The sequence below is a fragment of the Natator depressus genome, chromosome 1 (genome assembly GCF_965152275.1).
Source record: "Natator depressus isolate rNatDep1 chromosome 1, rNatDep2.hap1, whole genome shotgun sequence".
Taxonomy (NCBI): Eukaryota; Metazoa; Chordata; order Testudines; family Cheloniidae; genus Natator; species Natator depressus.
In genome coordinates this window covers 160837782-160909870 of record NC_134234.1, presented here as the reverse complement: position 1 = coordinate 160909870, position 72089 = coordinate 160837782, and positions in this window count along the sequence as shown.

The window sequence follows — 72089 nt, the reverse complement described above, 5'->3', positions numbered from 1 at the left end:
GCATGTGAGCAGCAGCCACTATGGACAGTTGCAGCAGGACAGATAAATTTTAAGCCTTCCTGTTTCGTTTCAGCTGAATGAATGAAAGAATGCCGTTGCTCTTGAGTGACCTGAGGTGGCAAAACAAGGGTTCTGTCTGAGTTCCCTTTTCTTTAGCTTTGTGCACAAGCTTAAAACCTTGAACATTTGGCATCAAATGGTTTTAGTAATAGATCTTTGATTTCTAGCTCTCCTAGGCTTTCCATGGGATACTGAAGTGTCCTCCATGCCCTTTTTAAATAGGATACATGACATAGCAACCAAGGGCTCATGTGTAAAAAACACAGCACGAATTCAGTCCTACAAGGGAGAAGAATGGAAACATTTAGACAGCCTCATGTAAGCTAGAAAAACTGAAGGTCTATCAACTTTCTGAAGATATTAGGCCCAACCGGTGGAACTCTAGTCATAATAAAAGAGGCAGCATTATAGCAGTTCAGGGCCAATTGCTGCAGCACAGGAAAGGGACTTAAGCAATGATACCTATACTGGTAACAGGCCAGAAAACCTCTGGTTTTACTGTTCTGGGATAATTGGCTCTTCAGAATTCCACAGCTATGAGATAGTTCAGTTGGATGCACCATACATCCAGGGAAATTGAACTGATAGCACATGAGGAAGTGTGAAGTGAAATGGGAGATACAAGATAGGGTGAAGTAATGCATGCAATCGCCAACTATGTAACCACAATATACTGATCGTTATATTTTACGTCTTCCACTTGAGTACCTCAAAGTACCTTACAAATATGAAATAACCCTCATAGCTCTGCCCATCATCAGGTAGGTAAGCATTATTAACAATCCCATTTTACACATGGGGACACTGAGGAGCAGGGAGGCATAAGCCTGAATTTTAAAATGAATCCTGTGGAAAATCTTCTCCCAACTCTCCTCTTAGGGCTTATCTACACTTATGGTGGTGCAGCTGCGCCGCTGTAGGGCTTAGTGAAGCTGCTACCTACACCGATGGGAGAGCTTCTCCTGCCAGCACAGGTACTCCACCTCCCCGAGAGGCAGCAGCTATGTCAACAGGAGAAGCCCTCCCATCGACACAGAGCTGCCTACAGCAGGGCTTAGGTCAGTATAACTATGTCACTCAGTGGTGTGGAAAATCTGGTAACACACCTGAGCGACGTAGTTATATGGACATAATTTGAGGTGTAGACCACAGTTTATTGTCACCCTGTGGAGGTAGGCTTCTCCTCATCAAGGACACTAGGATTAGAATTGTATTCTTCCCTGGTCACGTAATTAACCACTTTAAGCAACAAACACAAAGAAAATAGTCCAACCCAAGGTCGGTCAGGCAGGCTGTCCCCGACCTCAGGGGGATTGCCCACAGTATTTCACAGATGGAGGAAGAGTTGTCCGCTGCTGCTAATCTCCCTCTCCAAGACATTCAGTGCTAATGCCAAACCCTTGTCTCACTTGTGCCATCCCTGGATTTGGAGCTACTATCAAATTCTCCAGCCTTCTCTCCAGCTGAGGGAGGTTGTTTTGGTTGGAATTAGATGGGCCTGCTCCAAGTTCTTCAGCTCTTGTAAATTCTGCCAGGGCTCTAGGATCTCAGTCTTAGCAGCTCAATCAGCAGTCGAGGAGAAGAAAATAAGTTCCTGATGTTACAGCACTCCTTGGTTCTGCCCTTTGGTGTGGATAGTGTCTGAGAGTAGGTATGTCAGCATAAGCTGCGGTCTTGTCACAACTTACTCTGTCGTTACACATGAGCCAAAGAGCTTTGCCTGTATCTGCCAGGAGGAAGTGGGAAAGTTTTCACACATCAGATGCCATTTAGAGGTTGTTGCTACCACAAGTATTTCATTTACCCCTGAAGCAGATTTCCCTTTTATTTTACTCTTCCCACTTATCATCTGGAAAGAACAGCAGTTTATTTTTTCTCCTCAGCATTTCCTTCTGTGATACTGGGTCTGGGATATAGTAGTGAGAGAGAAGAGGCAGGGAGACAGGAGAGGAGGCATGTACTAAGGCATGTGGTATTAAGGCATAATTGGGACTGGAAATTCTGTTATCACCCTTGCCTCATATAACAATGCATTTGCATTTGCATTTGCCTCATATAACAAGAGTATTTGCAGAATGTTATCTCTACCCTAGCTGCTCTCCATCCTTGTAAAACATTCTAGTTTATTCCATTCTGAGTTAACTATAAAGAAAACACCTGCCATTATTTTTGTTTGTTAATATTATTACTGCTATTTATTTCTCTGCAAACACATAGGAAGACAAGGTCCCTCCCCTAAGAAGCCTGCAGTCTAAATTAGACAAATAAACTACAGATCAGCTAGGAGAGTGGGAGGAGGCCGTAGGAGGCAATCTGCAATAGAAAGTTAAGGAAGTCCTGACATCAATAGGCTTCAAATCAGACCCTAGGTGGATTTTAAAAGGCATGGACGATGGAACTGTCAATATAGTAAGTGCACATCATGTGTGAAACGGTTAAGATACTGCTAAGGAGATGCAATGCAGCCTTAAAACCAGTGGCAGTTCTTCAAGAATGGAAAGTGACTAATACAATACCCAAGCTTTAATAAAGGAGCCAAGCCTGATCACAGGAATTACAGAATGGCAAGCCTCACCTTAGTTCTAGAGGGTCAGATTGAGACTTTAATTAAGGACAGAATAGGTACAGCACTTGGAAGCCCTCTAGGCACAAACTCACATGAAGGCGGAGGGTGAGCTGGTTGAAATTTTTGTCAGAAAATGCCAATTTATTGAAACCTAAATTGCTTGTAGAAAAGGGTGGGCATCAAAAATTTTACTATTTCAAACTTTTTTTGGAAAAGTTTTAAAATCTTCTAAACATCTCATTTTGAAATAAAAGGTTTGTTTTTCAGTTTGAAATGACTTTTTGTTTTGAAATTTAAGTTAAATTATAGTAAGCAATGTTAAAAATAGAAAAGGTTAAAATTGAAGTGAAGGGTTTCGATTGATCAATTTTTTTCTGGTTCATGAAAGTTTTTAAGATTTCAACTTTTCATCTCTAGCTTAGGATGGGGAAATGTTTTGAAATCGCAAACATTTTCATGGGACAGGAAAACTGTTTCCTGCCCAGCCCTAGTCAGAGAGAGGTCTTTAGGTGGAGGGTTTGGAGGATTGAGCCCAATAAATGCTCAAGAACACTCCTTAGTGGGGGCAAGAATGAATAGCTGGAGCCTGAATAGGACCCACTGTTAGCCACCATTGGCAACAGGTCAGTTGCTAGTGTAGACAACGCCTTACTTAGAATTTTGAGATGAACATGAATTTTATATAAAAATATTTCAGATAGGGAACTCCCACTTCTTGGTTCCCACACAGTACCTCTGAGATGACTGACCTGAAACTACTAGCTTGCTCCCTACACTGTAACAGCAACAATATTTTGGCAGGGAACACAACTGTCACCATAATAAATAAGCTATCCATTACACTCACCTCATTTTCCAGCTGTTGCATGTATCTAATTCAAGCTTATTATCCCTCCCTCCTTTTTTCCCTTCTGCTTACAAAACATTACTAGAGTAGGAGAAGGAGAAATAAAAACAGAGCTAGAAAAATAATCAAACAGTCAAAAGTGATCATTAAAAGTTGAGAAAATATATATAATCTCTGCACCTGATAAAATGAAGAAAATGAGAAGTGCATTATAACAGGATGGGTCCAATTAATCCAAGAATAGGTGGCAAGTTAAAATTAGTAAAAGGAGAAATAAAGAGAACCATGTCATACCATCAGCATATACACAGAAGAAAAAAAAACCCTGATGGCCCAAATTACTCGGTAAACACATATTAATTGATATTCAAGAAATGTGCCTCTGAAGATTTAGACTCACTACTGACTCTTCTAAAGAACTAGCATTACTTGCTTCTAGTATGTAAGCAACCAAGAGTGCCCAGTTGTCTGCATTCCCAATATTCAGGATCTTCTCTTCCAATTCATGGTTGAATCTATGGGGCTATCTCCTCAGCTGATGACAATTGATGTCCCTTAACTGAAGCCAGTTGACTACTCTTACATACACCAGCTGAGAATCTGGGCCAGAGAGTTCTACAAAGATGTCCTAGTTACTTTCTGAAGAAACAGACTGTTCATATGATACTCAGATTCCATCTCCTTGATGGCCTTTGAGTTTTGGACACTTGAAGTGGATGTTAGGAAAATTTCAGAAGGGATTTCTACCTTTGAATGGAAAAAGTCCAAGGACAGAGAGATGTCACAAAAGAAAGGGATGGGTGGAAAGGAATTATGGGCCAATATACTATAGCCCAACTTCTTTCTCAAACAGAACTCTTATTGACTTCATTGGGGTTTTTGCTTGAGTAAGGGCTACTGGATTTGATCCATGTTTGAATATGAAATGTTTGGTGGGAGAAAGGAGGAAATTGTAGGGGAGAGGGACTATTTTATTAGTTCTCCTTTATTTATAATTACATTTCAGGGTGGTCCACAAAATTGTCCTCAAGCTGCTTTAGGGGGCAGAGGGGTGAATATTCCTATTGTTTCTTATCCAGGAAATTATTACTTTCTGACCTCTCAATTGCCCTGTCTGCTGACCTCTGAGAATATTTAGCCTGGTACTTAACATCTGTGGTCCCATCAGTGGTGCTGAAGTAAAAGGTACTTAATGCAGAGCAGCTCTTTTGCAAGGTTAGAAAGGATCAATAGGAGATGTGTTTAATGTGGTATCGCTATCAGGTCTCATCTCACTTTTAAAACTGAAATATCCACAGTGGGACATGATCTTAGTCACACAGAAGTGAGATCTTTAACATGGCTATATATTCCCTTCTTCCCTGGTCTAGGAATATAGAAAATGGCTCAATACACAGAGGAAATTACCCAGATTTGGAATACACTGGAGCTTTTCTAAAAGAGAAACTACTACGGCGAGTCCTCTGATATTTAAACACTATACTGCATTTTTTTCCGGAGCTTGAACAGAATTGTGGAAAAGAGGCAGCCTTGCAACAAACTGAGTAAAAAGGGGGTGGTTTTCCCCTGAGTATACATGTATCCACTGTTTGAAGCTAATCTTCTCTGACTGAAGGGGAAAGCAGCATGCAGGGGGGTAGCTCCATCCATAAAATTCAATAAACGGCAATCCTTAGAAGAAACCTGTCCAGGCACACCACAAGGAAACACAAAGAAGTTGTTCTTTTGTTAAGACAATTGGATTAAGGGGGCTTTGTTGTGTTGTGCCACAAGGTGGTTCCTTTAATTGTCTTTAACAATTGAAAACTACATTTCTGGGACATGCTTTTAAGGCCAGATAACTTGGAATTCCCCAGCCAAACTATCAGTCTAAAATGGATTTACCAACTCCTTGCTTTGCCCAAGCAGAGAACTGTAATTTTGGGGACTACCTCTAGGTCTCTGGTATATTTTAGAGGTTGGCACAATAATATATGTTTAAGCAAAGCAATGTTGTTGAGGAGGAATTCTCCGTAACGCCTGTGTCTCAGTGGAACCCCCAGGGTGAAATCCTGGCCCCACTGAAGTCAATGGGAGTTTTGCCACCGACTTGAATGGGCCCCAGATTTCAGCTGCACACTTCAGAATGCAATCCAATGCCAGAGAGTCACCCCTCTCATTTACGTGAACTCCAGTTTGTCAATAAAAATTGAGACATACGCAGGAGATGGAGGATCAACCTCTAGAAGGATTTTATGTTCATGTACACATACCGCTAGCTTATTGCTCTTCCCCAAGGACAACTGCTCAGCTGAGTGATTCAGACTTGCAGGTAATTACAGTTGTTACAGGTTTAAACCCAAGTTACTAAATTGGGAATTAAACAGCAGCTTGGTTTTGTGCCTACATATTAGCCACTTTTAACTGTCCCTTACAACAGTATGTATGTCCGTTTTACATATTTACATTAGAAATATATCACGTCAGATTCTTAAACAGGTTCCACAATGTCTCCTCTTAAGCTCCCGGAGACACATGAATTCCCAAACAAAACATGTGGAATTCCCACTCCAGCTCTTTTATGAGACAGACACTGTTCAGAAAGCAATATTCTGAGACAGAATCTGCCATGGTAATAGCAGTTTTAAAATGGAGTTAAACGGATGGTGTTGGATTTGCAATATGACCATTGAGGGAACAGAGAGGAAAAAGAGATGCCAAGGAAGGAAATGAGATGGCTGGAAGCTTGAAACCCAAGTTTTGATTAATTTAGAGGAAGCAAGGACCTTGTTCGCATTTTTTTCTTTAAATTACTTCTGAATTGCATCTACTTAAACACAAGAAATACCATTGCTTTCTTTATTTTCAGTTTGCCCCCAGACTGGTGAATTAGCCCTTTTTCTACAGTTCCTTGCAACTTCGACACGTGGATCAGCTCTACTTGAAGCAGTATCTCCTGCTTGTTAACAATATGGTGTGCTGTTGCTAAAATCATGAGTTTTCCCCATCTCTTTTGTCTATACTTCTTCCTTTAAAAATGTCTCCTGGTGAAGCTCTGGATCCCCTTTGCAGCTCTCTTGGGGTTTTTAAGGTGGCCATTTCACTCTCGGCAGATATTTTGTGGGAACCACCAAACAGGCCTTCTACCCCAGGAAAAAGGCAATGGCAGCATGCACCAACTTGTTTCTGCTACAGCAGTTCTAACAGAGCTGGGGCAGATAGCAGCACCCATACTCCTTTATATATGCAGGTTTCACTCAGATCTATTTATAATTAGCAGGTATTATTACTGATCTAGCTCAATGAGTGTTCTAAGAGGCAAGGAAAAAGAGAAGGGGTGAACTCCTGGCCCTACAGAAGTCAATGGGAGTTCGGCCATTGACTTCAGTGAGGAACCAGGATTTCACAGCAGGTCCCTGCCCTTTGGAGTTTACCATGTAATGGCTAGATTGTGAGCAGGCCTTCTGTGAAATCTCAAGGGCACACAAGAAGCTTCCCCTTTCCATGAATAGTTGCACAAGGGCTTCACACTACAATGGTCCCTGCATTCCCTGTGCCCAGAGAAGTCCGTTCCTGTTCCTATCTGCATACCCTAGAATTTTATACTGACACCCATCACCGTAGTATCTGAGCACCTTCCATGTGACATCAATAGCAAGTTCTTAGTCCTGGAGCTCCAGCCCTTCTTCCTCTGAGGAAAAACCTCTGCTTGGGATAGGGTCGGTTTTGTTGTTTTTGGGGATTGGAGGGGTTTGGAAATAAAAATGGTGATTGAATTCTGAGTGTCATTTATGGTGAAAGGCATTCTCAAAGTAGACAGCTTTTTAACTTTTCTAAAGATGTTCAGACTCTGGATTTGATCTCCTCTGAAAGATTGTTCCATAGTCAGATCCCCTCAAGAGCGAGGGCTTTGTCCACAAATCTCACATGTTTATCCTGGGCTTTGTGATCTGCCTTGTCCCAGAGGAGCACCGTTGTCATGGTGGTTCATAGATTGAAAATAGATCTTTGATGTAGCTGGGGCTTTATTTTATTAACTGCTTTGACAATTAACATCAAGGCTTTAAGGTGGCATTGGAAGCCAGCTGGAAGCCAGTGGAGGGACTGGAGCACAGGTCTGATGTGCTCACAGCAGCCAGCCATAGAAAAGGCAGGCAGCTGCATTCTGAATCAGCTGGAGCCTGCACACTCAAATGAATGGATTACTGAGGCCAGGTCCTTGTGTAGGAGGAAGGAATGAAGTTCCCTAGCAACCTAGAGGCTAGAGGAGACAGTTATAGAAAGTGATGCTGAAAAGGTGCAGAAAGCAGCTGGGGTCATGGGCTGGCCCTTGGTCTTCACCAGTCCATGAAGCAAAGCTGGGCATATCAACAGTATCAGTCTGCTCTGTGGAGCAGATGGCATGTGCATAGTTAAGCTACAGGAGTGATTGGTTCCTATTTGGGGTCTGTAGCTTAAATACATCTGACTTAGGGCTAGATCATGGTTTCGTATAAAGAACTATCTCAGCACACCAGTTGAGAAGGTGAGTGTGAGGATATATCTACTCCTTTTCTTTCAGCAGTGTAGCAGGAAAGGGCTAGGCAAAGTTCCAGTAAGAAGCTAGTGAAGAAGAGAGGGTACAGAGTAGTTTTAGGGATAATACGGTCTTTATACTAATTCTAATCAAAATCCCTGTTCAGAGTTAGAGGAAAGTGACTCTGTGACTTCTATGATTCGTTGTCATGACATAACTGTGCAGAGAGCAGAAAAATGAAAGAAGGAAAGGAAAATCTGCACTTTGCAGGGAATTCAGAGTGGTCATAGTGTTTTGCTTTGCTTGCATGTATGTTCTTTTTCTGTTTACAGTTTGTTTGATTCCTGTGTTTTCATTAAGACCTGGTTCATGAAAGGTGGTAACAGAGCTGAGGTTATCAGTTATGGGAAAGCACACTGAGAAATTAATTTTAAGGACAGAGTTAAAGGTGGGGAAAGGAGTAAGCTGTTTTTATGAAAGCACATTTCATCAGCACAAAAGCTTGACTCCATATAGTCCGTGGCTTCAACTTTGGGGTATGGAACCCATGACTGCCCAACAGAGATTTCTCAGAGTCTATATTTAAGGGATCCCAGAATTAATGGGCCAAATTCTGCATTGTTACACTGTAGTAAATGGAATTGCATCAGCATAACTGACAAGAGTGTTTGGTCCTATTTCCTTAACACCTCCACTGAAATACCAATATTCTGTATGTGCCTACAAACAAGTGGCAGGCAAATACAGAGTACACGCAACACGTTCTGAACAGAATATACACACACTCACACTATTTGGTTTAAATTAACCCACTTCCTGGGGTCTGACATTATTAGTAACTCAAACAGAAGCATAAATCTCAGCCTAACCTTTCTCCCTAAGTCTGATGGTTCCTAGGGTTCCCTGGAAATACCCCAATTTCCCTTGCTCAAAAAGCCACTCCTACCTGCCTTATATCCAAGGTGGAGAAAGTAAGTCACATGTGCCACAATAAGTCGGCATTTCCTTGCCAGGCTCCAACTCCGGCCAATGGGGTGGGACCACAGAAGAAACCCTTCCAGCCTGTGATGGTTGCAGACACAGGAGCTCCTCACATCATTTTGGCTTAGTCTCTATGTGGAAAATGAGCTGAGTTCAAAAATATGCCGACCAACACATTTCAGTTCACATGATAGCTCTGCCCCCTGACTAAGGCTCAGCCACTGAACAGAGGCTTCTAGATGTCAAACCTTGTTTACAAGCTCACAGCTTCCAACTGCCAGCCACAGCACATGGTCCTTCAAACAAGCAGGTTTGTAAATAGAAAGGAGCATAAACACTGCCAAATTAAATGTAAAAATGTAATAAGAAAAGCCAAAAAGGAGTTTGAAGAACAGCTAGCCAAAAACTCAAAAGGTAATAATAAAATGTTTTTTTAAGCACATCAGAAGCAGGAAGCCTGCTAAATAACCAATGGGGCCCCTGGACGATCGAGATACAAAAGGAGCACTTAAAGACGATAAAGACATGACAGAGAAATTAAATGAATTCTTTGCTTCAGTCTTCATGGCTGAGAATGTTAGGGAGATTCCCAAACCTGAGCCATCTTTTGTAGGTGACAAATCTGAGGAATTGTCACAGATTGAAGTGTCACTAGAGGAGGTTTTGGAATTAATTGAGAGACTTAACAGTAACAAGTCACCGGGACCAGATGGCATTCACCCAAGAGTTCTGAAAGAACTCAAATGTGAAATTGCGGAACCATTAACTATGGTTTGTAACCTGTCCTTTAAATCAGCTACTGTACCCAATGACTGGAAGATAGCTAATGTAACACCAATATTTAAGAAGAGCTTTAGAGGTAATCCTGGCAATTATAGACCGGTAAGTCTAACGTCAGTACCGGGCAAATTAGTTGAAACAATAGTAAAGAATAAAATTGTCAGACACATAGAAGAACATAAATTGTTGCACAAAAGTCAACATGGTTTCTGTAAAGAGAGATCATGTCTTACTAATCTACTAGAGTTCTTTGAGGGGGTCAACAAACATGTGGACAAGGGGGATCCAGTGGACATAGTGTACTTAGATTCCAGAAAGCCTTTGACAAGGTCCCTCACCAAAGGCTTTTATGTAAATTAAGTTGTCATGGGATAAGAGGGAAGATCCTTTCATGGATTGAGAACTGGTTAAAAGACAGGGAACAAAGCGTAGGAATAAATGGTAGAGGGGTAATTAGTGGTGTTCCCCAAGGGTCAGTCCTAGGACCAATCCTAGTCAACTTATTCATAAATGATATGGAGAAAGGGGTAAACAGTGAGGTGGCAAGGTTTGCAGATGATACTAAACTGCTCAAGATAGTTAAGACCAAAGCAGACTGTGAAGAACTTCAAAAAGATCTCACAAAACTAAGTGATTGGGCAACAAAATGGCAAATGAAATGTAATGTGGATAAATATAAAGTAATGCACATTGGAAAAAATAACCCCAACTATACGTACAATATGTTGTGGGCTCATTTAGCTACTACTAATCAGAAGAAAGATCTTGGAGTCATCGTGGATAGTTCTCTGAAGACGTCCACACAGTGTGCAGCGGCAGTCAAAAAAGCAAACAGGATGTTAGGAATCATTTAAAAAGGGATAGAGAATAAGATGGAGAATATCTTATTACCGTTATAGAAATCCACGGTACACCCACATCTTGAATACTGCGTACAGATGTGGTCCCCTCATCTCAAAAAAGATATACTGGCATTATAAAAGGTCCAGAAAAGGGCAACTAAAATAACTAGGGGTTTGGAACGGGTCCCATATGAGAAAAAGATTAAAGAGGCTAGGACTTTTCAGCTTGGAAAAGCGGAGACTGAAGGGGGATATGCTAGAGGTATATAAAATCATGAGTGGTGTGGAGAAAGTGAATAAGGAAAAGTTATTTACTTGTTCCCATAATGTAAGAACTAGGGGCCACCAAATGAAATGAATGGGCAGCAGGTTTAAAACAAATAAAAGGAAGTTCTTCACACAGTGCACTGTCAACCTGCGGAACTCCTTGCCTGGGGAGGTTGTGAAGGCTAGGACTATAACAGGGTTTAAAAGAGAATTGGATAAATTCATGGAGGTTAAGTCCATTAATGGCTATTAGCCAGGATGGGTGAGGAATGGTGTCCCAAGCCTCTGTTTGTCAGAGGGTGGAGATGGATGGCAGGAGAGAGATCACTTGATCATTACCTGTTAGGTTCACTCCCTCTGGGGCACCTGGCATTGGCCACTGTCAGAGGACAGTATACTGGGCTGGATGGACCTTTGGTCTGACCCAGTATGGCCATTCTTATCTTCTTATGTTCTTATGATGTTAAACACCACTTAACATTCAATGTTGAAAAAATTATATTTAAAAATATGTTAAATTAGCATAATTAAAGCTAAGATTAACCATGAACAGCTACCATGTTTAGAATCATAGAAGATTAGGGTTAGAAAAGACCTCGGAAGGTCATCTAGTCCAACCCCCTGCTCAAAGCAGGATCAAGCCGGGCCTTAAAAACATTAGATAAGCACTGAGTTTTTAACATGGTTAGTGCAGATAAAACCACCACAGTATGATTAGATTGAGTTTATTTAAATTTGAGCTCATTATCAGCCTAATCCTATTTCATTTTTAAGGCATGAAGAATAGGGCCACATCTGACTGCAGGCCCAGCTGGGACAGTCCTGCTGATTCATTACAGAAATTTGCTGCAGGACAGTAACTTTATTTCACTTACTTGGAAGGCTGGCTCTATCTCTGAACACTTTCATTATATTGTCTCTCTCCTTGGTGCCAACATATTCCATTACACACGCTTCTTTTCTGTTCCCTTGCACATTTAGACCATTCTAAGGAATGTGGCTGGAGGCCCTCTGGATCCATTACCTGTCTTTTATTATACATCCTATGGAAAGGTAGTAAACTCCAGGACTGAAAGCCTGGCCCCACTGAAACCAACGGGAGCTGTGCCATTGACTTCGATGGGGCCAGGATCTCACCCCAGGTTTTTAATATTCCAATTCTTTTAACCTTAGTCATAACCTCACTACAGTTGCTTAGGAGTGACAGTTATAGAACCCATAAGTGTGTGAGATCACTCAGAGCTATTCTGCTAACCTCTAAATGGAGCCAGTCCTTAGGGATGGATGCAATTTCACTGCATTTTTCCATTTCATTTGTATAATGAAAACATTCCTTGGCCTTTGTTCTATTTTTTTGTCCTTTTTGGACTTAAGGTGGACCCATTCTGTATATAATCTTCACATCTTATGAGCACTCACTGATGGCATATTCATTAATGATCATCAGGCTCAAGGATTTTGTTTGTTTTAAAAGTGATTTTAAAAAAGAGATGCCTTTCAGTAGTCCCTCACGATACCAGCCCCAGAAGCTTCAATGTATTTAACTTTACTCTGCGCCCAGGCTCACTGAGAACCTATAATTTTAGTTAGCCATAATTAGGTGCTTGCAGCGAAATTAATTCTAAATAAAAATAGTCTGAAATGAGTCTTTATGAAGGTTTTAGCCAAGAAAATTTAGAAATCTAAATAGCAGGGGATAGAGTTGCCACATAAACAGTATCGGACAAATACTGAGTTGAGCCTTGCTCTGTCCATGTCAATCCTTAAACCCAATACGCCAATTTCATTGATGCAACATTTACGATAGTGTAAGACTCCCTCAATCTTCTCACACGTGCTCACACACAAGGGGCCTCTTTTGGTTATGAACTGAAACAGTTTTACAACAGCGTAAGCCCACTGAGCAGTGGAATCACGCCTGAGTTACCTCGTTCCCAGCATCTGGGAGACGTAAGTTTCCTATGTACACCCACCCACTGATGTGGGAGCCTGTGGGAGTCAAAGGTGGTATAACTTACATGTCTAGGAAGTAGAAGAAGATGTAATTTGCTTACACGTTTCTCTTCTGGCCCGTTGGTGTGTGTTATACCAATTTACATTACCTCAGGCTCCATTACATTCACTCAGAAGCAGTGAGCTAGCTTCAGGAGTAATGAGTTACACAACACTAAGTGGACATGACTATGAGTCTAAGAAAGTAAGTGAGAGCCTGGCTGTGAGATTCCCTGCCCTCTGGGAACCTAGGCCTCCCCTTGTCCCTGACCAGAGGTGGAGGGGTGGTCAGGACAAATTTGAGTGGTGTTGCAAACCCCTGAGTGCCTCTTTTGTCCTCTTTTCAGTGCCCATGGGCACCAGGCACCCCCAGCAAGAAGCAATGCAAAGGGTACCAGGAATCTCCAGCATGATGAAAGGACTGGAGCTGGATTTTCAGTGTTTCCTGGGGAAGGAGAGATGCAGAAAGAGGATGGTGCCTGGGGCTTCCAGAACTGGCTGCTCCCTGGTGCGGATGGTGCTTTTTGCTGCACCTATGGGTAAGAGCACAAAGCTAGGATGGGGTTGGAAGACTACAGGGCTAGGGACAGGACAGGATCTTGGAACGTTCCAGTGAGTAGGACATGGGTGGTTGTAGTCCATGGTTACAGTAGGAGTCATGCCTAATGGTTAGAGAAGGAATCAGAGTCTGGGGTCAGAACACAAGTCAAAGGTTAATCATCAGAACTGAAGACAGAAATTGGAGCCCAAGATCAAGACTGGGTTACCTGGAGCAAGGGAAGACTAGGTCCAAGGCAGGCACTATTACAGCTGTGACCAAATACTTTGAGCAGCTGTTGCTGGACTTAAGAGCCAATCTGCAGATTCATTAGGTTGCCTAGTCTGGCTGTGCTGCAGTGTTTGATCCCTAACAGTGCAGGGACAAGGGGACAGAAATGTGTGGGGCTGGTTGCAGAGGGAGAGAGCTCGGGGCATGGTGCAGGGCTGGGGAGGGAGAGCTCTGGGCTCCCTCTTTAGGAAAATTCTGGTTGTGCCCCATATCCATTACCTGGGCACCACTAACTGTCCAACATACCAGGAACATGACCAAATAGTGGGACTACATAAGAATGGTATTCTCTACCCTGGCAAAGTCACTGACTAGGAAGAGAGGAAAGAAGGGCCAGCAGGATGTTAGAGAGAACACAGCTGACAGAAATTGTGCTACAGATGGTCAGGTATAGAGAACTGTAAATTTACTACATCATTTTCATGATCCTCAAACCAGAGATGTTGGCAGAGACTACTTTGAATGAGACACCCCTACTAGCACACATGGTAGTAAGAAGCCTAGGAGACAAGCAAGTGAGCATGTTGGGAGGCAAAATTTTCCTCAGAGATATTGGTTTTAGCCATTTTTTTCCAGTGCTGAGTCTGCATAAAAGACTCAAGTAGCTTCTCCTGCAAAGAGTGTTATCAGAAGCAAAATCTGCTTTTCACTATGAAAAGCAAAGCAGAAATTATTGGGGGGGGGGGAGACAGAACTTTTTCAACCCAAGTGAAATTAGTGAAAAACGAGCCCTGCTTTGAGTAAGATACTGCACACCAAACAGCATATTTAACAAATGTCATCTCTTTTTCTGTTCACCTCCTCTTGTCCTTGAGCAAATCACAACATTTTAAAATATACTTATCATTCGTCAATCTTTTCACGTCATGCTCTGGTCATCACTGGCAAAAAGTTCGTTGCAAACCTTCACACTCCCTGTTTGTGCCAGGTGTGGTTGGCTTTATGTCTAGTGTAAGCCAATAGTATTGGTCTTTATTTTCATGAGCACTGAAGTCACACACCATTTTTTAAAAATAAAAGATTATTACAATTCAAGTACTGTGAATTTGTTACACCGCTGAGTAGAAAGTAAAAAAAATGTCCTAACTCACAGTTGGTGGTTTTGTGCATTTGAGACCTGATCCAAAGCCCACTGATTGCAGTGGAATGTCTCCCATTGACTTCAGTGGGCTTTGGATCAGTCCCCTACTTTATGTTAGGAATGACATTTGTCCTGTGTGTCAATGCCCATGTATTTAACACATTTTAAGGATCATATGAATTAGAAATGTATCACGGAAAGAAATATTTTGAATGAACTTGGAAGCTTAAAAATATAGTAATGGTAGGGGGATTTTTTACACCAGGGCTTCAGTGTAGAATTATGCAAATTCTATATTATTTGGAGAAAAGGAAATACTAGATGTAAAAAAGGTAAATAATGATCCAAAAGTTGTATTTAAGAGTGTTAATGTTTGCAGGCTGCTTTTGAAGCACACACTGTAGGTTACATGATCTAAAGTCTCTTATTTGTCAGCAACACATGTTTTTAAATTATACAGTGGATGTTCTGTTCCTTTGCAAATTTGCATTTTGTTGGGTAAGAATACTAGACCCTGATTCATCTTGCCACTTGTTTGCATTACACAGAGATAAATTACACAAACCTTCTGTTAGCAATGCAAATAATTTCCTCTTCTTTGTCTCGCAGAAACATATGGACATGCAGGATAACTGAAAACTGGTTTTCCATTTTATTCATGCAAAAAAGAAAAAACGATCCATGTACTTGAAAGTCTTATAATGATTCCTGGTACCTGTGAATTACCGGCAAGTATAGTTTGTTACTGATATGTTAATCTGTGTGAAAATATACCAACACAAAGCAAACATTCTGTTAGAATGCGGGGCAAGAGGAATGGTTAGAGTAAACCAATAGAACCCCTGATAGCATTCCTGGATTTGAAATGAAAATAGCTTCTCCTAACTGGGAGACAAGAGGAAAGACTGGATTTAAAATAATTTTATTTTGGTTTGAAATATTTCCCTAGTCTCCTTTTAGTCCTAAGTGGTTAATCATATGCTTAACTTTTAGTCTGTTGTTCCACTGATGTCTTACTACTCCCATGCTTAAAAGTAACACAGGCTAATGGGTACAATTTTCAAAAGCACCCGAATGACTAAATTCTATTCTCAAAAGTGACTTGGGGTCTTAGGAGTTTCATTCAAAGTCAATAAGATTTAGGCGTGGAAGTGCCTAAATCACTTTTGAAAATGGTATTTAGGCTCCCAAGTCACTTGGGTGCTTTTGAATATGTTACCCTTAAGCACCGTTTCTTTAAGTAGTTTTACCATAGATCAGAGGTCTCAAACTCACAGCCCACAGGCGATCTGCGGCCCATGAACCTCCCCAGTGTGGCCCACGGGGTTCCAGCAGTTTTGGGGCCAGGTCTCTCCCTTGGCCACACCTGCCGCCCCCGGGTGCTCCCCACTCCCCCCCTAGGTGATTTAAAATGGCCCGGGGCCCCACTCACCACCAGCAGCGCAGCGCAGCTGAGCGGCTTCTGCCTGCTAGCTCCACGTGTCTGCTGGCCCCTCCCTGCAGCCCCATGGTACGCCCACACCTTGAATACTGCATGTAGATGTGGTCACCCCATCTCAAAAAAGACATATTGGAATTGGAAAAGGTTCCAAAAAGGGCAACAAAAATTATTAGGGGTATGGAACGGCTTCCGTATGAGGAGAGATTAATAAGACCAGGACTTTTCAGCTTGGAAAAGAGGCAACTAAGGGGGGATATGATACAGGTCTATAAAATCATGAATGGTATAGAGAGAGTAAATAAGGAAGTGTTATTTACTCCTTCTCATAACAGAAGAACAAGGGGCCACCAAATGAAATTAATAGGTAGCGGGTTTAAAACAAACAAAAGAAAGTATTTTTTCATGCAATATACTGTCAACCTCTGGAACTCCTTGCCAGAGGGTGTTGTGAAGGCCAATACTATAACAGGGTTCAAAAGGGAGCTAGATAGATTCTTGGAAGATAGGTCCATCAATGGCTATTAGCCAGGATGGGCAGGAATGGTGTCCCTAGCCTCTGTTTGCCAGAAGCTGGGATTGGGTGACGGGGGATGGATCACTTGATGATAACCTGTCAGTTCATTCCCTTTGGGGTACCTGCCATTGGCCACTATCAGAGGACAGGATACTGGGCTTGGTGGACCTTTGGTCTGACCCAGTATGGCCATTCTTATGTTATTATGTTCTGTGCCTCCCCGTGCTGCCCCCTCCCCAAGCGCCCCTGCAGCCAATGGGAAGCTGCGGGGGCAGTGTCTGGGGGCAGCAGCATGTGGAGCCCCCCCAGCCCGTCCTGCCTTCGAGCCCCAGGTAAGCGCCGCACTCCCTGACACCCTCCCAGAGCACCCCCATCCCTTTCCCACGCCCCCCAACCCCCAAACTCCCTCCCAGAGCCTGCACCCCCTCCCCCTTCCCACACACCCCCTCCTGCCCGCAAACTCCCTCCCAGAGCCTGCACCCCCTCCCCCTTCCCACACACCCCCTCCTGCCCCCAAACTCCCTCCCAGAGCCTGCACGCTTCCCCCCTCCTCCCTCCCAGAGCCTGTAACCCCACTCCCCTCCTGAACCCCCACCCCCTGCCCCAGCCCAGAGCCTGCACCCAGCACCCAAACTCCATCCTAGAGCCTGCACCCCAGACCCCCTCCCCACCCAAACTCCTCCCAGAGCCTTAGGCAGATGGGGGATGGAGTTTTTTTGGGGGGGGAGTTTTGGGGGGCAGGTTCTGGGTGGCATGAGTGACATTATTGGCCCGCTGGGAGGATTTGAGGACTGGCACTGGCCCTAAGGTAAATTGAGTTTGAGACCCATGCCATAAATGTTTTACTGGATGAAGCCCTTTGTATTCAGACTCAAGGCCCTGTGTAGGTAGCCTTCTTTTAAAAAGGGTGGGGAAAGCATTTATAAGAAAATCCAAATGCCTCAGAAAGCATTCACTATTGTTCATATTTTTAGTTTAATCAAGTTGACCCTCTAGCTCCTAGTAACCACTAAGCTTTCCAACTATGGCAGAGAACTCCTTGTACTGAAAAGAAGTAAAGATGTTTCAGATCATTGTTATAAAGACACAAATCTTGCAGGTACATTTCTTAGGTAATATCACAATAAATGGAGCACTGCTGGGATGAAACAAACATAAATCAAATGCCAGACAAATTCAGAAAGTCCTGACTTCTGCTACACTTTCTTACTCTCACTTTTGTTGGTCTCCAACTGAAGCTACTTTATCATGGGCACCTTCATGTCTTGAAAAGAAAGCCTATCCGTGTGTGTGTGTGTGTAAAATTTATTGACTTTTTGTTTGCCAGGAATGTGGGATTTTGCAGATTTTTACTTCTGAATTGAAGGGCATTTCCCAAGCTCTTGAAGGGACCTCTGCTGTCAGCTGATACAAGTTGCTTGTGATTAGCAAGGAAGGTCATAACCTTAATTATTGCTCTTGTGTCATGGATAAGCGTCAGTGCAGATGCAATTGCTGCTATCGTGAATGTTGTGCTCTATTGCCAAGGTAGCTTTCTTTGCATGTTTTTAAAGGGGAGAGAGAGTATTTTGTCTTCACTTATCATTCAAACCATTCAGAAAATATAAAGAAATCATTTGCTAATGTGAGACTTTGGCTATTCAAACAAAGCATCAATATTTCAGAGCTTTGTTCAGAAATCCACTGAACACAATTGTTTTAACTCTGACTCTGCTTCTATTTGCTTATCATATCTCATGTTTGCTTACTCCCTGCTCCTTACTGAACTGCAGCAATATCCCCAGGACTAATACTACCACAGAAATTAGGAACTGCAGGTTGTTTGTAGTGCTTAAATAGAGAAATAGGGCCAAATGTTTCTCTTAGTTTTAATTGTGGAGCCCTATTGACTTCAGTGATACACAAGTAACTGTGATCAGAAATTCTCCCATTTGGAGTAACGTAAGGAATGGACAAAAGGCTTTATGGCAACTTCATCACTTTGAAGGAGGTTTAATAGAAATCAAATAAGTAGAAACAAATTATTAAACATCTATGTAAGCTCAGATAGAGTACATTAGTGTAGCTCTATTATCTACAATGTATCTATGAGGATTTACTGCAGCTGAGGATCTGGCTCATGTTAGTTATCACAAGTGAGCATATTTGTTACTTTTATGTATTAATACATAGAGAAAGGGTTCTTCAAACATTTTGCGAAGTAGAGAGAAGGTAGGAGTGAGAACCAGTGAACTGAATAAAAGCAATGAAGAACTGGCAGATTTTTAGGTGATTCTCCAGACTTTCTCCCTTCTGCAAAGAGAAGCAAATTAACTGTTTAATAAATGGATTGTATTTCCGGATATGACAGGAGGAGATAGATTCAAATGAAAAGGGTTGTGCCAAAACTGGCTGCTCTTAAGGAAGACTAAGCATCCGATCCAGCTACCATGAGTGCTAACGGAAATGAGAAGAGAAATTAGTGAAACCTTAACTGATATTTTACAATTGCCCCTGTGACAGGTTGACTCCTGAGTCAGGGACAGTGGGAAACACAATTCATAGAATCATATCAACCATGTCTTTTATTATAAGAGGGTCATGAGATACAGCAGGCAGTTACTATCCAGCTGGTTTAAAGTTATTTCTTGGGGAAATAGTTTTATGGGATTTAATGAAGTCATGATGTAATACTTTGAAGGGACTAATTTAACTGCAGCTAGCCAAAATGGATTAAGATGAGGGATAGTCCTGCTTAGCTACCATTTGAAAGTCCTGGAAGATATTACTGCCATAGTATCAAAGAAAAACAGAGTGGACATGCCTACTTTTACCTATTAAGGTGAACTGCTAAGTTTAGGTTCATTGTGCCAGATGACAAAGATTACCTTTTGCTTGTCAACCAAAGGACTTTAGAATGGGTTGCCTAAATATCTTCAAGGCTGTATAATTCTGGGTAAAATTAAGCACGCACTCTGTTTTCCTCTTTTAAATATGTTGCTCTACCGTAGGCAGGCAGTGTAGTCTAGACACTAGTAGTATAAGCAAGTGACTGTGTAGGCATTCTGGTCAGAAAATGGGGGCGGGGGGAAACTGTAAGGAATTTCTTTTCCATTTTTTGTTAAAATTACATTTTGATGGAAATTTTCTGAGCATTCTAATCCTGGCTGTGCAATTGAATCTTGGTATGGCTTCGAGTAAGTCACTTATTCATCTGTTTCTCAGTTCCCTTTTCTGTAAAAGGATGGTAATAGTTCCTACCTCACAAGGGTGCTGTCAAGGCTGATTAAATGTAATGCAATTTGAAGGTGTATGTAACATTCTATGGGTGTGCTAAATATTATTGATAATTTTTTACTACTACTAATGGACAGGGCCGGCCTTAGGGAAAATGGTGCCATCGGTGAACTTGTATTTTGGCACCCCTGGACCCTGTGGGCACAGCAGCCCCTCATTGCCCCTGGCCCTCATGGGCTCCCCCCTCCTATGCTCTAAGCCCTACGATGTGCCCTTCACCCCTAATCCCTGCACTCCCCTCCGGTGCCCCAACCCCTGCATTGTGCTCCCTTCGCCCCTAACCCCTGCACTCCCCCTTCACCCCTTTCACCCTGAACCCCTGCACCTCCTCCTGAGCCCCCAACCCTTTCCCCCTCCTGTGCCCCAACCCCTGCACTGTGCCCCCTTTGCCCCAACCCATGCATCCCCCTCCTGCACCCATATGGGGAAACTGACCTGGATGCATGGAGTAGCTGGCATTGCTGCTCGCTCCCCCCCACACTCAAGCAGTGATCCTCCGTGCACCCCTGGGGGTGGGGGGCGAGGAGCAAAGTCAGGGCTCCGTGAATCCAGGTCACTTTCTCCATCTGGGCAGGAAAGCAGCAGCTCCTGATGCTCGCCTCACAGCACAGCCCAAGAGGGGAAAGTGATCTGGATGCAGGGAGCCCTGACATCGCTCCTCACTCCCCCACTCATAGCCCCTTGGAGGGGTTCGGAAGAGCGTTGAGAGGGGCAAGCAGTATCTGTGCGTCACCACTCACCCTCCCCACCACATGTTCCTCTGCTGGGAGGTTCCTACACGGTGCTCTCCAGGGAGCAGTTTCTAACACGACAATGGCAGCGCACACCTCTGCGCTGCAGCACAGGACCACCAGGCACCCTGGCGGCCGCCTAGGTGCTCCACCCCTAAGGCCGGCCCTGCTAATGGACATTGGGCCAAAGCTCCAGTCTACGTGTTTATGTTTGTGTGGGGCCCAGAGCAGACATGCAAACTAGATTTTTAAAAGGGAATAGTGATTTTGATTGTCCCAGACCCTGAATTTTTTCAGAAAGAACTGCATGCCTCTCCTCTGAAAATCAGGCCCTTTTAAGGTGATTCTAGTTGAGCACCAAAAAACTGAAGCACCCCAAATTACCAGTGACTTTTGAAAATATATGTATCCCCTTTAGAGTATCTCTCACTCAGTGCCCTGTTATGTCACTGGTCCAATTTCATCCCCAGTGTAACCCCAATGATTTCAATGCAGTTAGACTAGGGATGAATTTGACCCATGTACCTTCCAGATTTTTGGTTCACTCACTAGATTACTTCTATAGGATTCTTGATATAAGTATTGGAGCAAGAACTGATTTGGATAAAAGCAGAACAAACACAAATTTAAATACAAAATTCAGATTGAACTTCAACTGCATATTTTCACTGCATAAATATTTTCAATTAACCTTTTAAAAATATATTTGTCATTTTTGTGAATCTGTGTACTTCTCAGCAACAGACAAAATCACAACCCCAAGTACTGAAATTCTGAGACGAAGCATCCTCTTGTGAGAATTTCAGGCTAGTTTTGAATCAAAAGGCCAGATTCACCAGTGCACAATCACTGTTTTGTGCTGCTCCAGAGATGCAAAGCAGCTGTAAACCCAGTTTAGCTAGCCAGTTAAACCAGGTTTATGGCTGTTTTGCATTGTACAAAGCAGCCACAGAAACCAGTGAATAAGGTTTGAATAAGAATCCAGAGTTCCGAATATATCTCCAAAATGAACCTCTGGAGGTCTTGGAGCTCCCTGCCATCTAATAAATATTGTATTGCTAGAGAGATCTTATTTGGAAGCATAATACATTAAATAAAACAGAAAAACACAGGCCTCAATTCTCCAGTAAAATCGGACCCCTTTGGGATGCTCAAATGGTACAAAGGAGTCAGATTCTGACTTTTCATTTGCCAGCTCAGAATTTGTCAATCTGTGAGACAATCTCATCTGGTGAAAGACTGGCAAAGCCTGCACACACAGCCTTCTCTACCCCAAGTTAGGGGACACTTCAGGGGTGAAAGGGGAAGGGCCAGAGCTATGCTAAACTATGTTGCTCTGATCCTCAGCTGATGTGAGTTAAAGCAACTCCTGGGCCACTCTGTCTCCTACTGGAGCCGCACAGACCAGCCCTTAGAATCACCACGCCATATGCATCTCCCTGATGGCTCCCCACTCGCCTATGCTGAGTGGAGCTTGACCTCAGGAGGGAATTTGCCCCATATAATTTAGCTGTCAGCATACTAGTGTCTGGTCTATGACATTCAGAGCACTTTGCATGCCTTGGCCACTGCAAGATTTCTCGTTTCAGTATAGTGTCAGAATCTTAAAACAGATTAAATAAAATTTAATATGCTCTTCTGGGTCCAGCTCTTTACTGGGAGTTCACTGCTAAAACCTCCTCTAGATAATCCAGCTGGGATACGACAGCAGGAAGCAGAATAATCTGTTACCCATCAATATGGGTCAGTCCTAGAACCAATCCTATTCAACTTATTCATAAATGATATGGAGAAGGGGGTAAACAGTGAGGTGGCAAAGTTTGCAGATGATACTAAACTGCTCAAGATAATTAAGACCAAAGCAGACTGTGAAGAACTTCAAAAAGATCTCACAAAACTAAGTGACTGGGCAACAAAACAGCAAATGAAATGCAATGTGGATAAACTTAAAGTAATGCACATTGGAAAAAATAACCCCAACTATACATACAATATGATGGGGTCTATTTTAGCTACAACTAATCAGGAGAAAGATCTTGGAGTCATTGTGGATAGTTCTCTGAAGACGTCCACGCAGTGTGCAGCGGCAGTCAAAAAAGCAAACAGGATGTTAGGAATCATTTAAAAAGGGATAGAGAACAAGATGGAGAATATCTTTTTGCCCTTATATAAATCCATGGTACACCCACATCTTGAATACTGCGTACAGATGTGGTCTCGTAATCTCAAAAAAGATATACTGGCGTTAGAAAAGGTTCAGAAAAGGGAAACTAAAATGATTAGGGGTTTGGAACGGGTCCCATATGAGGAGAGATTAAAGAGGCTGGGACTTTTTTCAGCTTGGAAAAGCAGAGATTAAGGAGGGATATGCTAGAGGTATATAAAATCATGAGTGGTGTGGAGAAAGTGAATAAGGAAAAGTTATTTACTTGTTCCCATAATGTAAGAACTAGGGGCCACCAAATAAAATGAATGGGTTGCAGGTTTAAAACAAATAAAAGGAAGTTCTTCTTCACTCAGCGAACAGTCAACCTGTGGAACTCCTTGCCTGGGGAGGTTGTGAAGGCTAGGATATAACTAGATTTAAAAGAGAACTGGATAAATTCATGAAGGTTAAGTCCATTAATGGCTATTAGCCAGGATGGGTAAGGAATGGTGTCCCAAGCCTCTGAGGGTGGAGATGGATGGCAGCAGAGAGATCACTTGATCATTACTTGTTAGGTTCACTCCCTCTGGGGCACCTGGCATTGTCCACTGTCGGTAGACAGGATACTGGCCTGGATGGACCTTTGGTCTGACCCAGTATGGCCATTCTTATGGAACAAAAAAAAAAAAAAATTGAAAGTGATTTCATGTTGCAAAAGTAAATCTATTACTGACACATGTAGCAGCCCTACTCAACTAGCTTCTGCCATGCTCAGGTGTGAAAGAGACCATATGCCCATACCAGATATTACTGCTTTACTGAGGAAAAAGTAGCTCCCAGACTATTTTCTTACTGGAAGTTTTTAATGTTTACAACACACTGAGAGCTATTGTAAAACATCGCTCTGCAAAACAGCATTTGCCTTTAGTCAGTATATCCAGAAACACACACAAAGCTACGGTTCACCAAACACACAGCCACCAAAAGGACGAGAGGGGTGGGGTTTGCTTTGGGGTTTTGTTTTTTTAACTCATACCAGCAACCACGTATGTAAAGCGGATAAATAGGAGCTTTGTTCAGAAAGGATGTTTGTGGTTAGTTGAAAAATGACTGAAAGCAAAAGACACACACAAATAGAAAAACAGCAGCTTCTGTTCTCTCTCTTGCTCACTCCCCCTACCCCCGCTCCGAATCTTGATGGCAAGATAATATAAATCTTGCTTTTCACACCCCAAACACTGTTACTAACGTCTTTTGCATCAGTGGCCTGTGTGTGGAGAGATTTGTAAAGCTTAATTTCTGGCTCACTAACACTATTGTGTGTTTGCTAAATGATCAAAATACCACAGAACTAGCCACACCTAGTAATTTAATAGTGCCTTAGTATTTTCTCCTGCTAGTACTGCTCAGTATAGTTGGAACGGCTCTGGTAATGAACATGAAATAAGAAGCAGAGCAAAAGTGTGCTGATTGCTGGGGATTCAACTCTGGGGTCCAAACAAACGACTGATTATTAAACGGAACTTCCCACTGAATTCTGCTAGGTTTTGACTTAAAAATTGATGGCACGATATGGCCCCTGGTAATGAACCTCACCTACAAAGCCCACGTTGCAGACCAAGCTAAATATAAAGAAGGGGGAAAACATGCCACCAACCAAAGAAGTGGGAAATGTGGAGCAGAGCTGTAAGGCAGCAGTTCAGCTGAAATCACAGAATTCTTAGCTCCCATGATGAATGCGAATTCATGTTGCTCTTTGGTGAACGTACAAGCCGGGGCTTGTCTGTCTGAGATATTAAGGGAGACAAGGGGACAGGGGAATGTGTAATGAAGACTAAAATCATACTTTACATAGAGTAAGTGCCCTTCGCTCTCCTTTAGCAGTGTAGAGGCTTGAGAGGAAGGGAGGAGAATGTGGACTGAGCCCCAAAAGAGCCACATTTAAGTGCTTTTTTTCCCCTTGAGCATCACAGAGATTGAGAGAAGGAAGCAGAGGGGAGAGCAGATTTAGTTTCAAAGGAGCAATACATATAGTGCTGGTTTCCCCTGTGCAGCTGCGAGACAGAGGGGAAGGGAGGAGAGAGTGGGCGCATGATCTGAACCCCCAAAAAGGGCTTTTAAGTGCTGTTCTTCTTCAGCAACAGGCATAAAATCAGATTTTTCTCGAGTAAAAAAAAAAAGTGCTCTTTAGGGCCCAATCCTGGAAACATTTACATTCATGTTTATCTTGAAATGATCTATGGGACTGCACATGCGATAGGGATAGGATTTGCATAGGAATAAACAGAGAAGTCGTCATTTTGAATGTGAAGTGTTATTTTTCAAATGTTCTCATTTCTTCTAAGAGTTTTAAGTTTAATATTTCCTTTGTCCATGATCAGTATGCCAACAAAAAGATGTTGTGAAACAAGGTCAAATATGAAACAATACAATACGTAAGTGATTTTTTTCTCCAGAGTATTGATTTGTTTTATTATAGCTGACGTTTGACAAAAACAAGAAAAACACTTTATACACTAATATACACTAATGTAAGACCCCAATCCTACATGCATGTACCCATGTGCTTAACTTTATTACCACGAGTAGTTCTGTTGATTTCAATTTAAGCACATATGTAAATATTTGCAGAATCAGGGCCTTAAACAGCACATTGGGGTGAATCCTCAGCTGGTTTTAAATCAATGTAGCTACCCTAAAGTCAGTGAAGATAACCCCACTTACACCAACTGAGGATCTGACCCATATCCCATCAATTTTTAAATTCTAGATTGTTTGTTTTTTTTGTTGGGCTAGTCGAAAGATAGAGTTTTGGGGGAAATATTCAAAACAATGTTCATTCTCTAGGTGGCTAATTTTTTACTTATTCAAATATTTTGGGGAAAACTTTTACGACACATTTAGGTGTCTTCCCTTTTTTCCACTGAGAAAGGGGGCGGGGGGAGAGAGGGGGAAAAAAACAGAAACTAAACCAAAACCAGAACTTTTCTTTTTTGTGTTTCATCAACAACAAAAAATGCAAAAGTGAATTTTTTCACAAAAATGTCTTCAAAAATTTCCAACAAGTTCTAGTGTTTTGTGAAATTATATCTTACACCAGCCAAAGAAAGCAAAGGACTCTGCTGTGAGCTGAAACAGCAACTTCTCCATGTAGGTACATGAGGATCCATTTTGTTACATCACTGCCTTGTTCTTATTCAGGACTGTCTCCCTGATTTTGCCCCACCTTTTATGGTGTTGTTAACTATAATACTGGCCATTAGCAACAGCAGGGCATTTGTGCTGTGTATTGTGCACACTGCTTCACCCCCACAAAATCATGCACAGACATTTTATTTTCATAGTTTTCTAAAGGATATTAAAAGGAGCTTGGCTCTTTAAAAGGAGTTTATTGCACTAGATGGAACTTTGGAATCATCCTTAATATAATGTTACCCCTTCTGACCCAAGCAGTTAGCAAATATTCAGGGCCTTGAGGGTTGTTTCCATGAGGAGGAGATGAATTTTCATGAGGAGAAAATGAGTCAGGTCCTTCTTTGGTGCAATCCTGTTTGTTTACAAAGAAAGTCCACAATGTCCTGCTTCCCTGAGTACAGTAGGAATCAAATAATAGGAGACAGTTTCCTTGCTCAATATTTCAAGTTCCTTGAACTCTGCCCAAAAGCTCTCCTGGTTTTCTCAGGACCATGTTACAAATGCTTTGGGTGTCTGTGGCCTTCTGTAGAGAGACAAGTTGGGGGAGGTAATTCTACCCACATACCTCAGCTTCTGACTAGCCTTGCACATGGCCTGTGTTTTGGGAGGTGGCTCCTATTGTCTCCCTCCAAAAGGAGCTTAACTGCTTCTGGGCCACCCTTCATTCCGGATAAATGGATTACACCCACCAGCTTCAATAAGGTTTCTCTCTCTCACACACACACACACACCCAGCATAACAATACTTGGAACTGGAAGGTTCTTGGTGTTTGGCAGGAAGTCATGGATGAGCATGTGTAAATGGCATGCAAAGCATGGCACTTTAGACATGTCTAGAGTTAGTACTGTTGCTCTTTAGTAGGCATCATTATCCAATGTAATGTTTCCTAATTATGGTATTGATTTTTTTCTTTCTTTTTAATGGATTCCCCTCCCAACCCACCCTTAGTAAAGACACTGGTGAATACTGCAGCTGAATCACGAGGGAACCACTCAGAACTATGTATATCGTGCACAGCAAGCAGGTGTTTTATTGTGTATTTCAGTGTTTCTCAACCTTTTTTATGCTGGCAACCACCTTTGGACCTAAAAAAAACCCCTGTAACCCCTGCTCTGCCCTATTAAGACTTGAAAAGGTAGGGGCTGAAGCCGCCCCCTGAGCCCTGCTGCTCAGGGCTGGGGCTGAAGCTGCTGCCCAAATCCCACAGACCAGAGCTAAAAGCCAGAGCCTGTGACCCCCCCCCCCCCAACACACACACCCCATCCTGAAAATCCCCTGTGGGTCACGACCCCCAGGTTGAGAAACACTGGTGTATATGCTTGCTAGTTAGCCAGAAGCAATACTGTTTAAGCAGGATGGGGGGAGAACTGCCCTATTGACTGAAAGAGAGATCATTGTCTACTAACATGGTAACCCACAGCAATAATTCTCCATAATGAAGAGCAAAGGCTCCTCTTATCACTCTGCCCCAGGCCACTGTTTGCCACCTTACAACTCTAAGTGTTTGTCCAGAAGGGAAATTATACCAATAGAAGCTAAAGTTTGAATTTTAGGCTGTGTCTACGCTTAAGCAGCTAGCACGGTACAACGACAGCCCTGCAGCGTGCCACTGTAGCACTTCAGCATAGACACTAGCTACAGCAATGGGAGGGGTTCTTCCATTGTTGTAGTTAATCCACCTCCCAGAGAGGCGGTAGCTAGGTCGATGGAAGAAATCTTCCATTGACTGTTGCCTAACGCTGTCTACACAGGGGCTTAGATTGACTTAACTACGTAGCTCAGAGGTGTGGATTTTTTAGTATAGCTGGGGGACGGGTACCCAATGACAGCATGTCCGAGAGCCAGGTATGCTGCTGTTTTGGGTTGGTGGGCCTAGGTGAGAGAGCCAATAGGATTGCAGAGTTTGGGGATTGATCGCCTAAGAATCCCCAGCTCTCTAATGCTTTTCTTAGAGGTGCCACAAGTGCGTATGGAAAAAGGATTGAGCAGCTAAACTGAAACAGCCACAGATATTTTACTTTAACATGGGACAGAAGTATACGGCCTTATGTGATCCTTTTTCTGTCTCTGGGCCAGGTGCCCAGCTGGTGTAAACGTCAATGCCAATATAGACCCGCTGAGGATCTGGCTCTGACTGTGTACTTATATGGCTGTCTTCACAGTAGTTGCCAAGTACCTTCCAGGCATATAGTTAAAAAACAATAATTCTGTAGTGTAGATGTGGCCTTTGTGTGTGAGAGTGATATATTGTGTAAAGTAGGAGCATCAGTGATCATCACAGTGAAACTCCAGGATAGTATACATCTGTCCTGTGCCTGAGTCTGAAGAGAAGATGCTGAAGGAGCACTATGCAGGTTTGCAGTTCAAAGGGTTAATGCCTTAAGGAGAGAGAAAAACACAAAGTAAAGTTAACTGAAAATGCTGTTTGTCCATCCAAGCGCCATCATTCCTCTCTCCTCCAACCCTCACAAATCTGCACTCTCAGCTATAGAAAGTTTAGAAGTACTCTTCCTAAAAAAACATTACTTGTTAAATCAATCAGTTACATGGTGGCAAATATTTATTTCTAATAAATTAGCAGCAAGTCTGGAGCTCATGTTGGAAAATCTACATGGGAGTGGTAGCAAGACAAAGCTTGATTAGCAGCATATCAACGAAGAGGCTGCTGATCAAGCAGCTGTGAAAAGCAGTAGTGCTGCTGAAACCCTAGAGTATATTGTCGCTTCTCTACAACAGAGTGAGAAAAAGGTCCAAGACAAATAGAAAACAAGCCTGTAATTATTTGCAGCAAGCCCGACAATCCCTGGCGTGTGCACGACAATGTGTAGTGCACACTCCAGGGCAAACAGTCTGACACTCAGTTGCATAGAAAGCTTAAAGGCTTTTATTGTTGTAGGCCACTGCCAACTTGAATGCATCGAACTTGTCTAAATATTCTTTAACCTGTTCTTTCCCTATTTTGGCTTATGTTCCTTCCCTCATGTTGTTAATATTAATTGTGTTAATTATCTGGTCACAATTTACTTTTTTAGTGAAGACTGAAGCAAAATAGGCATTAAACACCTCAGCCTTCTTGAGGTCATTGGTTATTTGCTCTCCTTTTCCACTAAGGAGAGGACCTACGCTGACCTTCATCTTTCTCTTGCTTCTAACGTATTTAAATAATCTCTTCTTGTTGCCTTTTATGTCCCTTGCTAGGTATAACTCATTTTGTGCATTAGCCTTTCTGGTTGAGTCCCTAGATTCTTGTTGCTAATCTTTTGTCGTCCTCCTCCTTAGTCATTTGACCAGATTTTCAGTTTTTGGAGGATTCAGTTTTTGGATTTTCAAGTCATTAAAGAGCTCCTGATTGAGTTATGTTGGTCTCTTACTGTTCTTCCTGTTTTCACTTTGCATCAGGATACTTTGCTTTTGTGCTTTTGTCTTCTCTCTCTGAGAAACTGCCAGCTCTCCTGAACTCCTTTTTTCCCTTAGATTTTCTTACCTACCAGTTGTCTGGATATGTTAAAGTCTGGTTTTTTGAAGTCCACGGGCCCGCCGACAGCGGGGGGGAAAGGGGACAATTGCCCAGGGGCCTGGGAGATTTAAAAGGGCCCGGGGGCCCCAGGCCACCGCCACCAGCAGTAACAGCAGCGCAGCAGGGCTAAGTCAGGCTTCCTGCCCACCCTCGCTTGTCATGCCACGCTGCTCCCAGAAGCAGCCGGCACCGTCCATGGGGGGTCGGGGGGTCTCTGCGTGCTGCCCCCATCCCGAGCACTGACTCTGCAGCTCCCATTGGCTGCGGGGGTGGTGCCTGCAGGCAGCAGAGCACGGAGACCCACAGGGTCCCCCGCCTAGGAGCCACTGCCAAAGGGGTGTGCCAGTTGCTTTCGGAATTTGGGAGCCGTCCAAGGTAAGCACCAACCCCTTGACCCCCTCCTGCACTCCAACCCCTGCCCCAGCCTACAGCCCGCAGCCTGCACCCAAACTCCCTCCCAGAGCCTGTATCCCGCACCCCTCCTGGGGGAGAGTGAGCGTCGGAGGAAGGGGGGATGGAGTGAACAGCAGGTGGGGCCTTGGAGAAGGGGTGGGACAGGGGCGTGGCCTCAGGGAAGGGGCGGGGCAGGAGTGGGGCAAGGGTCTTTGGGTTTGTGCGATTAGACAGTTGGCAATCCTACCAGGCGGGCATGTAGAAGCCCTGGCCGTGCTAAAAAAGCATGCCCAGCAGCACAGCCAGAAGCTTGCTGGGCACCAACCAGCACAGCGCAGCACTGCCCAAATGTCAGGCAGACCATGTCCACGCGGGTGCGGCTTGTGTGCGTGGGGGGCCCCATTGCCTGTTCTGCCCTGGGGCCTGGATTTGCTGTCGGCGGGCCTGGAAGTCCACTGTCCTTATTCGCTGCTCTCATTCCTTCCTTCCCTTAGAATCATGAAATCTATCATTTCATGATCCCTGTCACCCTAATTGCCTTCAGCTTCACAACCAATTCCTCCCTGTTGGTCAGAATCAAGTCTCAAATTGCTGGCCCCTTGGTTACTTCCTCTACCTTCTGAAACAAAAAGTTGTCCCCCACACATTCCAAGAACTAAGTGGACATTTTGTGTTTTGCCATATTACTTTTCCAACAGATGGTTGGGTCGTTCAATTTCCCTTTACTACCAGGTCTTGTGTTTTTGGATATTTCTACTTGTTCTAGAAATGCCTCACCCACTTCCTCCTCCTGAGATAAGAAGAGTGGGATAGAATTGTGTGTGTAGGTACAAGAGCCTAGCTATGAAGGTTGAGGTCAAATCCTGTGAGATTCATTTAATTACTTATGTGTCAGGGTTTGGTGATGGAGGGGGGAAAAAAAGTACATAAAGTAGCAAGGAGTTTTTAGCCTCCTATGAAGGAGTAGGTTTAGTGGTCTAAACACTGTGGACAGAAATATTGTCTCTCTGTAGACATTGCATATCTAGGAATGGTCAGCTCAGCCCTTCAGCATCAAGGCAGTAGACACACTGAGTTCCATGAGTCTACTGTGTGGATTTCCCTGACAAAACCTCAAAACCGAAGCTCTGCCCTGACCTGTGTGGTTGTTAAAGAGGCCATGATGTATTTTGTAAAACTAGGGATTTAGCACTGCATACAAATTTCCACTCCGCCCCAGAAGTTACTGGTCTTTAGTGGTGCACTATACATATGATTTGTAAAGTGTTTCAGGTTGAAAGAATCTATGTAAATGAAAGCATTATTACAGCAAATTCTTGAGTGAACAGTGATATATCTGCTTTGCAGAAATCTATCCTGTGAAACTGAGGTAGCTTAATGATAGTGAAAGGTAACGGCTGCTGCTCAGTCAGGAGAATATTACCATTTTCCTTCTACTAATTGGTTAAGTGGTGTTCAAACAGGTGTGAAGTAAATGTGAAATTCTAAACTATGGTCTTTAGAATATAGAAGTTACCAAAAGAGGAAGTACGGGTGGCAGATCTGCAGCTGATATGAATTGTCATAACTCCCTTGTGAGTTCAGCTGATGAACTATCCTGAGGTGTACATTATCTGGGTACTTGATCAGTGGCTGATGAGTTTGGGAGGCTTTAGATAAGGTCAGAAACAAGTCAAGTAATTCCAGGTCATGAGGTTTACAAGCTCCACTGGCAATTTGTTTGTTTCTTTCCTTCTTTAAAAACAAAGCAAACACTAACGGCAAGAAAATTGGGCCTTAACCCTAACACTTTATATTTTCATTGCTTTTGCGGAGAAAACCATATTTCTTTTGTCTTTTTACCCAAGTTCCCTTAGATGATAGAGCTCATTAGGGAAGAGATTTATCAAGGAGTTTGAGAGCAGAGGACTTACAGTACCGGTAAACTTTAGAGACAGCCTTGTAAATATCACTTTTAAAGCTTTTTATACATGTTTCAGAAAGAGCTGAAAGTGTGAGGATTTCCTGTTTTTCTGCCCTGTGTCACAGACACGATGTTGCATGTCTCAAACTCGGAGACAGACTGAAAGGTCTGCCAGCTCTGCTGGGAAGTCAGAAACAAAATATGTGGCTTCTGCGTTAAGGGGGAAACCTGCAGAAATATTAAACTATGTCAGGACTAGTTCAGATGAGCAATCTTAATTATCCCACCCTTTAGACATAATGGGCCAAATTCTGCTCTAATTTACACTGGTGAAACTCCATTGGGCCTGATTTTGCTTTCAGTTACACCAGTGCAAATCTGGAGTAGCTCCATATGTTTGGATTACAATAGTACCTAGAAGCCCTTTTCAAGATCAAGACATGATTCTTCTATGTCCTGTATAAACACATGGTAAGACAAGGTCTCTGCCCTTAAGAGTTTACAGCCAAATTAATACCCAGACCACATAAGATTACTAAAGATTAATGTAAAATAAGCTATATACATGCACAGGAAATTAAATGGATCCTATTAAACTGAACTATACTCAAAAACAGATTAAGACTCTCAAGATTGTATCTAATACATCACATTCTCTATTGTACTTCACTCCTTAACAGCATGGTTTTTTATAGACCCAATTCTCAGAATTGTAAATTATCTTTACATCCTCTTTTAGGAACTTTTACACTCCCAGAGTGATGTAAAGGAGCCTCCACATAACTGTGAATCTATTCCATTCTGTGTTTTTCCTACCGTTCAGTCAAAATGCATGAGACTTTTACTTCAGAGATATCAGGTGTAAAGTACTTCCCAAGTGATTCATAGAAATATTCCTTTGGACCAGGCCCTATATGTCTTTCAACAACAGAAAAGACCCCAAAGAACAAGGTATGTGTAACAGCTTAACCAGCATGAATTTAATACATTTTATTTTACCAAGTCTGAAGAACCCTATAAACTTTTCGAACCTCACAATCCTGTTATATACATGATCGTGTGAAGTCCCCATCAGTATAGTGTTCATGTTTTTAGAGAAAAGAACGTTTCTGCTTTCTGAAAATTGAGCGTTTACAGTAGTTTTGTGGGATGAACCTAAGCAGGAGTATTTTAAAGTGTTGAGCAGCCTCCTGGCAGATACAGCATCAAGTCTCATTCCTGTCCAAATAGAAACTGATGTGCAACATGTAGCCAGATTCCCTATACATGATGTGTGTAGGAACATGAAAGCCTAGACAGATGAATGTAACTAGCCTCAGGTAAAGCCAAGGCAGGCTCATCAGTACATCATTAAGAGGCAGATCAGAGATTATAAACCGTGCTCGGTTTTTTTCCATAGGAATTTAGCTAAAGGTCTTTCGAAAAAAATAATGTAAAATATCCCTTCCTTGCTGGGAGCTAGGATAAAATGTTTCCCCCTCAGTATTGTGGCTGACACGATGAACCTTTCCTTTATCTTGTCAATTTTGACATACTAAATATCATTATCTTTCTTTACTTATCAATCAGAATTTTCATAAGAAGCTATATTTTTTAAGATGATAAGTGAAAAGAACTCTCCTTGTGATCACGATCATAATCCTTGGACAAAAATATAGCAATGCGGCTTTGCTTTGCTTTTCCCCCATCTCCATTTTCTTCCATTTCTCATGTCCTGAGTATGTATTGAGGTATTACAATCATCAAGAGTGTTCTGGATTCCATTACAATGAAACCATGAATAATAGATCATTGATCCATGCTTTTATTTAGTCTCAATCAGTGGAAAATAAAAGCACAGTTACCGTGTCAAGCTGCACTATTGGCACAATCTGCTAGAGATGTGAATCTAGGGAGGGTTGGTGCAGTTTGCTGCTGGGGCTGTTAAGCCAGGCATGGTATCATGGTCCACACTGTAGAATTTTCCTGTTTTATTTGGAAAGCAGCTACTGAAAAGTCAATTGGCATCATTCTGACTAAGCCCTCCATATCAGGGCTGCTGGAGGTAGGTCAATGTGGGGATATGCACATTCTGGGCATCCCTATTGGACACAAATAAGGACTTCATTTTCTAGTACTGTCAGTTGTGGGTAACAAACTATGTCATTGGATATCTTAGCCATTTTACTTTCTCAAATTCAGTATCGTACTCATCAATGTATTGTATTACCCTGATTAATCTTTTGAGAGGCCCTGGGCATATGGAGACTATGTAGTCAAGTGGCACTTGCATGCACTTTGATAGATAAATTCTATGCCTACAGCTTTTGTGTCGTTTTCACAATATAAAGGATCCACTTTAAATAACAGTGATGGAGACAAGGCTGGATTTGTGGTGCAGAAGAGAAGGGTACAACAAGGCACTTAAAGGTGACAAATGTAGAAACATCGTTTTACTTCCTCCTCTTGAAGTGGGCATGAAAGTCCACTCACATTAATGGGATCTGAGTATAAAAAAAACCTAAGGAAGAATACATGCAGAACAAAACATGTTTGTTAGAGGATATTTATGTTTCTTTCAATTGTTTTCACCACAAAAATCAAGAATCATTTTTGTTTTTATATAGACAAAAACATAAGGCACGAAACTCAATAGTTGTTCTTACAATCTTGGCAATACAAATGTGATAGATGAAATGTCTGAATTCCAAACAGAGACAGGCTTGCCAGATTTCTCCCTCCCAAGGATGCTGGACTGACTCCATCTTCTAGCACTGGAGATTCAAAGTAGCTCTTTCTTAATTTTAACTGCTGTTAGTGAGAGTCTTGTGGTTTGTCATCAGCTTACACACACCCAAACTAAAAGATTGCTCCATTCATTTTTTTCTGAACTTGCAACATTGTTCTACCCATGGCTGGAAGTCAGTTCAGTGAGCAACTGTTCACTGTCAGTTCCAAAGTGTGTGTTCAGTTGCTTCATTCTTTTAGAGAAAAATAATTGATTTACTGCTTGTGGAGACAACAATCTATTTTTCATTTTAGCATGGGTTTGCTGGCTGAGGCATTTATCGTTTTTCTCACTTGTCTGACCCAACAGACAGCTTGACCTAACTGTAATCCATATTCCCTGCTGCAGATAAAACACTGTTTTGATGAAATTATTAACATAATAACATAACAGATTATTATGAAAAAAATCACCTGGTATTTTGTGCTTGTTTACAGATCGCAAATACTATGCATCTGCTTTGCAACTCTGAGTCTTTGAAATTTCCCATCATTCCACATGATTAAGAGTCGCTTTCCTACTTTGGGGACAAATGTTGTAATAAAATGTATGAAGTAATAATGTTAAAAACAAAGGCTCTTATTTCCAAGTATCTGAGTCAAGCTGAATAAAGGATGCACAAGCTATGCTGAGGTGGGGGGCAGAGCGGGGTTAAGACCAGCAGTGACATAGGCTTTTGTTCGTTCTTCAGATCTGTGAAACCCACAACAGGCAAACTCTGATTTAGAGCCAGATTTTCAAAATAGGTTATTCCCCACTTAAGTGACCAGATTTTCAGTGGAAGTTTGCATGTTTGGCATGGAACTCTTCTGAAAATCTGTCCATAAGTGTCATGCTGGCGGAAAGCTGGCTCTTATTTCAGTGCCTGACTGAGAAAGGAACTCTTTTGAGAATCTGCTCCCAAGTGTGAGCACTGAGCACTTGATAAATCTGCCCCTGAGCAATTTGGAGAATCCGGCCTTTAAATCTGATTGCATACGTTGGCCATTTCCTTATTGTAGGCGGGGCTGGTGGCACTGCCTCTTAAGATTGCCTGATATTTGAAGACTCTGTTTTCAATTGCTCATCGCTTTGCCACATGTTATCCATTTGGGCTGAAATTTGCCATGCTGGGCATCAGGCTGAATTGATTGGTTTATTTGAAAGTTCAGAGCAAACAGTTGAGCTGTTTCTGAGACTGAGGCAAGGGGAAAATATGTTGTGCCCAGGTTAAAAAAAAAAATCTACTGATCCTGTCTTTGAAAAGCTCTCGCGCCATGCCTGCTTTGGAGCAAGGGCTTGAAATTTGGCAAAGGGATGGCCCTTAGTGTCAGGAATGTGCCTTTGTGACCCCAAATTTGGCCAAATTTGCAAGGCTTTGAAAAATCATGGATTGAACATACTCAGGAGAGACTTTAGCAGGTAAATTCGCCAAAGATTCAGTCATCGCTGAGCATGCTCCAACTTGGAGCTGAGAAGGACTTTCCCTGCAATTGCAGCTCTGGGTTACTGTCCAGGCACCTGAAATGAGAGCTGAGAAATTGTCTCTTCTTTGCTTTCACTGCCACCAGGCAGTATGGAGGAGGAAGCTGCCTGATTTGAATGCAGAGGGGACAAGAGGTGATGGCAGTGGAGAATAGACTGGGACAAGGACCTTGGGAGTGGAGACTGGGACAAAAGGCTGGCAGGGGAAGGGAGAGAAAGTGGGACTAGCTGGGCAAGGAGACTGGGAGGGAGTCAGGGAGGGAAACAAGGGGGGATTGGGAGCCAGTAGGTGGGGAGAGGGAAGAGTGAGATAAGATGACAAGCTGGAGAGACACGGGATCAGAACAGGGAAGGAGACAGGGATTGAAAACCAGTGGGGTGAGGGGAAGAAGGTGAGAGGGGATGGGAGATAGATCTGGCAAGGAGCTGGGTTGTGGGATGGACGAGAACTGGGCCAGGCTAGGTGAAGAGACTGGGAGAAGGAGCTGGGGGAGAAGGGGCACGGAGATTGGGACTGGGAGCCAGTGGGAATAGAACACGTGAGAGGAGGAGACTGGAGCCCAGGGTAGGGGAGACAGAGAGATCTCAGATGAGGGGCTGAGAGAGGGTAAACAGAGACTGGCTGTCTAAGGAGACTGGGAGTGTGTTTGGGAGACTGGACCTAGAACAGAGAGTCCAGGGGGGTGAGATTAGGACATGCTGGGCAAGGAGACTTGAACTGGGATGAAAAGCCCGAGGAGTGGAGACTGGGACTGGCTAGATGAAAAAAAGGACTAGGATGAGAAGCTAAGCATAGGGAAGAGATAGGATGTGGACAGGGACAGGTTGGAGGGGACAGAGCAGAAAGGGACATGCTGGATAGAGAAGAGGGGAAAAGTCTGTGCCCACTAGACACACTCCCTTCCAGAGCGTAGAAAAGAACCCAAGATTCTCGAGTTTCAAATTCCTCTGCTGTCAGCAAATATCTGCAAAACCCACTGGCAAGGAGTGTGTGTGTATGTGATTCCACTTGTAGTGCTGGACGACATAGACGACAACAGCCTACTATTGCTATCAGTTATTACATTGTCAAGTGGTAGGGGGGTTGTGCTGTGTCTCTAAAGGTTCCAACCCTGCTGATGAACTGTGTGTGTCAAGATGAGACCTCATAATGGAAATTGTTTTTTCAGTTTGCTTTTTTAGAAACCTAGGAAATTACACACACAAAATACTGGTGTAACGCCAATGACTTCAATAGTTACACTAGCCTACAACTGGTGTAAAGGAGAGGAGCTCTGCTTCAAATCCAAACTTCCCTTACATTTGGATGTGTAAAGGGGAGTATTCCATTCTGGTTTATTTTAAAGATAGGCCTCAGGCCTGAAGTTTGGAAGTGGAGTTTGCATCCCCAGTGTTTTGATATGCAGGCCCATCGCGATTATAATTATTTTCTACTTGAAGTTTCCTTTCCTCATCTTGCTTTTGGCACTAACAGCAAAGCAAGTCAGTTACACTCCGACATGCGGATGATACTGCTGTTCATTACCCTTGTTCAAAAGCTGTATACGTTTGTTACTTACCATGAAGCTTTGCAGAATTGCAGTGAGACCTCTCTAGTGGCTGTAGTTATGTAAATACCCTAGCCCTAGGGAATAAAACGCCCAATGCCTACTGACGCTCTCATACTAGCAACTACACCTCTGTTGTGCGTAAGCGTTCCAACTTTAATATAATAAAGTGTCTGACAAACAATGTTTTGTGATACTTAGGTTACTACTGTCCTCATCAGCCTTATAAATCAGCCATCAGATTTGGGGTGTAACACTCCTAAATTGGGTGGGGGCAGGGAGAAGGGAATGTTGTGTTTAAATTATAGAGTCAAATTCACCATTGACATAAGCAGGCAGAACTCCATCAACTTCAGAAAAGCTACACTCATTTGTTTCAGGCTGACCACTTATTTTCATTTATAGGATTAAAAAGTATGGAGTGGGTAGGGTGGGGTTATTTACGTGTTTTGATAGCCACCATTGAAAAAAAATTGACTAAACATTTTTCCATAAGAAAGGTTTCTCGGGTCCAGGATGGAATTTCAACAAAGAGCGATCCCAGAATACCCAATAGCTTGGTGGTTAGGGCACTCACCTGGGATTTGGGAGCCTGCCTGATCTGGAGCAGGGACTTGCATCCAGGTCTCCCACATGAGTGCCCTAACCACTGGGCTATTGGCTATTGTCTCTCCCTCTTTAATATTTTTTCCACAAAAATATTAAAGGTATCATCAGAACGGAAACAAATTTCAAAACCTCAATTTTTCATGAAATGGAATTGTTGTTTTGTGGCCAGCCCTACCATTGCCCTCCACAGGGAATAAGTTGGGTTGTTTTTTTTTTAAATATCAGAATTTTGTGGCTTGGTTTGAACTTAATTTGGACTCATAAAGTAGAAACCAGGATTTGTTTCAGGCCTATCTCTGAAAGCAGATCCCTTACTCAGAAACAAACATTTTCTATCATAGTTTTCCCCCTCAGTTCATCATAAATGTTACTGGAAAACACAGAAATGCTTACATTACAAAGGGGAATCATCTAGATCATTAGGGCCCTATCTGGATGTACAGAATGTGTGTATTTTTCAATTATGTTGGCTCATTTGAGTTAGCATAACATGACTGAAAACCCCTGTTAATATGTAAACTAATATGTTTGCAGATGTCTACCAGCCATGTTGTAACTCAGGGGGTAGCCTCTTTGCTTATCAAGACCTACCTACTATAGCCCAATATGAGCTACTGCTACTTCAGTTCTTGAATGTTTAGACTAGCATTTTTATTTATCCAAAATCTGAAATGGAAAAATACCCTAATTTTGACACAAGGACACACTTCCCCTTCCTCTAGCTAAACCATCACCTGAGGATTCTGATAACTGTTCTTTTAGGGAGTAAGGGTCCATGCGGCATGTGTGAATCTGGAAAGATTAAGTTCTCCACTGTCGAAATTAAGTTTAAAGGTATGACAGGACATTGGGATACTCCAATACCTTACCATATTTTGTTGCTCTTGTGGCGTATGAGGTCAAAGAAGGAAACCACTCTATGTGTGGTGTACCAAATGTTATCTCCACTCTGCCTTACAGTGCTTCTCTTACAGATTGGCTCCAATACAAACATGTTTTTGAGGAAAATATATTAAGAAGTATATTGGGAGATTTTCTTCAGAAGTCAAGCTACAGTATCGTGTCTAATATCCTTTTTGGCAATTACTGGCATTTCTAAAAAAAGGAGTACTTGTGGCACCTTAGAGACTAACAAATTTATTTGAGCATAAGCTTTCATGAGCTACAGCTCACTTCATCAGATACATTCAGTGGAAACTACAGTGGGGAGATTTATATACACAGAGAACATGAAACAATGGGTGTTACCATACACACTGTTACAAGAGTGATCAGGTAAGGTGAGCATATTACCAGCAGCAGAGTGTGTGTGTGGGGGGGGGGGGGGTACCTTTTGTAGTGATAATCAAAGTGGGCCATTTCCAGCAGTTGACAAGAAAGTGTGAGGAACAGTGTCTGTGTGGCGGGGGGAAATAAACATGGGGAAATAGTTTTACTTTGTGTAATGACACATCCACGCCCAGACTTTATTCAAGCCTAAGTTAATTGTATCCAGTTTGCAAATTAATTCCAATTCAGCAGTCTCTCGTTGGAGTCTGTTTTTGAAGTTTTTTTGTTGAAGAATTGCCACTTTTAGGTCTGTAATCGAGTGACCAAAGAGATTGAAGTGTTCTCCAACTGGTTTTTGAATGTTATAATTCTTGACGTCTGATTTGTGCCCACTTATTCTTTTACGTAGAGACTGTCCAGTTTGGCCAATGTACATGGCAGAGGGGCATTGCTGGCACATGATGGCATATATCACATTGGTAGATGTGCAGGTGAACGAGCCTCTGATAGTGTGGCTGATGTGATTAGGCCCTATGATGGTGTCCCCTGATGTGGACACAGTTGGCAATGGGCTTCAGCCATCCAACCATCACCTTCAACCCCCAACTAAAGAAAGATAATGATATTTATTATGTCAAAATTGACAAGGTAAAGGAAAGGTTCATCATGTCAGCCACAGTACTGAGGGGGAAACATTTTATCCTAGCTCCCAGCAAGGAAGGATATTGATGATGCATTGGAGAGGTTTTAGTTGGGGGCTGAACCATCACCTTCAGCCCCCAACTAAAACCTCTCCAACACATCATCAAGGATCTACAACCTATCCTGAAGGACGACCCATCACTCTCACTTGGGATCTTGGGAGACAGGCCAGTCCTTGCTTACAGACAGCCCCCCAGCCTGAAGCAAATATTCACCAGCAACCACACACCACACAACAGAACCACTAACCCGGGAACCTATCCTTGCAACAAAGCCCGTTGCCAACTGTGTCCACATATCTATTCAGGGGACACCATCACAGGGCCTAATAACATCAGCCACACTATCAGAGGCTCGTTCACCTGCACATCCACCAATGTGATATATGCCATTATGTGCCAGCAATGCCCCTCTGCCCTGTACATTGGCCAAACTGGACAGTCTCTACGTAAAAGAATAAATGGACACAAATCAGACGTCAAGAATTATAACATTCAAAAACCAGTTGGAGAACACTTCAATCTCTTTGGTCACTCGATTACAGACCTAAAAGTGGCAATTCTTCAACAAAAAAACTTCAAAAACAGACTCCAACGAGAGACTGCTGAATTGGAATTAAATTGCAAACTGGATACAATTAACTTAGGCTTGAATAAAGTCTGGGCGTGGATGTGTCATTACACAAAGTAAAACTATTTCCCCATGTTTGTTCCCCCTCCTCCCCCCACTGTTCCTCACACGTTCTTGTCAACTGCTGGAAATGGCCCACCTTGATTATCACTACAAAAAGTATTCCCCTCCTCCCCCCCCCACTCTCCTGCTGGTAATATGCTCACCTTACCTGATCACTCTTGTTACAGTGTGTATGGTAACACCCATTGTTTCATGTTCTTTGTGTATATAAATCTTCCCACTGTATTTTCCACTGAATGTATCCGATGAAGTGAGCTGTAGCTCATGAAAGCTTATGCTCAAATAAATTGGTTAGTCTCTAAGGTGCCACAAGTCCTCCTTTTCTTTTTGCGGATACAGACTAAAATGGCTGCTACTCTGAAACCTGGCATTTCTAAGTCCTCTTTGTGCCTTGTAAGGAATAGAGGTGCCACAAATGGATCCCAGACTGTCCACACGCTCCATTGCTCACAGATGCCCAGAAAGGTGAAGAATCTGCCTCTGCATATTTGAGGTCCCCCTCAGCCTGGCTGTTTCACTGTTATGAAATGCTTAGTTTTGCTGTTAGGAATGTTAAACCCTGTAGCTTGCCTGTAGCTTTCGAAAAATGCTAGCTCACGAAAAAGGTGTATGCCTGCTCACAAGAGCTCTTTATAATAGCAAGAGATAAACAGGGAATGTTATTTATATATAACTACTGCTTGGAATTTTCACTGATCATCCAGATACTTAACTTTATGAGTATCTAGATGTACAAGAGTAATTCTGAATACATAAACATAGGCAGGCAATCTTGTCGCAAGTTACTTGCACTGTATCCATGTAACTATTAAAGCCCCACTCCTGCATTGATTCTATATGGGTGGACCCTTGAACCTGCGTGAAGCCTCACTGAGTTAATGAGGCTCCATGTGAATGCAGAGCTGTCGCCATAAGGAATCAATCGCAGAACTGGGGCTGAAGTTAGCATGGTATTTCCAGAAGTGCCATCTTTGCAGTTATAATATTAGTTTACTCCTGTAATGGCATACCGTTAGTACCTTTTCTTCCTGTAATGGCAGATTCATAGGGAAGTGAGAGAAGATAAGCTCTAGAGACCCTCTAACTGTTATGTGACTTCTTTAGTAGTAATATAAAATATTTTTGTAAGCTGCAAATTAATTCTGCCAAATTTCATCCAGAACTCCTCCTGACCTTCAAACCATTGTGCTATGCACTAAAACACTCTTATTTTGAGAGACTTCTAAAACAGCAAAATAAGGTCGGCAATTGAAAACCAGAAACTAAAGAAAACATATTACAATATATGTTGATTAACTTGAAATACCCAACAAGATCCAGAGATACTAAGGTAGCATGACAGATATGGCATTCTCTGCTACAATAAAGCCAGTCAATGTCAGATTATTGTGAGTTTCTTGGGGAGGGACCATTTGGTCTTTTCTGTTTGGAAAGTGCCTAACACATTGTTGGTTGCAGCAGAAACAAATAATATAGTAACAATATGAACTATGCATGGAATTAGATTTATAATTACAAAGGAAACAGGGTAAATGATAGTTTGTTCTCTATTTCTAATCATTGGAAAGGTGGGAGAAACATTCAGAAACTTGAGGTATTAGGCAATTGCCGACTTCTAATTAGCAATTGTACTTTTCTTTTGGATCTTTCCAGGAAATTCAACCCTTTGCCCTTAATTCAAGCCCATCTGTGAAGTGCATCATAGTGTAGTGGGGGGATTTTGTGTGTGTGTGCATGAAATTGGTCTGTTTGGTGGCTATCCCTGGATACCTTGATTCAATCCCATCTCTAATTTTATCCTTTTGACTGTTCTGATATTCTCGACCAGGCATGAGTGACTGATTTAAGATTGTGGCACCTGAGAGACTAACCACTTTATTTGAGCATAAGCTTTCGTGAGCTACAGCTCACTTCATCAGATGCATACTGTGGAAAATACAGAAGATGTTTTTATACACACAGACCATGGACCATGAAAAAATGGGTGTTTATCACTACAAAAGGTTTTCTCTCCCCCCACCCCACTCTCCTGCTGGTAATAGCTTATCTAAAGTGATCACTCTCCTTACAATGTGTATGATAATCAAGGTGGGCCATTTCCAGCACAAATCCAGGTTTTCTCCCCCCTCTCCCCAAAAACCCACTCTCCTGTTGGTAATAGCTTATCTAAAGTGATCACTCTCCTTACAATGTGTATGATAATCAAGGTGGGCCATTTCCTGGATTTGTGCAGGAGAGTGGGGTGGGGGGAGAGAAAACCTTTTGTAGTGATAAACACCCATTTTTTCATGGTCTGTGTGTATAAAAACATCTTCTGTATTTTCCACAGTATGCATCCGATGAAGTGAGCTGTAGCTCACGAAAGCTTATGCTCAAATAAATTGGTTAGTCTCTAAGGTGCCACAAGTTCTCCTTTTCTTTTTGCAAATACAGACTAACACGGCTGTTACTCTGAAACCTGATTTAAGATTGCAAGCTGAAGACAGTTCTTAAATACTTGTTTTACAATATGTTAGAACATCTGGTTTTACAGATAGCTGTTAGAGCTGGTTGAGATTTTTTTTCCAAAAACTTTTTTGTCCAAATGAAATTATTTTTTACAAATTGTTAACATTGTCAACATTTTGTTTTTCACAAATAATTTTGTGCCTTTTTAAAAAATTTCTGACATTTTTATTGAAAACATTATCAAAATAGTTATTAAAATTTTACACTTACCGATACAAATTTTGAAAGACATATTTAAGAAGTAAATACTTACCTGAACTGCCATTTTAGACATCTCTGTCCAAACTTTAGATCTTCAAAACCCCTACACAGCTGCCACCTAAACTTGTAGGCACCTACTTTCCCCGGTTTTATTATTTGTATTACCATAGCACATAGGAGCTGTTTCTACTGGTAAATTCCCTAAGGGCCTACATTTCTGCTGGTGTTCACGCACACAGCCATGTAACTCTTGACACTATTCAGAACCCAAACCCTGGTGGAATCCTCAAACTAGGAGTCCCCACGCCTCACTCATCGGCAGAGACTGATCAAATAGGTGTGTCCAAAAGTAGGCCGACTAGGCTGGGAACCACAAAAATCACAGCTGTCACAGGAAGTGATGGTGCCAGTGCTCCCCATCCCATTAGCAGGGACACTCATGCTGGATGTGGTAGAGCCAGGTTCAAATCTCCCCTTTCTCTGATTCAGAGCAGAGATTTGAACCCACATCTCCTCGCTTCAAAGTGAGTGCTCTAACCGCTGTGCTATAACATGTACAGCTCTCTGTCTCTCCTGTTGAAGCTGTGCCACTTTGTATGAACTACTTACATATTCATTGGATCAACGAGAGAGTGCAAGAGAGAGCGAGTATATAGTCCAATGATTAGGGCACTTAACTAGATGACCACTATGACACTTTCTTGGGGTGCCCAGAACCATAGGTGACCTTGTTATCACTCTGCCGTAGCAAAAGAGACTTGCTAGAGCAAAATTAGGTGACAGCTCCCAGACAAACTTTTTAGAAGTCTGTCAGCCTTTACTTTGCCTTGCGGATAGCACTTGATGCACCCTAGTTCCCAAGATCTCTTGAAGAGCATTCCCCTGTGGTATCCATCATTGGACACACTCAGTAATTACCCAGTCTGCTGCCTCCAAAGAGACCATGTACACACCAGCTTACTTGGTTCAACTAAGAATTAACACTATGTTTTATATTACAGCACTGAGATCTATTTCTGATAAAACGAAGAGGAGTTTATTAACTACGATACAGATCAAAATGATACCAAGTAAGGGTAGTAGAAACAGATATGGTTACAAATGAAACAAAAGTATAATACACTTTTAAGAGGTTAAACATAACTTTAGCAGGCTAAAATCTGTGACTAAGCTAAGTTTCTCTGTAAGCTACCTCTAAGTCACCAGCCCCTAGGGCCAGGATCCAGCTTTCATGTATACAAAAAATTCTGTCCTTTCTGCTCCCTCAGAGCTGGATAACCATAATGCCTTTTCCCCCACTTCTTACAGTCCAGTAACCCTTTGAAAAGCATTTCTGTTGCTTGCTCTGGTGCCAGGTTCCTTTTCTCAACCTCTTGTTCATTTGCTTTGCCTCTTGACTTCAGATGCAAATGCAATTCCCATTGTCTTTGGCTTACCCTGCTCCATTTACATTGAGACCTAGGCAGACAAGCAAATCAATATTCCTTTGTCTGGAACAAACTTGTTTACCAGCCTCGGCTGCCTCTATGGTTTAAACATATTTTAGTACATACCTAAAAGTTCTTGAATAGCATCCGTACATACATTTCACACTGCTTATGATGACCAGTAAGATATAAGCTCTCATTTGATACTTTACACAATATCCTTTACAGCTAAATACTATGACAGCAATGTGCTAAGTGTAGTGAGTTTGTCAGGCCTGATAGGAGTTGCTGTTACACAACAGTGAACCCTTTGCCAGTTGGCACTGAGGGGCTCATAGGGTCATGCTCAGGTTGCAGTCCCTGACAGACTGACTCAGCATAGGCACCTGACTCCAGGAGAGGGTTTCTGGCTGTGAATCCCAAGTGAAGGAGACTGGACACTGCCCAGACTTAGAGGCTTACCTCCCTTTTGAGGGGCAGGGCTTAGGGCCCACCCCACTCCTCAGAATTTTCTACTGACTATCTTAGGTGGCTCCCTGCTCAGCATGCTGGCTTCTGTGAATCCCATTCTTAGGCACCTAACTCATCCCATCCATTGTATAGGGAACCTGAGGGGCTAACTCAGGGCTGAGGATTCCCCTGGGTGACAGGATGCCTAAAATTAGGCGCTGCAATGCTGAGCCTAAATCCCTTTTGTGGTGCTAGCCCAGCAGGCCTATTAATACAGAAGAGTGGATTAAGAACCTGGCTTGAAATGACTCCATTTTGAAGTACTTGGAGGAGAGGAAGGTGATCAGGAAAAGTCAACATGGATTCACCAAGGGCAAGTCATGCCTGACCAACCTGATTGCCTTCTATGATGAGATAACTGGCTCTGTGAATATGGGGAAAGCGGTGGACGTGATATATTTTGACTTTAGCAAAGCTTTTTATATGGTCTCCCACAGTATTCTTGCCAACAAGTTTAAAAAGTATGGATTGGATGAATGGACTATAAGGTGGACAGAAAGCTGGCTAGATCGTTGGGCTCAATGGGCAGTGATCAATGGCTCGATGTCTACTTGGCAGCCGGTATCAAGCGGATATCTTCATTAATGATCTTGATAATGGAATGGATTGCACCCTCAGCAAGTTCACATATGACACTAAGATGTGCGGAGAGGTAGATACACTGGAGGGTAGGGATAGGATCCAGAGTGACCTAGACAAATTGGAGGATTGGGCCAAAAGAAATCTGATGAGGTTCAACAAGGACAAGTGCAGAGTCTTGCACTTAGGATGGAAGAGTCCCATGCACTGCTACAGGCTGGGGACCAACGGGCTAAGTGGCAGTTCTGCAGAAAAGGACCTGGGGATTACAGTGGACGAGAATCTGGATATGAGTCAGCAGTGTGCCCTTGTTGCCAAGAAGGCTAACAGCATATTGGGCTGCATTAGTAGAAGCATTACCAACAGATCGAGGGAAGTGATTATTCCCCTCTATTTGGCACTAGTGAGGCCACATCTGGAGTATTGTGTCCAGTTTTGGGCCCCCCACTATAGAAGAAATTGGTGAGAGTCCAGCGGAGGGTAACAAAAATGATTAGGGAGCGGAGGCACATGACTTATAAGGAGAGGCTGAGGGAACTGGGGTTATTTAGTCTGCAGCAGAGAAGAATGAGGTGGGGATTTGATAGCAGCCTTCAACTACCTGAAGGGGATTTCCAAAGAGGATGGACCTAGGCTCTTCTCAGTGGTGGCAGATGACGGAACAAGGAGCAATGGTCAAAAGTTGCAGTGGGGGAGGTCTAGGTTGGATATTAGGAAACACTATTTCACTAGGAGGGTGGTGAAGCACTGGAATGGGTTACCTAGGGAGGTGGTGGAAACTGCCTCCTTAGAGGTTTTTAAGGCCTAGCTTGTCAAAGCCCTGGCTGGGATGATTTAGTTGGTGTTGGTCCTGCTTTGAGCAGGGGGTTGAACTAGATGACTTCCTGAGGTCTCTTCCAACCCTAATCTTCTATGATTCTATGATTCTCTTTGTATTATACTCAGCAGTATTGTAATCCTCTGCGCTTATCTGTGAGGTACATTGATTCAGATGCACACCAGCTGAAACAATTCATTTCCGGTGAAATTCATGCCTCTGCAGAGAACCCTCCACACCCACTGAAATTCCACTTAAGCCCATAATGTTGAGACTTAAGTGGCATAGCTGGCCTTGCACATGCTCGTCTCTGCACTGGGGTGAATTTCACCACTAGAGTTTTACTCTAACTTTACCCTGCTTGATATTTGCAAAGCCAAATTACTACATATTCCTTTCTTCTTGGGCTTTTTTTTATATAACACATGGCAACAGAAATCAAAAAATCTCCCAAGGCATATGAATGGATTTCAGAAGTCTCTATATGCTTCCCGTGGAACTGGTCAGAAAACTGGTTTGCTCGGGGGGGAGTGACATTTTTGTAGAAAAATCAAAACATTCAGCTGAAAAGTTTTGGCTAAAAACCAAAAATGTTCCTCACCTGGGAAGGGGTTTAAGCTAAACCAAAAAAAAAAGCCACTCGTATGCTGGAATAAGAGTTTCCACATCGGTAGTTATACATGCCAAATTATATCAGTATAACTGGAAAAATTTTCTCAGTCTAACCAATTGTTTGTTTGCTCTTTGCAATGTTGTTGTAGCCATGTTGCTCCCAAGATATTAGAACGACAAGTAGGTGAGGTAATAGCTTCTATTTTCTGAAGAAAAGCTCTGCAAAAGCTTGAGAGAAAGCTTGTCTCACACTAACAGAAGTTGGTCCAGTAAAAGATATTACCTCACCCACCTTGTCTCTCTAAAGCAGTGGTGGGTGACCTGCAGCCTGCGGGCTGCACATGGCCCATCAGGGTAATCTGATTGCGGGTCGCGAGACATTTTGCTGATTTTGACCGTCTGCAGGCATGGCACCCCACAGCTCCCAGTGGCCACGCTTTGCCATTCCCATTACTCTGATGGGCCGCTACTCCTGTTCCCGTTCCCGTTACCCTGCTACTCCCGTTCCCGTTACTCTGGCCCACTATTCCCATTCCCGTTACTCTGATGGGCCGCAGGTTGCCCACCACTGCTCTAAAGTCAAAGAAAGAAAGTGAGAGAGTGTCTCTTCTTTTCTTTTTGAAGTGCTAGTCTGTGAAGCCCATTGATAGCTCAATCCTTCCATGCAAATGTGGGAGGAAGCAGCATTGAGGGATATATGGCAGAAGCCCTGAAGGCAAGATGGCAGCAATTATATGTGTATTTTAAATTAATTCAGGATTCATTCATAAGACTGTGATGGCCTAACAGAGAGAGAGGGTAGGGACTAAAAAGATAAGTGTTCTAAAAGGAAAATCGGATTCTAAAAAATGATGGGTTTGGGTTGGAGATGGACTTTATCTCCTCAACCTCTCCCCCCTCTGCCCACCGCCACATTTTATATGGGTGAAGTGAATTTTAACCTTTAATCTCCAGAAGATGAAGAACAGATTCTTCTCCCCCCTCCCCCCACACCCATCCCCATCCATAAAATGTGCTAGGTATATGTGCGCCTTAAATTTTTATAAAATCTAAAAGAAACAATGTAGCATACTAATAAGTATGTTACCAGGGTGCAGCTGAAGCAGGGTTTCAATGCCTATATGCAAATCTTGTTGCTCTATAAGGCAAAACTCATCAAGAACAAGGCTGACAATTTATTCTTCTCAGCAAAATAATTAGCCTTTGAAAAAGAAAACTGGCGCTATCTAATTTATGGCATACGTTGCAGTAGCTGTTGGGGCCAATGTATATCAAAACCCATCTCTTTACCAAATAAATGCCTTTTGAAGTTGGCCTTGTACAAACTAGACTGCCTGAAAAGTGCAGTTAGATATCTTTATTTTCTAAAATTGTATATCTGACAGTATTACAAGGCAATAGAACGCCACTGTTTAAAAAGCTATAATGGCTACTAAAAAAACCCAGATGCTTTAAGATGGCCTTGTACAAATTACCCTGTGCTTTGACATCTGTATTTGTTGTGGTATTTAAATTCTGTAAGTATACAAAAAGCATGGTCAATATCCTTTGGGTTTTAATTGCTATAGTTCATGGAAGGAGCATTAAACAAAACAGAAATCCATTTAAAAGCTAGAGGTACCTTTTGTCCACACACGCACACACACAAACACAGAGAGAGAGAGAGAGAGAGAGAGAGAGAGAGAGTACTGATGCTGGACAAATAGATACATTTAACCTGCTAGACCTGCAAATCAATTTTTCTGTTTTTATAGACAAGTGAAAATGATTCTTTTGCACTATTGACCCTAGGCAGACTGGGCACTGGGGGAAATGCAGGACAGCCTGCTGCTTCCTTTATATAGCTAAAAGTTGAGAGTTGCTTTAAATTATTGCTCACTGGAAACCTGGGCATTGTGGCTAGGAGGGAACAAAATGGCCTTCTATGGTTTCCTTAAACTTTTGCCAAGAGATTCCACTTTCCTGTTCTATCCCTATACACTGGCCACCTCACAAGCCCCAGTATAGGGGGCATACCCATAGCGGAACGTTAGGGTAGAAGAGAGGGGGGTCATAGCACACACTCCTATAGCCATTCTAGCTTGCACCATAAACCAAGAGGCTGTTGTAACTTAGAGTGGCCCCAAAGGCTAAGTTACAATAGGGGCCATTTCAGACCCACAGCAGCCTAGCACTGGGGTAGGGAACAAAGGTGGATTAAAGTAATCTTCGCACACCCTCTATCTGGGCTGTACTTGGCTGTGCTGCAATGCCAGGAAATGCAACAATTAAGTTGACCCTAGGTTTGCAGTTGCAGTGTAAACTCTGTATAGTGCTAGAGCACTTCACTGTGGAAGCCATGCTGGCACAGAGTAGGGTAATTACTGGAGTGATTCTCCATGACATGTTAAACGTCTAGCAATAGATATTCATATCTCTTTGCACTACCCCCTCTCTGTAACAGAAAGTAAAACCAGTTCTTTGAAAAGCTTAAAGGCAAAGCTGCAAGCCAAAATGTAATTCGGTAGCAGGCCACCCTCAGAGGGAGCTGAGAAATTACCAGAAAAATGATATTCTAAATGAGCAATCAGCATGAAGAAACCTTTGCCACTCCATAACCTAAATAACTTTTTCCTCATATTTATTTATTACACTTTAAACGCCCAGAGCTTTATTTATCATTTCATAACATTTCTTCTTTGCAATGGTCCTCAAACAAATCTATTAATTACTACAGGAACTCTCAAGTGATTAAAGTCAAATATTATCTTTCATATTTAACAAATAAAAACCCACTGCAAAACCCTGCCCCTCTCCCCCCAGTGCTGCTAGAAAAAGACCACCAGCTTAATAAGTATAGAAGTGGCCAGTGCAGTGCACGTCAAAAGAGGGGACTGGTTTAAATAAACTATTGTAGACTGTTAATTGATTCCACCCAAGTGCATGTGTATGTGTTGTCCTTGTGGTGAAGGGTAGACAATTTATGAAGTATGTTAAAATATATCTGTCTCTCTCTTTGTAAATAAATTGTTTGGAGTTCTCGGGTTCCTAGCTAAATGCTTCCAAAGTTTATCAGGACTCACAATGGTGTTGGTTCAAAATAGGATCCTGCAATTATCACTCAATTACAGTACTTTGAAATCAGACATTGAGGCACCATTGGCCTAGCACCAGGAAAACATTCTGTACAGAGATACCCATCATGATGCTGCTCCTAACTGCTAACATGAAATTCATTTTAATACATTGTGTGCTGAACAGACTGATGATGTTGGATCAATTCATCACTTTGATTTTGCAAGGTCCTTGTGAATAAAGTGTAAACTAAGGCTCTTATTCATGCAAACTATTCTATTATTTACTAAGGTGTCAGAAGATTTGGCTACAGATATTTTATGTGCAAGTCAGAGTGTGTTATCTAGGCTAAGGCTACACTATGCAGCTTTTAGCGACACGGCTGTGCCACTATAGCCATGCCACTAAAAGGCACGCAGTGTAGCTGCTGTTTGTCGGCAGGAGAGAGCTCTCCCACCAACAAAAAACTTCCACCCCCAACGAGCGGTAGTAGCTTTGTCAGCAGGAAAGCGCTCCTGTCGACAAAGCGCTGTTCACAGCAGCAGTATTCCTTGACAAAACTTTTGTCTTCCAGGGTAGGTGTGTTTTTTTAACACCTCTGAATGACAAAAGTTTTATCGTTCACTTGCCAGTGTCGACAAAGACCTAGAGAAAAGAGATGAACTCCAACTACATGTTAAGAGTCAGTAACTTGACCCACCAATCATCCATGTCAGCTTAGTATCTCAACCTCTGAAGCTTGCAGAACTTATCTATAGTAGTTTTCAGCATTGTCCAAATTTGACTTCGCATTTGGTTCTGAATTGAAAATCAAGCCCATAATAATTTTTCAATTATTATATGGCAACTGCACCACCACCAACTGCTCTGTCTCCAAACAGGGCTAGCTGGTCCTGGCCCCCTGGCTCTTAAAGGAGCAGACTACCCTGTTACACTTGTGTAGCTCAACTCTCTTTGCAATGGAGATGCTGCACCAAATGATGTAAAGCCTTTTACAGCGCATCTTGTAACTCAAGCTGTTCACCAAGAATGAGGGGATCTCTTTTTCTTGGAATAAGCAAGGATAAACCCCAAAATGTTTTAGCTCCATGCCCCCTTTCAGCTGCTACACTCTAGGCCAGTGGTTCCCAAACTTGTTCCGCCGCTTGTGCAGGGAAAGCCCCTGGTGGGCCGGGCCGGTTTGTTTACCTGCCACGTCCGCAGGTTCAGCCAATCGCGGCTCCCAGTGGCCATGGTTCACTGCTCCAGGCCAATGGGAGCTGCTGGAAGTGGCACGGGCTGAGGGACGTACTGGCCGCCCCTTCCAGCAGCTCCCATTGGCCTGGAGCAGTGAACAGTGGCCACTGGGAGCCGCGATCAGCCGAACCTGCGGACTTGGCAGGTAAACAAACCGGCCCGGCCCGCCAGGGGCTTTCCCTGTACAAGCGGCGGAACAAGTCTGGGAACCACTGCTCTAGGCAACTACCGAATTCATGTATAGTATAAAAAGGGATGTTCACACACAGATAGTTTGGATAGCATGCCAGGCTTCAGTCATTTGGAGTGCTGAACATCAGCAAAATCAGGCCACTCCTCAGCTCATTCCTCATCAACAACAGGTGGGAGAGAGAATAAATTTAATTAGGAGTGGTGGAGGAGCAAGGTGATGACTAGTGCTGAAGTGAAATTTGGCTTTGGCAAGCAGTTTGTTGCAAATAAGTCCCTGGTTGCCTGCTCAAGAAAATCAGCATTCTTCCAATTTGCACAACCTGGCTTGGCCTCTTGGTCAGTTTTACAAAAACTGGGGGGAAGGGAAAGGAGATATTATCTGGGTCTCAGGCCACCAACCATATCCACCTCCAGCTGCTCTGCCAGCTTCTGTCAACAGCACTACCTCTCACGTCAACTAAGTGAGAATGGAAGCAATGTCTCTTCCCCTGAAAGTTCAGACACCCTTGGCAGCCCGAAGAGGTTCTTCTTCAGGGCCAGTTCACTGGGCTCCTCTTCAAGTCACTCCTCAGCTTGTTCCTCATCAACAACAGGCTTGGGAGAGAGAATGAATTTAATTAGGACTGTGGAGGGGCAGAGTGATAAGGGAAGGGTTGAAGTAGTATAATGGGTAAATTGACAAGGATGCTTGTGTGACACATTGTGAAAAGAATGGAGGAATTAGAGAATGTAATGTGTTCTGATTTTTCACTTTGGAATAGGGGAAGGTGTTAAGTGAGAGAAGATGGGGTATAATTGACTGAAGATGAGGAATAGAGGAGATGCATTGTTTTCTTCACCCATCTTCAAAACTTCCCCAGCAGTTGCATGCCAGTGTGCTAGGAGGCATCTAGATAGGAGGAGGAAGAAAAATACAGGCAGTCCTCGACTTTATGACGTTCGAGTTACGACAAATGGCACTTACGATGCTTCTACATTGACACGCTGATTCAACTTACGACTATAGGTTTTGAGTTTACGACGCTTGGTCCCGCAATGGAGTAGATTGCGGTTCCGAGTTACGACGTTATAACTTATGAGGCAATTGTAAGGAACCAACTGTGCCGTAAATCTGAGGACTACCTATAAGCCAAAGAAGCAGCAGCAGAAGAAATAATCAGATGCTTATGTTCAGTGGCTCACTCCTTCATTGTTTAGAGTTTCTAGAGCAGTGAGGAGGAGTGTGGTGCATGTGACATCCATGAATCAGACAATATTTATAGTAGGGCTAGTAAAACAAAGATCCTGTCGGGGGGGGGGGTTCCCACCAAAAAACAGGATTTTGGACTGAACAAAAATTTTCACAGGCCGCATCTGCTTTCCAAAAAAAAAAAAAGACTTTTCATCAGAGAACCAAAAATAAATAATAGTAATAATTAAGTAAAAATATTTTTTGTTTTCAGTCAATTTTTTTGGTTTATGAAGGAAAATGTTTTGGTTTTCAGTTGCTGAATATGAAAACTTTGGTTTTTAAACAAAAAATGGAAATTTCCCACAAGTGAAAAAAACTCCACTTCTCTGATGAGTTCTAATTTATAACCAGTTTCAGACACTGCTAAAAGAATAAAAATAAAAAACAACCATGTTCTGGACAAACTGAACCGAGATCTTTTCCCCCCTGAAAATATCATGCTTCTGGTATTAGTGGCTCATTGGTTGCATATGATCCTGTTTGATATCCTGCTGGAGAGTTCAATGAAAGCTCAGAAAAAATTTCCCTCCACTACATTCAGGTAGGTCACTTACTTCTTCATTAAACTTAATCATTGCTTTTAACTTGTATCTAGGATTATATTTATTATTGCTCCAAGCCCAACGATACATAGCCCAACCACAGGGGAAAGGTATTACAGTACATGGGTAATTTTTAGAATGATCAATCCCACATTCTGCGGTACACATAAACTAAAAGTATATTCTGAATTAATTTATGCCCCAAGTGGTATTTTTAAATGGGTCTTACTTAATGTATCATTTTAGTTTGGTTTTATGTGGATACTGAGCACAAAGCTAATTTCTCCCTAACTGCTTGTAAGTACTACCCAAAAGAATAAAATAATTTTTTAGTAAGAAGCCCCTTAGGAGCAAAGCCTTGTGCTTCTCAGCTACATATTAAGACAGGGACACTCAATCTTGCCTGCAGCTTCAGTTCAGGTTGAATACCTTCTGTCAAGATGTAAAGTTTGCTATCCCCCTATGAGATATAGCTAACTGTGTTCAGGGCCTCAACCCTGTCATGCTGTCTCCCATTTGGGCTCATTTATTATGAGAATCTGCAGGAATCAGCCATGGGGAAAGGAGAAACTCACAGTGACAAACCGAACATATAACAAGGTTCTCTGAGGCCTAAGACCTGTCAGAGCCACTCTTTAATACTGTATGAAACAAAACACTTGAGTGCAGAGGATAGACATGTCATTGTGGCAGGTCTTTCTCAGATTTGTTACTTCTTTTGTTTGCTTTGTTTTTATTCAGGGCTATGAGTAGGTTTGGGTTATTTAGGTTAAATGAGTCTCCAGTGGTCAAGTGCTCACAGCAAAGGCCAGACCACAAAAATCAGCTTGATAGTTATTTACCATAACCATATACAAAACCACAAGCAGCAAAGGTTCCCTCAAATACATCAGAGACATTTTACATCTCTTTATTAAAGCCTGTCAGTGTTTGCTACACTTCAGCTTGCCTTTAAATCACAAGTAAACCAAGGAACTCTAAAGTAGCAGAACCAAAGCAGAGAACAGAAAGAATGGAACAAAAACCAATTCTATGGAATGAGATTTTTTTAAATGCTTCCCTTCCCTTAGGATCTTTTTATTTCCATTGATTTTACTACATTCCTGCATTGGAGATTACAGTGATAGGCAGCTCTAAAATATTTTTAACCATTCATAAATAAAGAATCTTTATCGTATGAGAGTTATCCGACCTGCTGTACCATAATGAACAGGCCATGTATCTTAGTAATGCATTATAATCAATCACAAGTTTTTAAGCCAAGGGATGAAGATATTTGATTAGAAGCTTTGTAGAGAGCAATGCTATCTGATGCCGCAGCAATGTCACTGCCCTAGTATTTATTTTTATCATTCACTTTTTAGTTAGATCAGGACTCCATATTGATTAATGAATATTTTTGTTGGTGAGCCTTTCGTATTGGTTCCCCCAACCCCCTTCGTTTCCCTTTTCAGTGACACTGCTTACTCAGACCAGATTTCAAATTTTGTGGTGTCCCTTCTCCTTCCCTCCCTCTTTTTTCACATTTTACCCTTCCACCTCTTTCCCAACCATGGCCTTCCTCTTTTTTTGCCTTACCCAGACCATTTTCCTAGACCCCAACCTCAAAAAATGTTATTTATGATCATAGCCCATAAGGCTCTCTCCCATCTGGCACTCTCTCTGTAGAGCTCTGTCCAGCCACTGACTTCAAGTCTCACAAGTATGGTGTTTTACCAGACAAAAATGGACCAAAGTTTATTGGCCTCTTGTGACCTATGGGAAGTTCCAAAATGACCAGGGTTTAAAACATCACATGACCTGGCAGAGACTGCCACAACTTCTTGGGACTTCAGTAATTGAGGAATATGTGATGCTTGCTAGGATTTGGCAGCAGGCGAGGAGGCAGCTGTAGATCCCCGAACCAGTTGAAATCCCCAAAAAGAGCGTTTGTGTTCAGCTCATTTGGAGTTTTTGTTAAATGGCCTCTCCTCTCCTTAACTTTGAGGCCTAGCTCAAGTGATCCGACCTTTCCAGCCATTGCACTGAAGAGGATGAATGGGTTTATTTACTACTATTAGTCTGACTATTTTTGTTATTATCAAGTAATCCACCAACGGGTAGACTTTCAAAGGCACAGATGGGAGTTAAACACCCAACTGCTATTTGTACCTTTGAAAATCTCCCCCCATGGAGAATGAGAGAAGGATGTATTTCTTTTATTAATATTATATGTACCTCACTTTACTTGCTTCATATTATTCTGTCTAACTGAATGGAGCTAAATCAAAGCGACTGTTAGGAAACAAAACAATGACTAGAGGTAAAATATCTCTGTGGAAAAAAACAAGGTTCCTTATAAGAACAATGTGTGCGCTATTAATTGGAAAGTACCTACCTGCCTGGCTCCAGCTAGGTTTACAGGCTTATTTTTTCAGGGCTGGGGCCTAACATCAAAAAGATACTGAAGCCTTAAAAACCCCTGCCTTAAAAATGGCAAGTAGCTGCTTGGGGGAGGTGCTTCAGGAGAGATGCAGAGAATGCAAGAGGGTAGTTTGTCCCTCTTAGCCCAAAAGTATGGGTATCAGGGTTGAGTGGAACCTTCCTAAGCTTGCAGGGAAAGAATGAAGTTTAGGTGAGACCAGATGTATATCAGCTGTTGTTGTTTTAATTTTTGTCCCTGCTTGCTTCGTACCTTTGGCAGAATAACCACTAAGTTGGGTTTGAAATAGCTGTTTGAGTCACTTTAATTAGATGCTGGTCACAGGCTTCTGGAGGGAAGTTTCTTGAAGGTGCCAAACACAACTGGGCCTGTTAAGAACCAGGGGTGGATGCAACCCAGAGACCAAGTCCAAGAGTGGGTGAACCACAAGATCCCACCCATGAGAGAGGAGAAGGAAACAAAGTCTGTCATGTGAGGAATGCACTCAAGAGGGACTATAAAAGGGTCCTAATGCACAGCTTACTCTGCCGCCAACTCTTATAGGACAAGTTTTGGCTCAGCTATTGAGAAATTTTAGGATGATACACATGTTCTCGTTAGAGTATTATGACAAAAAGAGCAGAATCTCTACAAAGCAAAAATTGCATCTGTCAGCCCGTGAGCAGACACCAAAGCAGACGTAATCAATTAGCAGAGTCCCACATTAGTTGACTAAGCTCATGCATCTGGTGATCTTCACATTAATACAGCAAGGCCTCAACCCAGCACAGCTTGCATAGCTTGCTTACAGTATGCAAGTCCTCCTTTCATACCACCTGTTGCCACTTAATAGTAAGTCAAAGCAAGACAGTTGCTCATTTCTTGTTATTGAGGAACCATAGCCTTTTTTAAAAATTGCAAAGCTCAAACTCAAATCTAGAGTCCTCTACTTCATGCTCCCCTATAACTGATCCTGCCCCTCACATTTTGAGAAGCGATTGCTGGAGTGCAGGATCTTCCTGGCAAACTATGGGGAAGCAGCCAGACCTCTTGTCTTTACATCCTTGTAATTCAGTGCTGGGCTAATAGGGCTCAATCCTGCAAGATGCTTGGAAATCAAAGTAGCTGCAGGAAGGCTGAACCTCCAGGAGTTGCTCAGCACCTTGCAGGCTTGACTCTTTATAGGACAAGCAATTCTGGGCCATCTCTGAGTAAGCAGGCAAGCAGCCAGCCCTTTCTCTGAATTGCAGAGATGGGGTCCTATAAGCTCTTGTGGGAAAACAATGCAACGATTGCAATAAACACAAAAGGTACAAAGTTACAACCTCAGGCCTGTTAACCTAAACTGACAGAGCCAGAGCCTCAACTGGTGTAAATCAGTGAAGATTTCAATAGATTTGCACCAGCTGAGGATCTGGCTCTCGAACACTGAAGTTTGGTTGGAGGGATGCAAATGCCCCATGTTCAGATTGGCTCAGATTTCTACTCAGACCTAATTTTAGATCCATTCTGTTATTATTTATTCAAAGATGTGAATGAGATATAGATTGCCTTTATTGATTGCCTCTTTCCCCTCTTTGTAATATGCTTTCTCTTTCTTGAACCTCTCACAATTGCTGTATGACTGTATTATGGCTCGTGTGTGGATGTATATATAAAATAGTGATTTTTTTTATTTTTTATTATTTTTCTATTCGGAATTTCTCCACTCTCACCACAGAGGAACCTACAAATTCCAAGCTGTGAGTACATCGAGTTGCATCTACCCTGCTGCAATGCACACTACACACATTTTTGAACAAGGATAATAAACTGTAGCCTTAAACTGATGACCTGACATACATCAATAGTCTTGGATGGTCCTCAGTAAACTTTGATATTTCTCTATGTTGCAAGACCTTTCAATTCTGTCTTGCTACATTTACAATACGTGTGATAATGTAGTCACCCTCTCCTTTTATTCTCTGCAACATACAACTAGCATGGCAATGAAATAGTTGATATGTAATAATTACTGTAAGCTCCTCATCTTGTGGTTGATCAGTTAAATAAGCTAATAAAGTGTTAATTGTTACTATACCTTCAGCAAAAGAAGGAGGGTAAGAGAAAAAAGTTAAAAACAACCCAAAAAGTGTCACTTTCTATGGTTAAGAGGAAAAGCTACACTATGGTTACAGTACCTCCTCGTGGTGAAGGAAAGTCCCTCATTGCAGAATGTCTGGAGTTGAGAAACCAAGAAGCACAGTAATTTCAAATAATTTTTATTGTAAAAACATTTTTTTTAAAGCCACTGCACTGAGTGTTTGGAGTGTGTCTGTATTAGTACAGTACCACCCACCTAGACCGCCTGCCTGACTTCTGGTTCAGTCTCCTAAATTCCTTTATATTATGTGACTATGCGTAAAACAATAGCAGACAGCCCGTTCTATCCGCCAATCTGTGTCTTCTCACTCAACAAGTGGAAAGCAGGAGAACATCAGAACAAAAAGCAAAGTTAATAGGCCCCACAAAAGCCATAAATGCTGAGAAAATAAAAACATCTTTTAAAAAACCGGGCAGATGAATGTCATTTTCTCATGATGTGCTTGTAGCCTCACACCCTTGGGGCCTCATTTTGAAACTGGCTGAAAATCACTGCAGGATGAAAGGATGAAGCAGCACATAAGTGTTCTGTATAATTAGTTTGGATATAATACACTGAGACATAGAAGGTCAATAATTATTGTTCGGTGAAGTATCTCATGTGAGATTTTAAAGGATGAAAAACATTTCTAGTTGCCTCACAATATCCAGTGAGAACATTTCAGAGACTGGGACGTACTGAACAAAAGCAGATAAATACTTTGGTTGTCATTTTTTTCCTGGTGAAACATAATGTTATTAAAAATTTAAATATTTAGACTTTTTGTGACCAGTTAATGTTCAGCAGTGGGGATACTAAATCTCTTTGCCGAGTTTCAGTTCTGGATTGCCAAAGGCACATGTGCAGAGCCCGGCAAAACCCTGAAAGTATTGATTCTACAACCTGGGAAATGGTGTGGTGACAAAAGAGGCTTTGTCTTCACTGCAAAAAGGAGTGTTCTTTTAAATTGAGATATTTCACGTGAGATAGTTATTTCAGTGTAAAGTCCGAGTGGAGATAAGGCCCAGGTAGTTTTTAACCTTGATGTAGCGAGTCAAAGTCACCCCTATGCCCTCTAAATGGGATTTACTTCAACTAGCTATAGCAAGGTGAAAACTATAGTGCCTGTCTCCGTGAGGATATTCCATCCAGATAGCTATATCCATATAAACACTCTTTATTTTTCAGTGAAGCCATGGCCCCCAGTGTGCTTCTGGGAAGCAACCAATAGGCATTGTGCAGACTGAATTTCACACATAGCTTCACTCCAAAAAAGGTCATTCCTACAATATACAGAAATTAGCTGTGTTAATTTGCTAACTGAAACCAAGGAGAATTGGGACTTTGACCCTCAGATCTTTATTCATACTAATTAGTTTCATTAGCATCTTGATGTCTGACTGAGACAGAGAGGTAGAGGATGGAAATCATGTCTGTTGCCAGGCATTTGGAGGATGGCAAGGCAGTATCAATATCGTCTGTTGGGGTAGTTTATATGGGCCTTTTACCAAAATGTCTCTCAGTCCCTGGGTTCCTATTAGATCCATCACTGCTCCTGAATTCTCAAGAAACAAGAGTGGCTTATCAGGCCTTTTGTTTTCTGTGGCTGGACAGAAGAATGCCCCTAAAGATGTGTAATATTAAAAATATTTAATATAATAAAATATTTAATATATATTAATTATTAATATTAAAATAACTGAATATTAAAAATAACTCCATTTCAAATACTTTGCAAATAAACCTGCTGAGTTCAGGTCACTCTGATTCATGGGATCCCATTTATTTGCATGTATGCAGACAACTGCTGGGTATTGCTAAATCCTAAAAGCTTTGTGAGCATCTGTAGACTCCCTTCTGTTAACGATGAATATCCATCTCTGCTATGATTTAATTTAATGGGGAATGAAAAGAGATATGTAAGTAGGACAGGAGCTTTGAAGAAATCAAAAGAGCTGCCTCTCCATTCTGTCGTCTCTCTCATCAAATTATTCCCTGAGCACTAGTGCTTTCATGAGCTCATCTTCCCTTTGCATTAGCCATGGAAAGGAGCACACACTGTAGCTTCTTAAGGGACATGGCACAGCAACGATGCTCCCTCTGTTCTGTGGGAAGGATTGGGAAACCCCAGAAATTTAGTGCCTCCCAGAGACACCACGTGGTGATGCATCTCTAAACTGTCCCCAACACAGGCCAGTGCCTAAATGACACAATCCAGTTGTTAGCAAAGAAAACAGGAATAGATAGTAGTGTGCCATGTGCAGGAAGTTAATGTTTCTGAAGAAACGTCATTCTGGAGGGTACCAAGGCTTAGTCTATAGTTAAAAGTTATAGCAGCATAGCTCTGTTAGTTGGGGGTGTGAAAAAAACCACTTCCACGGCCGACATAGCTATGCCAACGAGACCCACAATGCAGATGACGCAGCTATTCCCCTAGAAGAGTGCTTTTGTCAATGTAGCTAACATCATTGTGGGAGGTGATTTTCCTGCACTGACAGAAAAATGCTGTCAGTGGACACTGCATCTACAGTAGGGGGCTAGGTCATTCTAGGCTCTGTAGGGTAGACATAGCCTGAATTTTGGGTATTTGATTTCTTAACTTTAACATTATAGTGACATTGGGCTTTTTTTTTAAATTTAATCTCTTTTTTAATTTAACTTCCCTTTCTATTTTTAAAAAAAGACTTTTTAAGTTCTTTACAGACTTCTCAAGATGGTGAAATGGGTTTAAAGGTTTCTCAGTGATGCAACATCACTTGAGATGCTCTCCACTGATGGCTTGTTTTAAACCTTCCAGTGTAAACTAACAAAAACTCTAGGGTTAGATGCAGCTGGAAACTAATATTTGTGTCCTGTTTAGTTTTTACACTGAAATTTACAATCGTTTTGTTAACATATGTTTGGTAACACATGCTAAAACATGACTAAAAATCTCAGAATTAACAAGCTCTAAGTGAAAAATCCTTAACTGAGGCATCTTCAACTGAGGAAATCTTAATTTGAGAATGCATAACAGAAGCTGCCATAATACAGGAGTCCTTAATTAACAATCTTTATCTTGACCTTAAGTAAAGGGTCTTTAACACAAGATAGCTTAACAAAGACACTGTGAGTCAAGCTCACCTTAACTAAGCCCTACTTAACTCAGAAGGCTTTGAGTTCTAAAGGTATCTCAGCCACAGCTAATCTACACATGTCCCACTTTCCAAATCAAGATAGATTTAGGGAGCCCTTTACACAAAAATGTAGTACATATTTTCCAATGTGCATGCATGGATGTGTCATCTTTAAACTCCAGTCAGAACTTTACAAATACATAATCTGTTGTCTTCAAACTTGACTTGCCTTGCTTTCCTTGGTAAGGGAGATAGAAGAAACTTAGTTTGAAGTTTTTAAGCCATTTATGATCAAAATGAACAAAACAAGTCAATCAGAACAGACAGCAGAAATATATTTTTTGCACTCACATTAATAACAACTGAACAAATTTGTCTTCATTTTTCCTAAATTGGTCACCTTTGAGCTGAGACCAAGCCTGGGAAGTTTCATCCCTTTAAAAAAAAATTGTGAAAAAGTTATGAGTAATTGAACAAGTAGTTAGAATTGAAACCACATCTCAGTCTTAACTATTGCAATTACTATCTTTGAATGTTGCAATAAAAATAATAATAAACAGAATGGAATGGTGAGATATGCGTCAACCAATCTGACTGGCTAATGTGCAGGGCACTCAGTATCTGGACATTCGCTGTAGCTACAAACTGAAGTGCATCACCCATAAAAAAAATCATAACTCTTTTTTTTTTGCATGTAGCTCTTATTCTCCCCCACCTCCCTCAGCAGTATGGCGAGCAGCACACCCTATTTCTGCCCCCCAGTGACTAAAGTACACTGAGCTGAAGGCTTCAGCATGTCAATGTCAATGTCATGGAGATCTGGAGACTGTAGGAACAGGATGAATGCTTACCCAGCATTAGATGTAATCAACCTGGGGCCTAAAACGTGACTCAAGTGCTGCATGATTGCAGTGCAAAAACTTAAAACGCCAGTTTAATTGCAAAACTAATCATAGACATTTTTTATTACAAAAATATCCCATTGGTACCATTACTATCTTCATTTTTAACTCATGAGAAAGTTGGGTTTATAAATATATTTCACACTAAAGACAAGAGTGACTCTCAGTGGAGTTGCTTAGAGTCAGCCAGCAACATGCACATTATCTATGTAGAATATCAGCCTACTGACAGATGTAATTAGTGAGTTTGTCTAACACAGAGGGTAAGTTCTATTCCCATGTGAATTTTGAAATGACAGTTTGTCTTCATTTAGCTGGTGGTTTGCCTAGTTGGGCTTGCCCCTGTGAAGTGGTTCCATGTGCAGCATGACAGTCACAGAGGTGCTGCAGTGCAGGGGGTGACGTGGATGGTACGTGAGGTCTAACCACAGAGATTCGATACATTTTAGTGGTTGAATTTTTAAACTCTCTTTATCCAGTTCCTGAAGTGATGTGTTGTACAATAGTTTCATTCCTACCATGCACGCACACACACACTCACACAACCAGTGACTGATGGCTACATAGTGCACCTCAAAATCCCTAAGCTCATTAGTGAGTTTATCACAAGCATTTTAAATTGGGTGCACAGCCATTAATGGGATTATAAAACAGAAAAGGGTGGTCACTTGATTGGCTCAACAGTTCCATCTGTCTGATTTTAGATGCAAGGGTGTTTTACACGGTGGAATGACAAATTAGACTGTTCCACTCTAACACCTGGGTTAAAGAAGGAGAAAGGGGGAACGTGTGCCTTAGAGAGTTTTAAACAAGTGGAAATACAAGGGTCTTTAAAACAACAACATACTCCTGGTCCCTTAAACAAAAATGTTATTAAAAGTAGTACTTACCTATAAAGTTACCAAAGATGGTAACGCCAAAGGTGTGTGCAACAGGACCACTCAGTTCAGCTTCATTTTGTACTCAAACAGTCTAAAGTACTTATGACAAAATTACATGTTTAATGTTCAGCATCTTTTGATCTGATACATTGTTTCCTAGATATATATATCCCATAATAATCACCCAGTATTCTGTGAACCTCTCTATTTACTACTTTTTCCTGTGTAAAATATTTATGTATGTCCACACAGTTAATGTAAAATAAGTATTCAGTGAACATTATGCCACCTTACCCCATGTGATGTAGAGAAAGGGCCTATCATAACACACACACATAATTGGGTAGAATTAAGATCACCATGGGACCCTTTAGTATGTAAATTGTGTCTTTAGAATATAAGGCCCAGCTCCACAAAGGTACTTAGGACCTATACCTCAGACCTAGGCACCTAAGCCCCAGTTATTGGCACCACTGCAATCCACAAAACACCCACTTGGCTGCTGCATAAATCTGTAGGCACCTAAACTCACCCAGGGTGTCTACATTGGAATTAAAAACTCACCGTGAGCCCATGCCAGCTGACTCAGGCTTGCAGGGCTCAAGGTAAGGGGCTGTTTGATTGCAGTGTAGATGCTTGGGCTGCAGCCCGAGCTCTGGTTCTCTCCCACCTCACAGGGCTCTAGAGCTCGGGCTCCAACCACCGCAGTTAAACAACCCCTTAGCCCAAGCCCTGCAAGCCTGAGTCAGCGGCACGGGCCAGCTGCAGGTTTTTAATTGCAGTGTAGACATGCCCATTGTGCCTACATTTTTGCTGTAGAAGTTCCCAAGTTTTTGCCTCTGGGTATGCGCGCTGCTGCCTCCCGCTAGGCATTTATCTCCTGCCTAAGCCCCAGCGCGATTCACACCCTGGAGGAAGATAGGTGGAGGAGTTATGTCTTGTATGTGGGGCATGATCCGGTAGATGTGCTCAGGGGCCACTTACCGGATTGGGTCCCATTCAAAATCTAACCAGAGGAGGTGATGGTGGTGCCAGTGTATCCCAGTGGATAGAGCACTCAGTCATTCCCCCCACTCTGAGGGAGAGGGAGAAAGGATTTGAACTAGGGTCTCCAGTGCCCCTCAGGGCAGTGCACTAACCACTGAGCTATGAGATACTGCTACAGGGGTCTCCCTCAGTCTCTCTTGTTGAAGCTGTTCCACTGTGTATCAAACTTAAAGCGTCATTGGGCCAGAGAGAGAATGACTCTATAACCTGGGGTCAGGGCACCCACCAGGGAGCGAGGAAACCCTGGGTCCAGTCCTCCTGCTCCAATGGCTCTTTAATTATTCATCCAAAATGGACACAGCTTCACCAAGAGAGACCAAGAGAGCCCCATACTACCATATCTCACTGCTCAGTGGGTAGAGCACCCTCCTGAGAGGTTATGGAGACCCCAGTTCAGATCCTTTCTTCCCTCAGGCAGAGTGGGAAATTGAACATGGGACTCCCCCATCCCAGTGAATGCTCTAACCACTGCAGTAAAAGTTGACAAGGGAGGCAGTGGCGCCTCCTCGTCCGCCAGCCATTTTGTGGGGAGTGATGCAGGCAACTCTAACTCATTCTTACAAGAAATAACTTAAGTACCTAAGCTGCTTGACTCTAGGAGAGAATACCCAGCTGTGGATCGCAAGCAGAAGTAGGTGCCTTCCTGCAGCTGGACTTAGGCAGTTAACTCTGTGAGAGAGGTGGGTCTTAGGACACACCCCTGTTACCAGCATCTTCCATTGGCTAGCTTAGGCGGCTCCCTGCCTAGCTGCCAGCTTTTGCAGACTGCATTCTGAAGCACCAGTCTCTCCCCACGCATCGTATAAGAATCCTCTGGCCCACTCAGGCTTTCTGAATCACTGCTGTTTCAGTAATTTTCCAGGTTCCTAAAAGTTAGGTACAGTATTGCAATGCTGAGCTAAGTCCCTTTGTGGATCCAGGCCCAAGTTCTTCTGCAAAAGGTCTTGCACATTGGAGCCATTCATTGGATAGAACTATGTGTATGGCTCTGTGTAAATAATAACCTCAAATCTGAATTTCAGAGATTGTATATATTTAAAATCTCAAATTTAACATTGAATCAATGGCCGATTCTTCAGAAAAGAAACCTTAAGAATACACACCTGGTCCATTAGCATAACTTTGAGGCCTCCAGTGCCCCATATACTGAGGCCTGGTTTACACTTAAAAATCAGATTGAGCTAGCTACATTGTTTAGGGTTGTGAAAAATTTTGCACTCAGAGTGCCATGGTTAGGTTGACCTAACCCGCAGTGTAGACGTGGTTAGGATCATGGCAGACTTCTTCCATCAACCTAGCTAACACCTCTCAGAGTGCTGGATTAACTACATCTACAGGAAAAACCCTTCCATAGATGCAGGAAGCAGTTTACTATGACACTATAGCGGCATAGCTGCAGTACCATAACTGTGCTGCTGTAGCATATACGACAGCATAAGAGACGGGAACTAATTGGTGTGGGCTCTAATTTGCATGAATGGTTGGTAATTCATGTGGCTTTGCAACTTACTGGATGGACCAGTTCCATTAAAAACAGGAACCAAACCAACCCTTTACAACTCATTCAAATCAACCAAATACTTCCCGAGTTTCAAAAAAAGAGGGGAAACTGCCATGGACAGTTCAGTGTGACCAGGCAGTTACTGAGAAAACAGTGACTAAGAAAGGGCCCAAATGCCCACCTTTCTATGTGCTAGGGATCTGGGTGGAAAAGGTTTGCAGAGATGGTTCCTGATATTTTAAGTACTATGGGGGAGGCTGCTTGTTTTCCTTAACATTTGGTTTCTATAATGAGTCTAGTTGCTTTTTAGGTACTAGTTCCGACTTGTGCTTCGAGTTTGTAAGCGCTGTCACACTGTTATTATGCACATTGCTTCTGTGAGAAAATTTTGCTAAAATTTAGAACCAGAGCCAAGAGTTCTGCATTTTCCTTGCCAGTTTCATTCTGGGAAATCCAGCCATTGCTCCATGTACTGTGCATGTGGGTGGGGAGGAACTACAGCTTGGAAACTGACAGTACTGGCCAAATACTGACAGGAACTGATGCAGTCACTGACTGAACCCCAGCTTCTCATCCTCCCAGCTACTACACCCCGGCAGATCATCTCTAGTTCTCTACTTGGCCTCCAGCTGCACTCTGGGTGAGGGGCATTAGACAATCACCTCAACCATTTCAGATTTGGTAAGTACTAAGGACAAATTTAGTGTCTACCTTGGAAACTGGAAATGCATGAAGTAGGGAGAGGCAAACTAGCTAATTTTGCCCCCAAGTTGAATACCATGGATTTGAAAATTCAACCTGACTCCACATGTTATTGAGAAAAACAGAGGGCTTAAATTGAAGCGGAGAGCAGGCAGAGTGAATAATAGAGGCTGTGAAATAAAGGAACAGAAGAAATTCTCATGAAAAAATGAGCATGATGTTGTTCTGACAAGGGCAGCAAATGAAAGAAGGTGATAACTTACTTAAATTAAATATCGGACATGAAATCAGCTACTGTGAGCTACCCTATACCGAAAGACACTGCTTCCTATTTACACAGTCATTGGCACTTTGAAACATATTAGCTAACCAAGCTGAAATGACTTTCAAATACAGGTTAGGATGGTTTCCTTTTATTAGACGAGGGAGTTCCCAAAGGGCTGCCACATTACTGAAATAGTGATGTACATCCCCTGAATGAAAGGCCAAACACAAAAGATGAAATCCTGGCTCTACTGAAGTCAATGGGGCCATTGACTTCAATGGGGCCAGAAGTCCATCCAAAGACCTTAGAGCATCTTTGGAGAGGGGTTAAGGCTGACTAATACACGCACACAGAGAGAGAGAGAGAGGGAGAGAGGTTTGGAGCAAGGGAGCTATCTTCTGGTCTCATTTACACAGAATCTGGAGTAACTCTGAAATCAGTGGAGTTGCTCCAACAGTACAACTCAGATTCTGGACCATTATGTTTTTGGGAGCAAATAGCCAAGCCACTATTAGGCACAGGCACTGAGAATGAAACAGTTGTTTAGCTGGAGTGCTGAAAGTGGAATTATCTTTGACATTTACTGTTGCCTGTGGCCATTCATTCCTCTGCCAATAAATGGTCAACCCACTGCAATAGTCCAGATCTCCTTTGTCCAGTCAAAAGTCAGGACAGTACATGTATAGGGCACTCATGTATACAACACGTGCTATGCTGTGGGCTGCCTAAACATGCACCCTTGCTCCAATGGTTTCTACAGGGTTTTGCAGGGGTACAGAATCATCAACATACAGGTCAAACTGTGGCCATGCTTCCTCCCACCCTGGAATGCCCCCAGCCCCTGCAGATGTGGCATGGAGTTGGCAGTGCTGGGTTTGCCGCAGTTGTAGAGGGACTCCTGCATCAGAGGTAATCCTAATGAAAGAGGGAGGCTACACCTCCCTCACAGTCACTTTGTGCTAGCTTAGCTGCAACAAAGGAGCCCTAGGACAATGCTGACATGGCCATGGGGCTCCCAACAGCACTAACACTAGTGACATTGACTCAGTGTGAAAACTTTTAAACATTTTTCTTAGTGGAGGCAGGCCTAGGAGCATCATTTGTACCTGAACTGGTTAGCACTAAACCTCCATTAAACAGAATAGCAGCAGGCTGAGCAAGAGGAGGATTCTCTAGCCTTTTTTATTGCTTTCTTTGGAAAAGCTCGCAGTTTCACTGTCATCAACCATCTACTAGGGTAAGTTACAGGGCTAAAAATCTTGCATAGGAACAGCTGAATAATCTTGTATACTGTCTACTCAACAGTGGTCTGAGGCGGAAGTCAAATATTTGAGGTTTGCCACAAACCAAGATGAAGCTTATTTACACTAACAAAAGGCACCCATGGAACGGTGGGGGCATGATGTGTTTATCAATACCAGAGATTTACCTTACCTTTTATAGTCAGAGAGAGGCTTCCCACAAGCAGAGAGTTATGACCTATGTGGTTAGCTTTGGTTTATGTTGCTTCCATATTACACCTAATGAAAAGAGCTTCATCTCTTTGAAACACACGGACAAATCTGGGGATCATAATAATATTTTTATGATTCCTCTGTGCCTCAGTTTCCTTCAGGGCTTTACGTTGCTATGCACTGAGTGTAAAGGGAAAGGATGAGGGGTTTGATCATGTAGCAGGCTAGTTGGAGACCAAAGTCATTAACAAACTGAGTAAAGTCTACATATATGAATGGAGAATCTGGAGGAGACAATGGAAACCTAATGGCTGAGACATGGATACCTAGTGACCAACAGCTAAAAGGAAGGAGATTTACCCCTACCCCTCTACTAATAAACAGAGAAAAGGTCCCCAACCTGGAGAACAAGGGGATAAGGTGTCAGGTGGCTGTGTTAAGAGCTGAGCTCACAGAGACACACATCCATGACCTGGGACCAGGGCCGGCTCCAGGTACCAGCGAACCAAGCAGGTGCCTGGGGCAGTAAATGTAAAGGGGCAGCAGGACGTTGGGCTCTGGGGTGGCCCTCGGCGGCCGCTCCGTCACAGCGCGTTTTGCGCTCGGCGGCAATTTGGCGGCGGCTACGCGACTCTTCGTTGGTCGCCAGCAGCAATTCGGCAGCCACACCATCACTCCGGCTCTGTGTTCGGTGGGCAGGATTCCACCTCCCCATTCAGCGGCAAGTTGTTTGTTTTTTTTGCCGCTTGGGGCACCAAAAACGCTGGAACCGGCCCTGCCTGGGACCAAGGGTCTATCTACTCTGCAATAAAACACCTGTGGCTGCTGACTCTTGCTGTGTAGATGTTCAGGCTGCAGCCCGAGCCCAGATATCTACACTGCAATTTTATAGCCCCACAGCCAGAACTCTGCGAGCCGGAGTCAACTGACAAAGGGCAGCTGTGGGTGTCTTACGGCAGTGTAGACATACCCTAAGACAAAGAAAGAGAATCAGAGAGAGAGACCAAATGGATTCTATAGCAGCTTGGCATTGAAGACCTGGAGCTGGCCAACCTAAACTGTGTCTGAGCCTTGGCTTCTCTTTGCTCACCTAAGGACTTTCAGATGCTGTATGCCAGATGACTGATAACCTGTTACCTTTATTTGAGAAGGCTCCCTGGTGTCACTGCAAATACTCCCTGAGAGCAATTTGCACCCTGAAGGGATACAGTACAAGCCTCCCACAGGATTCTGGCTCCTATGAATTCGCTGTAGGGAGCCACAGAGAGTGAGTCAGGGATTGCTGTTGTCAAAGGCCCAGTCTCAGAGCGTTGGAGACCATGAACCTGCCTCAGTGAAACAGTGTGGACATTTGGGGTCCAGCACACTAAAGGGGTCGCTCCCAAGGGACTAGCCATAGGCTAGGGCCAGACCCTGTGGATCCATAACACCCACCACAAAATCTGAAATTGTGACCAGCTGCCACTCTGACATTAACAAAATATTTTACCAGGTGGATTCATTTACAGAACTAGCAAAGCATCCCAAAGTAGTCCTTCCACTGCTCGGACCGTAATTGCACCTACAGCAGATGCCTCTGGCACCTACATAGTGCGATGATGGGCCCATGCTTCAGACTGAGGGACAGGCACACACAGAGAACATAGTAGTAATGTTACGGTATTTCTGCCTTGGTCATGGGTTTTCCACTTCCAGGCTATTGGTGTCACATGAGTTCTGAATGGTTCTGTGCTGAAGAGAGAAGTCTTTTACCATCCTTATATTCACTGCTGAGTGGAGTGAGAGGACTGATGGTGGAGTGCGAGAGAGTGCACAGTGTAAGGGAACAGGAGGAGGGGTGGTAAGAGAGGAGTGAGCAAATTGGCAATAAGAAAGAGAGAAGTGGCCACGGGGAGGGACCAGACGAGAGCAGAGCATCCCTCATCTGTCTTTGTCCCCCAAATCAAAGATCACTGTCCGAACTAGCCACTAGAAGCAGTGGGGAAGAAGCAGCTAAGCCAACTCCGCTTCAAATACTGCAGGGACAGAGTGATACCTCCTAACTAAGCAGCTCTAAATAACAAGCTGAATAATTACTCAGCCAAATATCGACGTTTTGACTAGCATTTGGCAGAATACCTATTTGAAGTCAAATTTCAGTACATCTACATGTCTAATAGAGCCCTGTCTTGTACAAGACTCAGCTGTCACAGAGTAATGCTCACTAAGGGGTCTAATCCAAAGCCCACTGAAATCAATGTAATGATACTCCGTGGGCTTTGGATCACTGTCAGGGTTCCTTCCCCACTCTGAACTCTAGGGTACAGACATGGGAACCCACATGAAAGACTCCCTAAGCTTATTCTTACCAGCTTAGGTTAAAAACTTCCCCTGGGTACAAACTTTGCCTGGTCCTTGAACAGTATACTGCCACCACCAGGCGTTTTAAACAAAGAACAGGGAAAGAGACCACTTGGAGATGCCTTTCCCCAAAATATTCCCCCAAGCCCTACACCTCCTTTCCTGGGGAAGGCTTGATAAGAATCCTCACCAATTTGTACAGGTGAACACAGACCCAAACCCTTGGAACTTAAGAACAATGAAAAATCAATCAGGTTCTTAAAAGAAGAATTTTAATGAAAGAAAAGGTAAAATAATCACCTTTGTAAAATCAGGATGGAAAATACTTTACAGGGTATTCAGATTCAAAACACAGAGGATCCCCCTCTGGGCAAAACCTTAAAGTTACAGAAAACAGGAATACACCTCCCTCTTAACACAGGGAAAATTCACATAAATCAAAAGATAAACTAATGCGCCTTGCCTGGCTTACCTATACTGGTTGCAATATTGGAGACTTCGATTAGGATGGGTTGGAGAAGATGGATTTCTGTCTGGCCTCTCTCAGTCCCAAGAGAGAACAACCAAGTAAACAAAGAGCACAAACAAAAGCCTTCCCCCTCACCCCCACAAGATTTGAAAGTATCTTGTTCCCTTATTGGTCCTTTGGGTCAGGTGCCAGCCAGGTTAGCTGAGCTTCTTAACCCGTTACAGGTAACAGGATGTTGCCTCTGGCCAGGAAGGATTTTATAGCACTGTATACAGAAAGGTGGTTACCCTTCCCTTTATATTTATGACAATCACCTTACTTGGGCCCTTCCCTATAGCAAGGCCAAAGTATAGGGTCAGTTTCCTGATTCCATTTGCTCCCCTAGTTACAACAAACAAAGACAGAGGCGGAAGAGAGGTTTGTGGAGATGTATAAATAATGGTATATTTCAGCACAGAAAGGAATGTGATGTCAGAATTCCTATTAGTAGGCAACTAGTGTCAGTGACCTACATCGGTATGATGTGTCATGAGACAGAGAGGGACAGTGAAAGAGAGAAAGACCCTGTGTTGTTGTCACAAGCCTTCTGGCTGAGAAGGTCTGGATGGGAATCTGCTTAGAGTCCATCAGCACTACTTTTTTGACATCAAGTACTGCCTCTTTTCCCCTCAGTATGAACACAATGGAAAGGCCAGTATTACTGCAGCATTCCACCACCCAAATTATAGGGTAGGAAGTAATGTTCTACCAGCCAGTGAGGTTGATTGGTTGAACATTCCTTAGTGCAGTAATACAGTGGTGGTTGCCAACATTTTCCATTCGATGACCCACTTTTCCATAGCAGGATCACCCTGGCACCTTCCTCCCATGTACCAGGGGCCTAGATGGGACCCCCAGTCCATTTAGCAATATGGGAAGGACAGGGCAATTGCAACCCTCAGGCTGAGAACCCCTGTAGTAAGATATTAATTTATTTTACTTGTTGCATAAAATTAATATTTAATTTTAATCAGCAAAGTAGGAGGCTATTTATTTCCCCAAGAAAAGACACTTGGAAATAAAAGATTCAGGA